The sequence below is a fragment of the Oreochromis aureus genome, linkage group 23 (assembly GCF_013358895.1).
Source record: "Oreochromis aureus strain Israel breed Guangdong linkage group 23, ZZ_aureus, whole genome shotgun sequence".
NCBI lineage: Eukaryota > Metazoa > Chordata > Actinopteri > Cichliformes > Cichlidae > Oreochromis > Oreochromis aureus.
The window spans coordinates 19,495,170-19,567,258 of NC_052963.1; the positions used below are offsets into that span (position 1 = coordinate 19,495,170).

Sequence of the window (72,089 nt, forward strand, 5' to 3'; positions counted from 1 at the left end):
AATTCATGCACAGAAAACGGAAAAAGGAACGTGTCAGCCGCCGTCTCCGTCCTGGACTTGCAAATTTCCCTCGGGGATGGCAAAGAGAGAGCTGCGGTATGCAGAGACGTAATCAAAAATATTCAAATAGTCTTCAGTCAGTTGGGAGGGAAGAGGGCGGGGGAAAGACAACAATCCCTCAGAAAAGGTGTATTTTCTAGGACGATTATAATAAGCCGACCGCCACTCCTGCCGCCTCAAAGCAAAAGGAGCGCTGGCATTAAGTTTTTAACACTCTGTATTTTGTAACAAGGTTGGATGTGGGAAGAAAGTTAGCAGACATCCTCTCAAGACCTGCCGGTCTCATTTCGATGCAGGCAAAGGAGCGCCGGGGCTCTCCTCTGAAGTCGCAACTTCTGGCTCACATGATGGGAGGGAGACGTGGCGAGATCTGCTCGCTAAAGCCAATCAAAAGACCTGAATTCTATTTGTTTTGTTTCAAGGGAAGACGACAAAGGGGGCCTCAAGGTCTTCTTCAAGATGGCTCTGAAGCCTGAGAGGAGAAAAAAATAAAAAGTGGGGAGAAAAAAAAAAAGGAGGTGGGGGGTGGGGAGTAGGAGAAGGAGAAAGAGGGAGGACCAAAGCTTTCAAGTGCCCGTCCTTGGTGGGACCTTTGCCGTGATGCCAGGTACACAGCTTTTAGGAGGGGAGGGGTGAGGAGGAAGGGTCTATTTTTTTTTTTTACATTTTTTCATGTTAGTGCGTGGTTGGGAGTTATTAATATTCTCTAAGACAGAATTTTCTCCCCCGGATTGAAATAATGGATCATACTTAAAAGGGGAAGAACTCATTTCAGGTTTTAATACGGTAAGCCTGTTGGAACCAATTATTGGAGGTGCTTTGCCATTGTCATCTTGCATTTCTCCTTGAGGAGATTAACTGGCAATGCTGAAAAGGCCTCACAGTATCCGGGATTTCGCTCATTGCGAGAATCTGCCTGAAATGAAATATTTTTCTTGATTTCTGCGAGTGTGTGTGTGTGTTGTACGTCTGTGTGCATGTCAAGTTCCAACGTGTTTCACGTATTTTGGCTTCATGTTCTACCTAATTATTGCAATTTGATCCTAAAGCAGGAGTGGCCTAATCCTCTGCTGTACTGCAGAAATCCTGTTTCAGAAACTTTGGTAATAAATTTGGCCTGTTTTAATAGAGACTGGGAAAGTAGCGCTGTGACGGCAGAAGGACGGCCTCCCTGGGAAGCTCCTCTGTTTCCTCATATGCAAATTCATGCGGAGAGACGGTGACAGCAACTTGCAGAAAGTTGGGAGAAGTTGTGCGAGGAAAAAAGCAGAAATCTCTGGCTTCTCATGTTCTCCTCGCAGTTTTCCTGACTGGCCCCTGAATGCTGGAGGCTTTTGCATATGCGTGTGTGTGTGTCTGTGTGTGTGTGTGTGTGTGTGTGTGTGTGTGCAACAGAGAGTTGCTTTAGAACTCACAAAGTAGCATTATTCAAGCGTTTGTGCTGTGAGCAGGAAGTCACCTTAAAACATTGGTCAGAATCTTAGAGCTTAATTCAGAGATGCTTAATTCAGCCTCAATCTACAGAGCATTATATTTCTGTTTGGATGTTTTTGCAGTTATTATTATAAAAAGAAATGCTCAGACATCAAATTGATGTGCCAGTTTGGCTGTTTTGCTAAACGAAGGCAATCATACCTGAGAACCAGAGCAAGCTTAACAATATACAACACACACTAAAACAAATTTGGTGCATTTATTTGAACTCAAGGATGACCTTATTAGGTCTTGGTCCCTTATATATGAAGCCAAAACTACATAAGTAATAAGAGTAACACACCTTCAGCCTACATCCTTCCTGACTGATTGATTCCTAACACTGATACAGTTGCACACATGTCTATAAGATCATAAATCTTATAGGATTTCTACATAATGATCAGTTCACACAGAGGCAGTGGTCTTTTGCATCCATTGTTTTTCCCATTGAGGCCATTTGAGTATAATAATCTCATTGTCATGTTCAAGAAACCAGTCTGAGATGATCTGAGCTTTGTGACATGGTGTGTTATCCTGCTGGAAGCAGCCATCAAAAGATGGCACTGTGGTCATAAAGGGATGGACATGTTAGCAACAACACTCAGGTAGGATGTGGTGTTTAAATGATGCACAGCTGGTACTAAGGAGTCCAAAGTGTGCCAAGAAAATATCCCCAACACCATTACACCGCTAGTAGCCCGAACTGTTCATACAAGGCAGGAAAAATCTATGATGTCATGTTGAATACACCAAATTCTGGCACCAAAGTCTTCTGTTGTCCAGTTTTGGGGTTCCTTTGTGAACTGTAGGCTCAGTCTCCTTTTCTTAGCTGGCAGCAGCGGTACTATTGTGGTCTTGTGCTGCTGTTGAGATGCTCTTCTGCATACCTTGGTTTATAACAAGTGGTTATTTGAGCTACTGTTGCCTTCCTATTGATTCAAAGCACTCTGGCCATTTTCCAAGTATTTTTTTCCCAGAGAATTTGGTATTTTCTCTTTTTCAGACCGTTCTCTGTAAACCCAGAGATGTGGGAAAATCCCACTAAGCAGTTTTTGAAATACTAATATGCCCCATTCAAACACCTTTGGACTTCACTGGACCATCCTGACCATGTATACATGTCTGAATCACAACCGTGTGATGGGCTGATTAGATATTTTCCCCATAGAGCAGCTAAACAGGTACACTTAATAAAGTGGCCAATGAGTGTATAGCGCAGACTGCTTTAAAAGCATTGTCGGTCAAAATGTGAAAATCTAACTGAGTTAAAAATCTTAGGACTTTACTGAGTTTATACTTGTTGTATCAGATCAGTGAGCCTGCTTTGGCTTCATAAGGACTGAGAAAGAACTGACAGATTATAAAACTAGTCTTTTTCCTCCCCATGAGGCCTATGTGGGAAGATTTTACCTTTTGTTAATTACTAATTGAAGAGCTGTACTGTTCACAGAGTGATAATTATAGAAATGTAGTTTTATGGCTCATAGTGGTGTTTAAGATTATAATAGATGGTCTTATGCCGTCTCTACTTTGGATTAATTCTGAGCTCTTTCTCCATCTCCTTTCGGGGGACCTTAAACTCCACACTGAGACCCACTCAAAGCCCCTCTGATACGATCTTGTGTTTTTATTCTCAGGTTCGGTATCTTCTTTGTCCATCGCTGATAATTCACAAACACAGGCTGGTCTGCTTCGGCTCTGGCAGCTCTCAGCTGATGTGCCGCCTCCTCTCACAGACTCACTCAGGGAAGGGTATCTGGAGTCTTTCATCACAATGTAATATTACATGTGCTACCTAAACCTCACTGCAGGACATTCTCCTTTGTTATGTTCCTCCCCCCTTCCTTCCTTCCTCCCCCCTCCCTCCCTCCCTCCCTCCCTCTTCCCCACCAGTACCAGGAGTGAGCATCGTTCTCGGATCATTACTCCTCAAAGAAATTTAAGCGCGGGACGCCATTTAATTTTTTTTTCCCTCCCCAAATGCAGTCAGTCATTAGAAATCCTAGCTGTCATGGCGATGCCATTTTTGGTGCGGAGTGTTTGTTGCCTCATTTCTTTTAATTTTATCTCCATTAGCTTAATTCTTTTTTAATATTTCCATCTAACGAACTTTACAGTCCATTTTGTCTCAGTGTCTTGCTAAGCGAGTTTTATGAAGCAGGCAGTTGGCTTTTTCCATTTGAGAGCGGCTGAGGATGGGGGGGGGGAGGGGCGGGGGGCGGAGGAGGGAGGGTGCAATCGAGGAGGGCCCGGGTGCTTTTGTCAGCTTATTTTTGGCACCTTAGCTAGCAGTTCTGCTTCTTCGCCTTGATTATACAAGCAAACAACTGCATGGAGTTCATTAACAATAAAGCACAGGCTAATTAAGCCGAGCCCCTCAGACAAACCAGCGCTGTCATCCCGCATGTGTTCGGAGCTGATTGAGCTGTTAAAGATTTACCTTCACTTGTCTTTTACCTCCTTTGCTTGCTCGTGAGGGCCCTCGCTAAATTTGTCTCAGAGGGCGTTTAACCTCACAGAGAGTCAGCTGCTGCCATTTGGGCTGTAAACACTTTACTTCAAGGTACAGTAGCCTTACAAGGCCACAGTGGCTGTTTACTTCCTGCTTTCACTTTGTTGTTTTTAATGTGCTGCAGGTGCCATCAAGTCTCTCAGAGGAACACTGTCTATCTATTGGCCTTTATGTACTATATATATATATATATATATATATATATATCCTCATAACAGTGTTTAACAGCACAGTGATCCTGTTACACATACAGGCTGTGACGTGGCTCCATAAATTACATGTGAATCAGTCTCGTGTCTGCCCCGAGGTTGTGAGATACACCATTAGCAAAATGGCCCTCCAACCCTTTGTTAATGCAATTTGCTTAATTGCTCTGTATCAGTATACAGATGAGACGTGTTAGCGTGTCGAGGTCTGCACAGAGGACATATTTATTTTAATAATCTATGGTCGCTGATTCTTTTCTCTTGCTTGATGTTCTCTGATGGCACTCAGCATCTTGGAGGGGAGGCTGCTACAGCGTATAAGGCAAAAACAGTGTTTCTGCAATTCTAAGCAGCTTGAAAGTCAATATTTGGGTCAGCCATTTTTATTTAAATGTATTTATTTATAAGGATCATGGTATATTAATTAATATATCAATGTAAATGTGCCAAAGATTAGCCACAAACCTACTTTTTATCTGTCCCTGGTAGGTCAGACAAAACCAATAAGAAAAATAACACACCATCAAACAATGTATAAGAAAACATAAAACTGTGTTTTATTACAATTAATGAATTATTCTTCAGCACAGTCTGAACTCTCTTATTCCCTTTTTTTGTCATTTCTTTAAGTAGTCTTCAGGAATAGTTCTCCAGGGCTCTTGAAGGTTCTTGAAGGAAGCTCTTCTTTGGATGTCACTATCACAAAGTGTAGCAGTAATGTCACAAAAATAAACTGGTCATCAGTGTCTTTTGTCTTGTCTTCCTTCCCTTTACCCCCAATTATTTGCTGCAGATGGTTGCCCCTCCCTGAGACTGGTTTCTTCCTGTTAAAAGGGAGTTTTTCCTTCTCACTGTCACCAAGTGTTTTGTTGTAGGGGGTTATCTAATTTGGGGGGTTTTCTCTGTATTATTGTAGGGGCTTTACCTTACAATATAAAGCACCTTGAGACGATTGTTATTGTGATTTGGCGCTATATAAATAAAATTGAATTGAATTACATTGCTGTCATTTTTCTAGACTATGATAGAACATTTTAAATAAGAATTTAATTTAACCAGAAAGTGAAACTCTTGGGATGCCGCGGGCAGCTTTTTACAGGCATGCTTGTCAATGGCAGGAGAAACTTGACAAAAACTGCAAGGAAGCACATGCAACTGGTTTTTGGCCCAGAATTCTCTTGCTTCAAAGCAACTGTGCTAAACACTGAGCTAACACACTGCAGCACTGAGCTGCCTGCAAAAATATATAGTTTGCAAAAGATTGATGTACTCACCATGAATGGGTTGATGAACTGTTCCTGGCTGATCTGTGTTTGTAACCCATTTTTTTTCAACACATTCCAAGCCTCAAGTTTTATTGTCACATCTCAGTTTTTTCAAGCCTGAACTGACTTAATGTGGACGAGAGTGTTAAATAGATTACTGAAGCACATCAAGGAGGGCTACATAGTTATTAGTTTATGCTAATGTATGAACAAAAGAGGTATAGGGCAGGCCACATGAAGAGCTGAGGTCCTGTTGCTTGCTCAAAGGTTCTTGAACAGCCAAGAAAGTTGATCCTGTTCAAATGGATTTTGTGTTTTCAGCTTATGTACAGATTGATGCAAAAAAAATGGAAAGATGTTTCATTACAGTTTCCAATATCTCCCACTGAAAACACAATATTCATATGAAGAGAATCAACTTTCTGGGCTTACCTTACCTCACCTTGAAGACTAAGAAAGCATCAAGACCTTCTTGAACAGGACTTATGAACCGAAAGTAGAGGTCAGACAAATCTGCTGCACTCCTCAGCTTCACCTCCTCCTTTTCGTCTTTGGTGGCAGCTCTTCTTCACCTCAGAGAGCGATAAGCTACCAATTCCCACCACAGTGTCTCCTCTTCAGTACTTAATTACAGAGGAGGTTGAGTACTCTGACTCCATGGATGATAGAATGGATGAAAGTTGGAGGTAGAAGCTTGAAGGAAGTGACCTTACCCCTGCAATACTTGATTGCGGCTTCTGATTAATGCAGCCGGGGTTGGATGTGGCTATTTTTTTTTTACTAAATAGTAGTTCCCGGGGTTTGTCACCACCCCCATTTTTTTTTCCTGTTATGGTATGTGGATCCAAGCTTTGAGTGCAATGAGGCGTCTTTCCAAACATAAACAAAGTCATGATTTCAGCAGCCTTGTCCATGTTGACCTTGGATTCAGCCGTGTGGTCTTGAGGTTGAAAAAGTCGTAGACGTTCGCATTGGAGGAAAATCATGTAAGTGAAAAGAGAAATGTCTTCTTGCTCCCTCCAAACCACACTTCAGTTCCAGTCAGATTATTGTCAGGTTAAAAGAACAAATAAAGAATTAAAACGATTGCTTATTTAACTAGAGTTGTGGTTCATGTCCAGTTACATCTACATGTTTAAACTATTTCCACTGCTAAAAAAAATGTCCATCTTATTCTTTTCTGTTATTTTTACTATGACTGATTTTCCAAACCCTACTGTCTTGCAAATGTAGCCAATAAAAATCAGCTTTTTGGACAATTTTTCTAGAGATGAGTATCTTAACGCTGAAACAAGCCCAGAGTTCACTGTCACATCTACAGCGCGCTGTGAAATGCACTATGTTCTCAGAAAAATGTGCATGAGGGTCCCTGTATAACCAAAATTTATGAGCCTGCTGACAGACGTATATGGACATAAATGCAGAAACCCAACTGTCCATGTCCATTCTGGAACAGATACAGCCCATAAGGCTCTGTGTTGAAATTTCATGGTAGGGTTTTCCTTGTTTGACTCAGGCTTAACTCAACTTGACTCCTTGATTTGTCACAAAGAAACAGGTATTAAAGACAAAGTGAGATTATATAGATAAACCCTGACTATATAGACAGCCTCATGCACGTTGATGAGGTTAGCAAGTGAAGATCCGTAGTCCAATCAGTAAAATGGCTAAGAGGCTAATTTCTGATTCTCAAACAAATGTTTGAAATGTTCTATGTACAGATCACATCTTTATGTCGCCTGCAGTAAATTTCCATGCTGCTGGTATCATTCTTGTGACTTCAGTATCTCTTGAGGACCATGAGAGATTTGTTCAAATCTGACACAAATGTTGACAAATGTTAATAATGAACTCATTGTTGTGGGTGCTCGAGGTACAACATTTGTTGTATGTGTGTGAGTTCTTAAACATTTGTTTTAAGGTCACTCCAAATGTTTTTGGCTCAGAAGCTCATGAATTTGCACATCTTGCAAAGTAATCTAAGAAATGTCTTCGAGGTGTGCCGGTGAACTGATTAGAATTTGCTGGTCAACATTTCAACATTTCTAGTGACATCACTAGAAATGTTCTGGGCCATAACTCAACATTTGTATGTCCCACGACGTAATCTAAGAATAGCTTATGGAAATTTGTCAAAGCATTATTCAAGAATTCAAACATCTTGCTAAGTGGGCTTAGAAATGCCTTGAAGATCACCAGTTCAGGATTACAGGGAGGCTGAGGCCTGTCCCAGCTGCTATATGTTGAGAAGAAATGACTTCAAATCTGATGTGAAAGCTTGCTTGGGTTTAGGAATGAACTGATTAGGACAAATGTTTTTGGCCATAACTCGAGGGTATTTTGACTAATTATCACCAAATTTCACAAAAAAATGTCTAAAAGGTTCAAATGATGAAGCAATGATAGTTTACATCCAAAAGGTCAAAGGTCAACGGTCAGACTTGCATCATAACATTCTGAAAAAACAGCTTTCTGGCCATTATTTACCACCATAATTTATACTTTTTGTTTTCTTTAATAATAAATTGGTGACAGAAATCTTTGCTTCCCACTTTTTAAATTCCTTGAAAGTCTAAGTAGACATGCAGCCTAATCAACATGACTTGTTGGCAGGGGCACAAAAGCACAAGGCATTAATTCCAGTTTAGAAATCTGCAATGAGATTGTCTTCTTGTGCATTAATATACACAGCTTGGTGCAACTCTTTGTTTTCCCGGAGCAACGATGGCCAAATTATTGAGAAACGCTCCGTGTCGAAATTGTCCTTAAATATTTAATAGGGAGAGTTTGTGGATTGTGAGGTTCAAATCAGGATTTACAAAAGAAAAAAATCAGGCTTTCCATATTGGTTCATGTCCACAGTTACAGTATGCATTGTAGCTTCAAAGTGTCTATTTATCTTTCCCTGCTGCTGTGCAGTCAACAAATAAAACTCTAGTAATACATCAGAATAACTAGAAAGTTATTAAGTGTCACTATCTCTTCATGGAGACACGGAACAGTTAACAGTGAGCACTATAAAAGTAGATTTACTGGAACAAGCTGGAAGCCCGATCAAACAGTGGCACTGTGTCTGTAGGTAAAAGCCTCCTTTAGAAGTCTTTTCAAAGCTGGCTCCAGAAAGGAGAAGTTGACTGTGATCAAAAGCAGTGAAAGGAACCTGAACAGACACACAGTGTGCCAGTTTGAGGACGGGCACGACATACGAGCCGTCAAAACGGCGATATGAATCTGCGCTGTAATTCAGAGAAAAAGAGATTAGAAGAAGATAATGGTCTCATATCTCAAAAGTTAACAGTGAGGCCTGCGTGAACTGTGAATAATCTTATAATTACTGATCTAATGCCATTAGGCCTGACAGAAATAGAGAAAGCAACGCTTGGATGAGGCACAGTTAATCAACTGTGCGCTCCTCTTGGATCATCAGTACCCCCGCGCACGCTAAGGCCACGAGTGATGATAGGTATAAGTTTAAATGACAGCTTAAAGGAACATTACGCCGCGCTCATATTTGGTTAACACTCCCTACCAAATGGTTCAAAAACGTGACATTTTTTTAATGCGCCTCGCAGCCTTTTTATCGCCCCCTCGATTTGCGAGGGTATTTTTTTCCCCTTTCCCTTTTATTGCCTCGGGCTATTCTTCTTCGGGGGAAATCCGGGGTGACTGGAGTTCCCTCAACTTGTGCTTGTTTGATCGCGCACACGCAGAGGCAGATCTGGCCGTTTCAAGCTTCTGTTCCAGGTTGTACTTGCAATATGAGAATAATCACAACAACAAAAAACAGCGCTGGAGGCCTCCCGTCACTGATTCATGTTGTTCCCTTTTATTTCTCTTCGTGTGGGAGAGAACGCTGTGACAAAGTGCACACCCAGAGTTTGACAGTTTAAAGAAAAGATCCACCCTCAGATTGTCAGCCGCTGTTTGATCTCATCAGTCGGTGATGTTCGGTTTGATGGAAAAGTGTTTTTCGTTGAGCCAATTTTTCTTCAGTGATTGTTGAGAGGAAAAATGCTCATATTATCTATATTTGACCAGTTCTCCGTGGGAAGAGGAGTAACAATTAAGTCGAGCTAGGAATGAAAAAATAGCAGGGTTGATTTGTGTCAAAGTGTCTGGGGTTGAGGACTCTTTTTGACTTTTAAAGTAAAAGGATTACCAGGGTTTAAGGATTCATTGTGACTGGAGTTTGAAGACTCAACTGAATCTTTACCAAACAGGCTGGGCTTACAGGAAACTGCTAATATCGCCCAGGTATGATCCACTTTGTCTGCCATACGTCTTTATGTCTGAAATTTAAGTCGATAAAACTGTCAGTTCTGGCCATATGTTGTTCTAATAATCACAAGAAAAAAAATGTTTTTAAAAGGCAAGACAAAGAATGTACTTTGATTTGTACTCTGTTTGACCGTGGTGTGTTAATTGGATAGTTTCTAATTATCTTTGGTTCTATTTTGGACAGAGCCAGACCGTCTCCTGGTCCCTTTTGGATTCTCATTTTGGGAAAATTAATTTTTTTTTGTGCAGATTGGGTTTGGGTCAGTTTTCCTGGGGTCTTTTTTGGCAGCGGTCCAAAACTGTTGGTAACCGATCAGAAACCTCTACAGTGCGCTGACCTTTACAGTGAGTAGGTTACACCTTCATTAGTAGCTTTAAGCCATCCCTCCCCCTTCAAAGAAATCAAATGTGTGTGTCTCAGACTCAAAGAACAATTTCCTAACTGTTGTTGTTGCTTGATCTTTTCTAACTGTGATGGTCAGTGCGATGGTTAGGTTTTTCCTCAGCTTGCAGAAAAAACTGCAGTAACTTGAAGCAATTTGAAGTTTCCTTCGTGACTTTATCAGTCATTGACATTGTTGTGGAAGAATTTTGTTAAACTCTTCTTTACAAAGTTGCTCCAGTTCAGTGACGTTTCCAGGCAGTCATTCAGGCACAGCTGTCTTCAGGTCCGGCAGCATTTCAGTCAGGTTGAGGTCTAGACTTTGACTGTACAATTGCAACACGGTGATTCTTTTCTTTTTCAGCCATTCTGTTGTTGATTAGCTGCTATGCTTCAGATCATTGTCCTGTTACATGACCCAGTTTCAGCTGAGCTTTATCTGTCGGACAGACGGTCTCATATTTGACTCTACTTTGGTACACAGAGGAGTTTGTGGTCCACTCAGTCAATCAAGTGCATTTGATCAGCAGCACCTGACTGCGACATAAATTCTATGGAAGAAGTGTGTTCGTAGTTTTTCACAGGACTGTACTGTGGGTAATGCATAACAGCACATTCAAAACAAAACACGAAGCAAATTTATGAAGCGTCACAATTGCACTCAAACTCTGTGCATTAAGCTAAACTGACACAAATTCATGTTGGGTAAACCGTGTGTGCACCAGTTAAAATAATTCGACTTTGCCAAACAACTTTGCACCACGCTGCAACCAGAAAACCCATTTGTGGAATCGTTTAACTCTACCAAAAAGTTGAAGGTACATGGACTTCTTTTAAAGCACTGGAGACTACCATGACACTACCATGAAAGTGACCTTTACTCTAACATTATGTCCGCAGTAAACATTTTCCTGATTAGTTTATACTCTTAGCCTAAAACGTTAAGTCTGTTTTTTTAGAAAATTGGTGTTTATTTCGCAAATTTTGATCCCATTTAGAGTAAAATTGACACTAAAGCTGGGTATGCCTACCTTGTGATTGAGCTGATGTCTGGTTTTAAATAAGTTGGACAACATAGCTATGCCCAAAACGCTCAGCGCAAGGTTGCTTGTAATGTTTAGTATAGAGCTAAAAAAGTCTTTTCTTCTTCGTTTACCCTTCAAGATACAAGCGCCAAAATTTTTTTCACATTTCAGCTAAAAAAAATGGCTTCATGGAAGTTGCTTTTACTTTTGAGTGAAATGTTCCCTAAAACTTTTTCTTTGGCAGCTTTGCACAGCAGTGACTGTGGAGGTTCGCCCTGTGGTTATCGCGATCATGCTTTAAAAGGGAAATCACATGCACCTCCATTTATTGCAGAAGGTATAATTAAATAGTAAAGTTATATTGCCTGGTGGCATTAGTGACAAAAGTGCAAATTCTCTGGCTGTTGTTACTTCTCAACTTTGAGCCTGACATGGTCATTTGTGCATTATCTTTCCTAATGACTTCTCATACATGTTGAGTATTGTGCTTTACTTACGGTATTATACCTTTTTTTATGTAGATGGCTTTTATCTGACAGTAACAAAGCGCTCTGAAGCTCCAGGAATAAACAAATGTGTCAGAACACTTTGACGCTAATGGTGTCTCCCCAGATGAAGTTTCAAAATATTCAATTTTCATTTACAGGCGGTTACATTTTGGGAGCCCCAAGAGTAAGACTTTTGATTACACAACCTGCCATCTCAGTTGGAAGTTGGTCTTCCAGGGAATAAACATGGGCCATAATTAGGGAAACATGCAGATCGTGTAGATGAGCAGTGATGGTGGCGGGCTGAATGGACTGGTCTCTGGGCGGGGAACGGATATAATGAAGGCGTTTTGAATTTGGAGTGAAAGTGGGATGATGGACCCCCGGCTCTTTCAGACCAAACTTTTCTTTTTAGCCATTAGCTTTGTTCTCCATCCTTTTAGACATTGTCACTGCATGTGTGTTTGTGTGTGGTATGATGGAAGGGCTGCACATTGTGTGGGACATCCATCAAGAAAAAGATAATAATAATAAAAGAAGACACCCGCTTTTAATAAAGCAATCACTGATCTGAAGCCTGAATTCTTTACTGAAATTAGCATACAGCCTATTTTAGAAAGGCGGGCTGTAAATTCATGTGACAGTCGCTTCTGAATGTTTGTGCGTGGGAATTGTTAATCTCATTAATCAACAGCTTTTTTGACACGTTCTCTGCTAATGTAACTGTGCTTTTATTTTGAAAGCTTTAAAACATTTACGTAATGCAGTTTGTTGTTATTTATGTACTTTATTTCTTTATGGTAAAAACTATTGTCAGAATTATTAAATAAGCATTAGCCATGGGTGGACAAAGAGCATACGTGAAACTAGCTACACCCCTGACATCCACTCAGCTTCTACCATCATGAAATGGCTTGCATGCAGGTTTCTGCCTACACACAGTTTGTGAATGCCGTCCCGCTGTGTAATTAAGGTGGACCAACCCCTCTTTGGGTTATTTAGGAGCCAGAAGTGACCATATGTAGAGGAGTGGCTAGAGTGCTAGGTTGTCAGCTAATGCTAGCATGCTTGCTAAGCGGGACACATTCCTCAGACACCAATATCTGCTAACTCGTGTTATTTAATATGCAAGTAGAGCTACAGTCACCAATACTATAACACAAATTGTTAGTACAATAATACTCCGACAGGTATCAACAGATCAAACAAGGTTGAGAAAAAGCCGGTTAGGGAATACAAATGATTCTCTAACCGGCTTTTTCTCTAACCACTATTTTTAAGGCTGGAAATTAATAATAAAGAGTATTATGCATCACAATATCCTTGCAACTGCTTTGGTGACAAGCAAATTGCATTTAAAAAAGTGTTGACAGTTCAGCACATGGACTGGATGGGAAACCAATTTGAACTAAAAAAAAAAATTGGTATAATATTAACAAATTTGAGGAAACTGGACAAGTGGAGGACAAAGAAGAAGTGTCAGGCATTAAAAACTATCTACAGCAGATGAACAGTATCTAAAAGTCATGTCCTTAAGAAACAGCAACAAATCCAGCAAAGACCTGACACAGGACCTGGTCAGGAGAGATGTACAACAGTGAGTGTCTACAGCCATCTGTAAAACACCGTGGAGGCTCTGTCATGGTTTTGAGCTGCATTTCAGTGCATGGCGTTGGAGATCTTCTCAAAATCGATGAATTACAAGAACAAAAAAAGATTTTGATCCACCATGCGAGACCATTTGGAAAGCATTTTATTGTCAGCAGCTTCATTTTTCAGCAAGACCATGATCATAAAAACACTGCTAATGCAGTAAAATCATACCTGGATAGAAAAACACACAGTGGAGCACTATCAGTCATGGACTGGCCTCCCCACTATTGAAGCAGTGTGGGATCATGTTGACAGAGAACAGAACAAAAGGCAGAAACATCCAAAGAAGAGCTTTGAATGTCCTTCAAGAAGCCTGGAGAACTATTCCTGAAGACTACTTAAAGACATGACAAGAAAGCTGCCTAAGAGAGTTCAGACTGTGCTGAAGAATAAAGATGGTCACACCAAATATTGACTCTCAAGTTTTTTACCTTATATACTGTAGTTCCATGCAGGTTCGCACACATTTTAATACATCCCTGCACATATTCCCTGTTTCCTAGCAAAAATATTGGTAGGGAAATAAAATCATTTCATATCAAGAACCTTTACACTTGGTTTTCTTCTCAACAAACTTTTCTAACAGCCCTCAGAAGTGACACATTTGACTGAAATCTGTACAGTGTGTGTCACTGTGTGCATATGGGTGGCTCCAGTCACACACTCACAACTTTGAAGGCTGAACAGTGTCACTGAAGGTTTGTGTTTGCTTGTGTGTGTGTGTGTGTGTGTGTGTGTGTGTGTGTGTGTGTGTGTGTGTACGTGCTGTTTGCAGTAGTTGTGAAACACGACGTGACGGCAGAGAGCGATCCCACGAGGGGCCTCCATGTCATGTCGAAAATACCATAACATGTGCATTACACTTAAGTGATTCTTCTTCCATCTGCTAAGTATGACAACATTAGCATACCCATTTAATTAGCACCGCGCTTTAAGCATTCCCCCCTTTTAATCACCTCATTGTATTTACTCAGCCACTGGTAGCAAAAGGGCTCTCATTTAAAAAAAAAAAAAAAACCAGTGTAACTGCTTTGTAAAACCAGCAATAGTACTTATTTCTCAGCATTAAAAGTGATGAGTGCAAGTTTATTAAAATTCACCCACCAGTAATTTGCAATTTGCGAGAAAATGTTCAGAAAGAAAAATAGTTTTAACTTTTTTTTGGAAAGATTTCATCAATTCCTCTGCTGCATTCATAGCTTTTTTTTCTCCTGCCTTTGTGCATCTGTACTCCTCATTATTTTAACTTGAATAAAAGGTGTCATCACGATCTTTTCATCTTTATCAGAACAGCTTTTTTTCTCCCCCTTCCTTTGCTCCCTCTCTTTCTGTTTTCTGTTGTCGGGCCCCCTTTTCAAAATCAAACTATCATCAGTGGGGAGGGGGGGTGATTGAAATATTGGGACCCTCTTTCAATGGCTTGCATTTACATTAATGAACTAGATTTGAATGGAGGTTCATATCAAGCCTCATAGATTCTGCGCTGTGATTTTATTAATTGCAACAGAGGCGTCATTGTTTGTCGTTTTGACGCCAATTCAATTAAAATCCCATTTAGAGGGTAATAGATTAGACAGGGTAAACTTTATGTGGAAGACTCCTTGTGACTAATATGTGACGCCATGAAAGAAGTAACTGCTGTGTGTCTCGTGACTGAGTTATACGTGCGCTCTGTGCACGCGCACGCGAGCGTTATCACCTCCTCTTTGTTAAGTGAGAGTGGATTCACGGCGAGCATCGGTGCCACTCGGCTCACTTTGATGCATAATTGGTCGTCTTTTTGAAGGCATTAGCAGCTTGTAATTCCATACTTTAATTTGAATACACACATTAAAGATAGGAAGGGCCTCGTGCAGCCTGCTGTAATGAAGTAATTAGATTCTATACAGTAGAGTTAAAGTGCAGTGGTAAGAGTGCACATTAACCTCAGTGGATCTGTGTTTTCCTGAAGTCAGTGTTTGGACTGTGAATGAAATGTTAGCACAGGTTCATCTGGTCAGACTTTATTGTTTTTGTAACAGAATCATTAACTCGATGCATCACCTGTGAAATATTCAGTGGAATGAAAATGGATTATTCACTGGAACTATAAATGCAGGTAGTCGTACGGAAGTCCAACACAAGCAAGATGATTACAAACCTGAAAAGTTTAAAAGAATATTTGTTACTAAGAATTATTATTAATTATTATTCTATCAATATTATATTTTTGGGTCTTTGTGTGTTTGCATGCATGGATAAGTATTTACTTTATTTTAATTTTTATACATATTTTTAAATTTATTTTGTGGAAGATATTTTATTTTTTATACTGTATTATTAAAATAATAATAATATGTATTATTTATTTGTAATATTATGCATTTTGGCCCGGTGGCGCCAGTGTCCGGCAGCCTCGCCTCTGTCAGTGCGCCCCAGGGTGGCTGTGGCTACAACGTAGCTTGCCATCACCTGTGTGAATGGGTGGATGACTGGATGTGTAAAGCGCTTTGGGGTCCTTAGGGACTAGTAAAGCACTATATAAATACAGACCATTTACCATTTTTTTATATTTTGTGTCTTTGCGTGTTTGATCACTATGTACTTCATTTTCAAGTTTATATATTTTTTAAATGTATTTTGTGCAGGATATGTTATTTTGTATATATATTTGAATACTTTATTTTCATAAAATATATACATATAAATATTGTAGTACAATGATATACTGTAGATCTATTTTTTACAAGTAAAAGCAAATTAATGTGATTAATCATGCTTTACTAAGCATGACCAAGAGCATTTTTTGACGTGTCAAAAATATTACAAAAATCCCAGTAAGTTTTGAGATTTACTTGTTGTGTCTGAAACTCACTGTATAGTGGATTTTTTTTGTCACCATTTCCAAACGTTTAATGCCTATTATCATATTCCATATAGTATAATAAATCAATCAATCACTCAATTAAAAAAATGCACTGTTCATCTTCTACTGTTTTGTTGTTTATTTGTTTGTTTTTTAACGTAAGTAGAATTTCTGTAAACACTGATAAAATTGTGATAAAATTCACTGTGTGGTTAAAACAATAAATACAGAAAATTCCTCAATTTTAAAATAGACATTGTACTGTATTTTACAGGTTTTGTTTGTTTGTTTGTGTGTTTTACAGTGTATAGTAGACTCAGAGTATCCCACATTGCTTTGCAAAAAGTATTTATACAACCAATGGCCGCTGTCCAAACATTAATGTTGATCTAGATCTGTCACATTTTTAACATGATCAAATAAAATGGGCTTTGTATGTGGAAGCCAGGTGAGGGGCAGCCAATCACAAGAGAGTGTGCTCTTAAAGAGGGGGGCCATTAAGTTTAGAGGGTTTTTGTTAACTGTGTCTACCACACCTGATATCCCCTCAGACTGTCCATGCACTCAGTGTAATCCAGTGTAATCATTTCTGCACAGTTGAGGTCATCTATGCCTACTAACTCTGTGAGTGTACCTTATAACAGACTAAACATTCCCTCCTATTCTGTAAGATCCTCTATGCAGAACTCCCTAAATTCTGAGTTGTTTCATAAAAACCTCTGATTATTTCTCACAGCCTCTGAGTGATTCGGGTGACTAACAAACACTGGCTCCACAGCACAGAAGAAAGACTTTAATTACCTCTGTCATAGCATCATGTCCTTTTTTCACATCCTGTGTACGGATGAAGGCATGTTTTTGACACACTACAAACCACATCCTGCTCACCTACATCCACATCCATCATTTGTGCTGCGTTCGAGTGTCTGCGCTGTATTCCCCTCGAACAAATGCGATTTGCTGTAATTACAATACACCCTGTCTGAGGCACCTGCGCAGGAACTCCTGCCAATACAAATTCCCCGTGTTTTTTTTCTCTTTTTTCCTCATCTGCTACACGTCTGCTAAGTCACCCGGAGGAGTCGAGCGAAGTGTGCGCAGCCACTCCGAGGGAGTGTTTTGCATTAAAAGTCCTTTTGAGTCGATGTAAGTTTGAAGGAGGAGGAGAGGGGGGAAAAAACAAAAAAAGAGAGAAAATTCTGTCTTTAATAATGCACAGTGTGAGACGGCGCAGAGCAATATACATTTTTAATTACTAAAGTGACTAATATCTAGGTTTGGCTTTGAGGTTTTTGTCCCATAAAATATGCATTTGTATTTTGTTCCCTGCAGCTGAGCTGGATACACACACCTGAGCGCCGGGCTTTTAGCACACGAGGAGGAACACGATGTGTTCAGGTACTTCACGGATGGGGTAAGGGAAGCCATGCATATGTAAAATGAAATGATCTGACCTCTTTAAAAATCTTTATTTTTAATTCGTTTGATCAGAGAAGAAAAAAGCAGCTTAACGATGAGGGTTTCTCTGGAGATGAACACAGAGAGCCTGGGTTACTTTTATCTCTTTAACCTTTAATTAACCAAACAGTCCCTTTGACATTTCTCACTTTCAAGCATCACGAAATGCAAAGACGTTGGAAACGGGAGGGGAGGTAAACAACAACATATGGCGACATGCAAAAGCCAAAACGTGATCAAAATGAGGCTCTGAGACATGTTTTTCAAAAAAAAAAATTCTTATAGGTGGTTTGGTGTCAAAGGGAATTCATGCCAAACTTTTCAGTCGACACAAAACTGGATATCAGACACATAAGAGAGCAAAATGTAGCACAGTGGTGCTTAAAAGGCTCCAAACTCAACAGAATTTAGCGTCTTTCTTGGACTTCCTTGAGGTGATGCCGAGTACTTTTGCACAACAGGGGGTGAGAAGGGACAAAAAAGAGAATTTTTGCTATGTGCAAACTTGTCTTTTTCACAGTTTCCCATTTGTCTGTGCATTAATTGGAGAGCCTTCCCTTTTTAGATGGAGTGCATTATTTATGACGCAGCCTCAAACGCGCAGACTGAAGCCTTCCACACTCGCACACAGACACGCTCGAGATAGAGTTTCTCTACCAAGACAACCGAAGCTCTCCTGACACCAACCGAAGCTCTCCTGAGTGAGCTGACGAGCGCCGATCCCGCCTTACCTTAGCGTTCCCTCATAAATTAAAGTTAAATGAACGCGAGCATAAAGTAGCTGTGGCCTTTAAGTGGAAAAGTAAGTCATTAATCAATCATGTGTCTTGTCACTCCGCCCACATCCCCTCGTTTTAAAAACCAATGTCCAAGGGAGAGCCGGCTGCTAACCAGAGTTTTGCACTCCATGTTTTCTTCTTCTTCTTCTTCCCGCTGTCATCCTACAAAGATCTGCCCAGAAGGGAGAGTCAACCTACCTAATTCGAGCTTTATGTTTTTTGATAACTCATTCCATTTCACACACAGTATAAATTTTGATGTCGTATGCCGTTTCAGTGCACTTAGCTTCTCCTTTTCCTTCCCAAAGTCTCTTGCATTACCGCGAGCTACTTTCCTCACAGAGGAAAAGAACCCCAAATTTTTAAAAAAAGAAACCTTCCTGGATGAACAGGCTCCTCCGCTCCTTCTTTCGCTCGGGTCGATCCGTAGCTTAGCGTAGCATAGCGGCGGGGGGAAAAGTGTTTACCACGATGTTTCAAAAGTTCAGCCGACACAATATGATGTCAATTAAAGGTGACAAAAAGTTTAACACTTCCATATGCAGCAGCGGCACTTGAAAACCACAGAATCTGACTTTGGGAGTGGAACTATTAAGAGGGTGCCAAAAAATGTGCCAAGTGTCCATATGTTTCATAAGGTGCACTTTTTTTATTATTCTTTGTGAGATTTGTCCTCAACAACCCCAGACTTTCTTCGTTAGTTAGTAAAAAAAAAAGAAGAAAAAGAGGGGGGTGAGTTTTAATCCTCCGCCTTTCTCCATTTCTTTTTTTAATTGTATGGGTTTTTTGTGATTTGAAAGAGGCCCATGTTTTCTCCTTCTCGTCTGGCCTCTGCTGTAGTTTCTGCTTTTGCTTGGCTCCTCGTAGCAGATTTTGGTCGCGCGTAAAACCTCCCGTCTGTTTCGTTATCTCCTCATCCCATCCACTCCAAGGAACGTTTACGGAGTTTTCTTCCAAAAAAACAGAGAGCCACCGTTGTTGTGGGTTTTTTTTTAAAAGAAATGTATTTATATTTTTTGCCATCCTGTAAAAAAAAAAAAAAAAAAAAAAAGCTCATTACTCCAGTGCTGGTGATATTTCATGTAAGTAGCTTCAGCTTTAAGACAACACGCTGCTCTGCAGGGAGCGGGGATGAGAAAAGTCCACAACTGTCTGGCAACGTGAAGTCCTTTCCAAACCGTTTTATGTAAACAGGAACCAAAATGTGTTGCTGTCAAGTTAAGTAAGGCTTTTTTTTTTCTTTTTTTTTTTTGAAGTTCTGGGAAAAGTTGACGTTTTACTGCAAGTGGCAGAAGTTTGGAAAAGAAAGCAACAGAAATCCAACAAGCATTAAGATGCTGAATGGAAGCTGATGTGACAGCTTTCACCAAATACAGAGAGAAGGAGAACAAATAAATCATGAATATAAAGCTCAAGCTGCTCCCCACAGTTTTACCTTAAATCAACAGCTTTTTTTCTCGTCTTGATGGCTGATTCTAATTTTGATTTTGCTGTTGTAGAAAGTTGTAATTATTTGTTGCTTAATTACAACTACAGAGTGTACAGTTTAATTTGGGTTTATGTATAGTGCTATTACAAATGAACTGTCATGTTAAGGTCCTTTACATTACAAGGTTATTTATTATAATTCTCTTCAGTTCAATTTAGATTTATTTAGCAACAAATCACAAGACCAGTCACCTCAAGGTGCTTTATAATGTAAGGTAAAGCTATCATCCCACTAAGAGTAACCACTTGGCGACAGTGGAAAGGAAAAATACGCTTTTCAAAGAAAACCTGCACCAGAATCAGGCTCAGTTGGGGCTAGGGGAGGAAGAAAGGACATAAAATACACTGTGGAAAGACCACACGAATTGGATGAACCCCTGCTGGCGATGGTAGGGAGGAAGAACACTGTTTTAATAGGAAGAGAACTTAAAACCTCGGTCAGGCTAAGAAAACAGAACAAAGGCAGAAAGAGTCTTAAATTCTGAGTAAAAAGACACCTTTCTGGATCACCATCTTTGCAAAAATAAAATTCCATCATACAAAAGGGTTGCTTTTCTCTCCACTTTCATTAAATGCTCCTTTTAGGGACATTTATCTCCACAATATTGATCACGTAGTGCCAACTACCAGCAGATACAACTCTGTAGAGTGGAAGTTCATCAGGTGTGTCCGTCTCCATCCTTCTCTTGTCTGTTCTGTTGTACAATGTACTGCAGACAAAGCACCAACAGCTGTTAATAGACTGTTATCAGAGACTTTATTATAAAAGATAGACATAACCACCACTGGGGTCATTCAGTTGCTTTTTGACTCTGCATTTTGAACTCTTAACGTTAGCATTTTGGCTGCCGTCACGTTAGCTACTTTGGAACCAAAAGTGACCATATTTGGATAAAAGGATGAACTGCTAACACTGCCAAGCTTAGTTAGAAAGCTCAAACTGCATGGGTGCATTCGCATGGACTCGGATGCCAATTGCCAAAACACAAAGCACAAAGTTGGTCTAAGATGTCTGTGCTCTAATAAGCAGCAACCACAAAGAGACAATCTAGATGCCCAGTTCAGTGACTTGAAAAGGTAGAGGTGAGCAGCTATAGACATCTATTACTGCTTCTACCAGTCAGTTAAAGCGGCCACACCCTCAACTTGAAGCTTTATAAAGTTTAAATGAGTCATGAAGGAATTCAAATTAAAACTAATCACAGAGGTAAAAGATATTTTAGTCCTTCTCAAGTGGTCACTGAGGAACTGATCATTTCTTTGACCCACTCTTCTGTACAGAGTCGCTTCAGTTCATTTTGACTTTATGCACAAGGCAAGGTCTGTCAGTTTAAGGTCCCCCCCCACAGCATTTTAGTGAAGCTGAGGTCTGGTCTTTGACTAGACCATTTTAGCACCTTGATTCTTTCCTTATTCCTGTTGCATGACCCAAGTTATCAGACAGATGTCCTCAAATCTGACTCTAGAATACTGCTATAGGGAGGAGTTCGGGGTCTACTCAATGACTGCAAGTTGCACAGGGCCTGTGGCTGCAAAACAAGCTCAAATCATCACCCCTCCACCACCATGCTGAGGGTATGATATGCTGTTTGGTTTTACTCCCCTTTGGTCTCACCTGTCCAAAGGACATTGTTCCTGAGGTCTTTTTGTTTCTCCTTGCAATCCTTCCAAACAAGCCGTGCTTGTTCAGTCTTTATCTAATTGTACTGTCACCAACTTTAACATATAGCATGCTAACTGAGGCCTGTAGAGTCTGAGATGTAGCTCTTGGGGTTTTTTGATTGTAGGTTGTAGCATTATGTTAAACACTGGAATGCTCCAGACATGCAAACTGCCAAAACTTCTGCTTTCATAGAGGAGCTCTGGAAGCAGTAAGGGTGGACTGTTTTTCACAGGAGTGCAGAGAGTCCTGTGAGACTCTTTCTTTTTCATGACATGGTAAATAAGTCTTTTTACAGGTTTTGTTCATGTTTGAACCTTACATGTGCAAATGTAAACTTAAAGCAAACAAAGAAGCATAAATCAGTCCTATGAATATATCCCTGGCTCACTAATAAAGTAATCTGTCTATGAACCAGTTTAACTGCCTTTAGGACACTGTAACACATTAATATTTGAGATTTCTCTTTTTTTATTGCCTTTTTTTAAACCTCCAATTTTACCTATCATATTTTGTAGGTCACTCGTCCAGATCCAGCCCCAAGCATCATTAGCATCGTATCCAGAAACAACACCAGAACAGAAACTTTATCTCGCCTGTGGTCTGTTCGCCTCCCTGTGCTCGCACATATTCCTTTTTCCTCATTCTCCACTTCTGTCACACCCCGTCATTTACTACATCCAGGAATGCCCCATACATGTATTCTCTACACGCCTATGGCGCTGACCTTTGACCCCCTCACCACTGGCTCCTTGCAGTCGCCATTCCGGTGGAATTTTATCCCCCTTCATCCGCTGCTCACATCTGATCTTTTTTGGATAAAAGCATCAGCTGAACAGCGACGTGTAGCAGTAAAAAATAGAGTTCATATAGAGATGATTCATGCTCGCTGATCTGGCAGCACTTTGTAGGGCTCTTCCAACAGGAAATAACTCGGAGAGGAACCAAACCAAAGTGGATGAATTAGGCATTTCCTCTAGACCGCTGTTAACCCTCAATGTACTGCTGGAGGGTTTTGCCAAATTACAAATGTATGCATCCGCTACGTTCATATTACCTTTGAAAATCAATTCAGTTATCAATTTTTTATACTTTTAGGGACATCAGTGGTTTTTATGGCCTTTTTTCAACAGACCAGAGGCTATGCTGCTATTTTAAGTGTGGCTTGTTTGCAGAGGATGATATAGTAACAGAGAATATAATCACCTACCTCATGCATGCTGTGTCATGATAGTTTTTGGTGTAATATAGAAATATAAAGTCTGATGGTGGTTGTAGCATGAGCTCAGTCTGCTCAGTCGTTAAATCCTGATCTTTTCATGTGCACGTTCTCTCTGGCAGGTCATATTTTTGTATCACTAATGTTCTGTGTTTCTGTATCTTCAGCCTGAGATCTCAGCTCAGAAAACAGACCCTTTTACTGTTTTAGCACCAACACTGTGCAACGATACCTCTGACAGCCCGAAAAACTGGGCTGGCCTTTGTATAACATTCATGTCGTCTTCTTAAACTTTTACTATTTCCCCCTTTTATGAATACAGTTGTCTTTCATTTTGTGTATTTCATGTTTTTATACTCCCTTTCTCTTCAAATCACCTTTGGTGCAAACGTCTCTGTTTTAGAAAGATTACATAAACAAATGTCATTATTTTTTATTATCATTTATTTATTATCTATTAGCCCTGTGATAAACGGGCGCCGCCCACCTCTCGCCCTGTTACATAAGTCTTTTTTTCCTGCATTGCTCACTTTTGAGATTTTGAGCTGCTTTGCTTTGAGAATGATTAAAAGAAAATTTCCTAAACACACATTTAGATGTTTATTTCATATTTTCTGTTGAACATTTATGCAATTAATTCATTTTCTCCATGAACATGGCAGAATTTGAGTTTTTGTAGCTGCTGAAGTTATTTTTTGTTTTATGATGGAATGAAAAGACATTTTTAAAATCCCCTCTTAAAAACCCTTCAAATCTAATATGTGAGAAGAGTGATACACAAATATTGAGACAAAATGCTACAAATATATGTAGGCAAGATAAAAAAAAATGCATTTGTTATGCAAAATCCCATAAACGGTCATTTCCTGTTAAAGTGAATTAAACTGCATGTAAGGAGGCGGATTTTTTTAGAAATCTCTTCATCATCACTTACAACCACTAAACTTTATACAACATCTGTCAAACTGCCTCTTTTTCTTGCTTTAACGATATTTCTTGATTTATGTATTTATATAAAGTTCAAAAAACTCTATTAATTTGTAAAGACAGCCCCTCATGTGCATGTTTAAACATCACATTTTGCATATTTAACTGTCTTAAAGTAAGTAGCAACTTTGGGAAGTCGCATGGTGATATCTCTAATATACTTTTTCTTGAATCTGTGAATTTCTCATCTACATTTAATCTATTATCTGTATTAATGTAATGTATTCATCATTCTCTGAAGCAAAATCTCCCTCAACAGTCCCTCAACAGTTTTTTTTGTTTTTCATTTTTCAAAGATGTACACAAATTCTAGGACATTTTATTCCCAACATTGTGCCATAAAGAACTTTTTTGGGGGGGGGAATTTTTTTAAAAAAAAAAGATTAACTTAAAATTCTCCCTGCAAGAAAAACTTTGGCTCAGATATGTAAAAAAACAAAAACAAAAAAAAACATGAAACACAAATCTTGAATCTTCATTTAGCCAATGTTCAGCTTTAAAAAAAACAAGCCACACATATAAATGCCTTTGCATATTTAAACACAACATATTTAATTTAATAAAATTCCTGCTCTTCACCTGTAGTGTCTCCCCTTAAGATCAAGGCTGTTGCGCTGTCTCTGCAAGAAAACAAGCTTTTCAGATTAATATCGCATAATATCTTTGTCATGCACAGCCTCTTAACTCCCAGTGCTCTTCATCTAAACACAGCATCAAATATAAACACTTGTTTCCTCTTTAAATTGGATGAATTACCTTTTTATCCCTCAGAATTCTGGGATATATCCGCCTGTGGTGAAAATGTTTAGTTGATTTTGTTTCTTTCCTCCTCATTGACATGTTTTTGTTTGATGCTTCAGGCCCTTTGACTGTTGCGATCAAACACAATTTTACCTCAAAAAGCTCCTGAAAGCCGAGCTGCTGCCGCCGCAATATGGTTTGATTCATGTTTCATTTGCTGAAATATTTGATTTAGCACCTTGATTGCTGTCTGTGTGCAGCAGCCTCAGTGGCAGCGGCAGCACAGCAACACAGGTAAACAGCACTCAACAAATGAGAAATAACACACTCTAATCTCCATGTATTTAATTGCACGTCCCTCTGTGCCTCCACTTTATCCCCCCCCCCCCGTCCCTTGCCCCTCTATCTCTCTCTTTCTGAGAGAGGAAGAAGAGGAGGAGCAGGAGGTGGTGGTGGTGGAGGAGGAGGTGCAGTCCCTCCTGGCAGCTGAGGCCAGTGAAGATCTGTGACAGATGGGGCCGAGTCACAAAACTCACAGCCTCGGGCGAAATTCATCCCCCAGAACTTTCCACAGGGTGCCCAGATTTACCTGATCAGAGAGATGTGGAGGGAGGGGTGTGTGTTTCAGTGTGTGTGTGCGTGTGTGCATGTGTGTGTGTTGGGCTCCAAAAATGTGCAGAGGAAGCTGAGGAAGCCTGGCCGCCTGTCATGGCTGACACAGAGCCCATCTGCCTCAAACCTGTGGCGCCCTCAACCACCTCCTCCCCTCCTTACACACACACACACACACACACACACACACACACACACACACTCCGCCCTCTCTAAACGCCCGTGTTTCTCTGTGCCACCCCCCCCCCCCCCCCTAGAAATGAAACACAGATAGACACAGACCTTATGATGGCTACACATGTCGCCAGCTTTGCATACCTTCAAATGCACTGGGAGTCTTACTTTGAAACTGACACACACACACAAAAGGAAACTATAAAAGACAGACCTTATGTGTCCCATATGTGATGCCACATTGAATTTCCGGTCGAAATCATCAGGGTCTTTTTTTAGTCCTCTTCTTCATACCTCCTCCGTCTCCTTTTTGGTGGATGACACTGAGGTGCGAGTACTCAGGAACATGATGATCTCCAGTTTCACTCCTGCAAAGGCTTCAGGTCTTGCAGAGTGACCACCAACGGTGTCAGGCTGTTGTAAAACTCCCAAACCAAAACTTTTTTTTCTCAAAAAACGAGAGAAGTTCTTTGGCTACGGAGAGGGTTTCTTTTTTAATGAAAGATGAAAGCCTGAGAGTTTCCAAAAGACCACCCACATGTTGGAGGATATACGGGGTCCATGCAGTACTCACAAGGAGTTCTTCTTTAAATTAAATCTAAAAAAAAAAAAGTCACTAAAATTCAGTTTTTGGGGTGGTTTTTTTGGGGGGGGGTTGCTTTTTGTGCACATGGTGAGAACGCACAGAATAACCTGTAGTTATGAGTTAAGGTTAACTGACACGTTGTTAATTGTACTCTGCCTAATTTGGCTGTGCACTGGACCTGTACGTGACACTGTACACTGTTTTTAGCTGCTCCGAGCATGCTCTCCGAAAAGCCTGTTTTGGTGGAGGTGGCTGGCTGTCGCTGGACAGCCAAGAGGTCCAATTCAGTGACTTAATTTAGGCCAGAGTTTTGTGATGAGAATGAGGACCCAAATGCAGACCCAAAAGCACCTTTAATCCAATAGGTGGATAGCCCAAATCAAACAGAAGTCCATACACAACCGAAATAGTGTGAAAGCAAGCCGAATCCAAGCAGGGAACACACACAGGTAATCTGAAAAAGAACAAAAGAAGGGCAGGGCTATTAATACACACAAGGTGTATTAATAGCCCTGCCAAGGTGAACAGCATCTAGATACTGAGACAAAACACAAGAGACAGGGGGCTCACAAACTAAATCAACTAACCAATACACAGACTGGTCCCACAGCAATTTAACATTAATGGAAGGCATGGAAAATAAAACAAGGCAGAAGGAATCAGATATAAGCAAAACAAAAAACACTAGACCTCAAAGAAACAATAACTAAGGCTATGATTAGACAAATAATAAATATATAATAAATAATAAAATTAATAAATGTGAAAAATATGTATCAATCACAAAGAGGGTGCTGTCCCAAAAGCCTCCTCGTGACTGCTTTGGCCACTAGAATATTGCAGTGGTTGCAGATGCCTTCAAAGTGAAAGTTCTGCCTTACTGCCACAAAAAACATGTTTCAAAGGGCACAACTTTTACTTTGAAGACAAACAGTCTTCTTTTCCAGTTTGTGTTCGACTTTTCAGTTTCATTACTGCTCAGTAAGCAGTTGGTGACTGTTAGCAGATAAGTTGGCATCCTCTATGGAAACTGCAGGTGACTGTGGGAATCTGATAGCAACCAAATCAATCACAAGGAGGTTTTTGGTACAACACCATATATCTCTTTGTGACCAACACACCTAATGACAGCCAGCAACCGCTAATCAGCCAGCCAAAGAATTCATATTTTCCCTTAAATCCAGTGGCTGCCAGAGTCTCACTGACTGGTCTTTAGGATTGTGTCAATGGGGGCTTGACCTGGAAGTTCCAAGAGCTGCAGTTCCACAGGCGGCCACTTGAGGCTGCCTTACAGAGACTGTAAAAAAATAATTACAACATGCCAGCTTTACAGCAGTTTACAGTCTACAGTAGAATTTGGTTTTAGTCGCTATCGCTGACTTCCTTTTTCATGATAACTATACCGAGCAAATTATTTTTTATGTTTAAAATATCACTCAGGACATGAGTGCTTTTAGCCCAGTTGGTTGCCAATGGAAATATTTGAGAAATAACATCAATTACTGTGCAGTTAGTGATACAACCACAATGTCTAAGAAGTCTGTGCTCCAATATGGGTAATCTTGTAATTTTAGTAGTTTATTTGTAGCACTAATTAACAGAAATCTAAGTTAGTTTATAGACTCATATCACCGTGTCTTCCAAATATGGTCACTTCTAGCTCCAAAAAACCCACAATGGCAACAGCAACGATGCTGTTGCCATCAGTGTAGTTGGGGACATCTCGATGAGTGCTGCCAAATCAACTGTTTTTGCTATTGAAAAAAAATCATAACTTAAGACATAAAATAATAAAGTGAAATGGATTTGGATGGAAGCCAAAGGGTTCATATACACATTTCTCTCCAATATGGAATAAAAAGATTAAACCCAGGTCAACAATAGAAGATGGAGAATAACAAGAGCACATAAAAAGACACATAAACAGGGAAACAATGGCACAATCATAATGATGACAAGTTTACAGAGCTGTAAAAAAGTTTGCAGCATATTTACATTTTCCAACAAAATGCTGAGCTCAAACTTCAGATAATTATATTTTTCCAGATTGAATTTAGTGAACATTATCAAAGTTAAACTGCACGAAGAAGCACAAAGACAAATTAAACCACCACCACCCAAAAGGCCTCCTTATTTTGTATCTCCTTCTTAGTCTTTAGGGCCACTGCTATCAGTTGCTTTTGAGAAGGTGATAATGTAAATTATCTAAAGACACGTTAGTGTTACAGACCAGGACAAGTACAGGAAATGAGGTGAAATAATGATTTAATCCACCAAGTATTAAAGCACTGCAAATGAAGCTCCATATGCTAAATGCCTTGCTTAAGGGCTCTTAAATAAAAGTCTTTCAGAGACTATTGAAGGAAAACTCTGCTCTGGGTTCAGCTGAAGCTGCAGTGTGAAGAGAATTTCTTCTCGGGTGCACTCGGAGACGCCTGCGTCGCGTTGATTAAGCCGCTGTCACTGCGGCGATAGATGAGGAGTCGCAAGCTGTAGGGCCTCTAATTGGGGAACAAAGGTGTGTTGTTGTGGCGCTGCTGCTGCTGCAGGGGTGTGTGAGGTGTGTGTGCGCGTGTGCGTGTTTCTGCATGGGGAGGAGGGTGTCCAATTTCTTCTTCTCTGTTCCGAGCCGTCCACCTTTTTAGCTCGCGCTTCACTCGGTAATTAACACCTGCCTCCTCAGTATGGCAGCGTGACGGTGCTGCGCCAAACAGCCCCGAGCATCATCGGTTTGTGCGTCTGTGTGTTTGTGTTGTGTGTGAGGGAGAAAAAGTGAGTTTCAAAGAGAAAGACGGAGATTGACAGTCGTATGATCAGTTGTTCTGATTTGTGTATAAATATGTAAAATCTGTGCGTGTGCGAGAGGTTGTGAAAAAGAAACAGACAGGCAGTGCGATTAGTGGCATTGCTGCCACGCAAACACAAACACACTCCACTCTGCTTTCAAAAGTGTGTTTTATTTTTCTTTTAGCTTGCAGCAGCAGTCTCTGGTGGCTCTATTTGCCCCCTTCCCCCCATGAAAAAAATGTGCTATTGGTGACATAAGGCCAGAACAAAGGGACTGGATAGATGGATCTACCTTCTGCACTGCCCAATATTCAAACAGCTGTTCGTGGTCTAGTAATACAAGGTGTGGTATGGAAAAATTAACCAGAACCTGTAATCTCTGGAATGAAAAATAAATGAATAATAAATGTATGAAGTCGATGGGAAAGTTAAAAACACTGGAGATCCTCCAGTGCCTCCAAAAATAAGTCAGTCCGCATAGACCCCCGGTATTACAATGTCCAGTTTTACAGCAGAAATAAACACATTTACAGTCTGGTAAAAAGCACAGTTTGGGGTTTGGGGCGTGGTTTGAATTTTTAATAACTCACATATGTGGACTGTTAATACTTAGAGTTATGGCGACTTTGATTTTCCAGTTAATAGCCAGTAGCTGTTGCATCACCAATCACTGAGTCACTGAACTGGGTTTCTCCGCTGTGTTTGCAGTGTTGGTGACTGTTGGAGAATTTTAGATGAAATGTTCTAACAATTTTTTGTGAAATTCTAGTATTCTATTAGTCAGAAACATAGATAGTATTGTTCCATTTAATATGTTGAATACAGCTGACTAAAGGCTATGTTAAAGCAATGTATATCTCCTGAGAATTCTAATTATTATGGTCACATAGGACACAGGTGAAAAAGTAGCTAGTGCCTACTTCATAACAATTGCTTTGATAGATTCAGTTTGTGTCTGAACAAACGAGATGGTGACTGCCAAAATTCTAACATTCAGCTGTTAGCACATTTGTAGCTAGCATACTCTCCCCATGCTACAAAAAAAACTGTTTTAGTTAACAATTTTAGAAGACTTTTTATATGTCGATTTGTTTTGTAATGATGTAAATGTTGTTTTATCACTGAGTTTTGCTACCAAAATCCTATCTAGTATTACAGTGACTCATAAATGCACCTTGCTAACTAAGCTAGCTAATGCTAGCTTAGTTAGCAGCCTACTAGCTCGAACCAAGAATACGATTTTGTTCAAATATAGTCACTTCTGGCTTTTAAATGTAGTGGGTGACCATCAGTTTGGTTATGTCTATCTTTTCAGGCTTTCTGATGTCTTTCAAAGTTTTTTTGTTTGTTTTTTTCTATTTATTGTTTTAGTGTACACTGACTAGCATTGCAGTTTCAAATTGCTGTGTAAGACTGTACATATGGTGTTGTGACTTTGTGGTGACTTTGATTTTGACTTTGTATATGAATTTTCTACGTAAAAAAAGGTCCCTACCTACACATAACAGACAACTTGGCAAAGAACCAGTTTTAAATCATATCTCACTGTGGCATGCAGTGTGTCCTTAACAAGTTAAGGAAACTGGACAAGTGGAAGAAAAAAGAAGCAGCAAGCCTAAAAAAACCCCAAAACAACTATAAACAGCAGATGAACAGTAACAGGTCTGATGGAGTGCTAATTTTTTTTTTTTTTTTAAGCATGGATGTGTGTTTCTGGGTGATTGGATGATGTGCTTGTGTGGAAAGTGACAGAGAGAGCACATATGATGAACGTGACGCTGAAAAACTGATATTCATTTCTGCATGTGTTGGTGCGTAGCAGCATCTGTTTTCTTGGATCTGAGTCTGGGTGCTCAGTTTGCCTATTTAAAGCTCCGGGGAGCGCGAGGGTGTTGGAGAGGTTTAGCTCGTATGGATGTGTATCCTAATGTGCGTGCAGTCCAAGATGGTACAAAATTCAAGTTCTAAAATTTAAACTTGAAGTGCTTGCAGCGGTATTGATTGTATCTTCCTATGCTTTAAAAGTTTCTTTCAATATCAGTGCATATAGTTTTACTTTTTTTGTAGGAAAAAGAAGTGCATGCATCAAAAGTTTGGGTGAACTACAGCAGTCTATTTTTTTTTTTTTTGTGGGCGAGTTATTACTTCAACTCTTTACTGAAGCAATTTCAGCCATAACAACGATTGATTAAATATGGCAGAAACATGGTGTATCCTAAATAACATGAAATGAAACAAAGCATGGGTGTTTTGATGGAAGACATTTTTAAAAATATATATATATATATTCACATGTGAAACTCTATTATTGTCCTCCATTATCACGCTTTGTGCACATACATAGAGCATCTGGACATGTTTGTCTGCAGGACAGGGTTTATGAGTGTACTCTGTGTATTAAAGGCCTTTGCTGAGGTTATGTGGGCCCCTGGGTGCCTTGGTAAAAACAGTCCTCCTACACAATTGAGCATGGAGCCATAATTTCGCCCGGGGCTCACCTACCCACAGCCACCTAATGCATGCTGGGTATTCACATGTGAAACGCAGAGTGAGAAACAGAACTGGAAGGCTTTTTTCTTTTCCACACAGTGTCCTCATATGTCATAGTATAGGACATGCAGCCTGAACCCAAGCATGTAGTTTGATGGGTAAAGAGTGGAGGACTGCGGGGCAAACATGGGCACTGGAAGAACTCTTGTTTTTTGTTTTGGGGGATTTTTTTTGCCTCTTTTGATCTGTAATAGTGTTTATTTTGGAGGAAGTGTTAGTTATGATATGATACTGAGGTGAAAAAGACCGGGCCAGAGGCATATTATTTAAAATGCCGTTCAACACTGTAATTTTTGCTAACATTGTTTTTGTTTGAGGGTTTTAAATGTAATAAACCCCTGAAAATCACAACAAGGCACACATTTAGTACATATTTAGTACATACACGACATACAAATCTACCAGTGATCATTTTCTGATGAGGTAGATTTGAAATATTAAGTTCATTTAATGCCTACTTGAGGCTGGTTCCAAAAGTGAGTCAATCCTCATAGACTCCTATGTTAAAATTACCAGTTTAAGAGGGGAAATAAAAATGGTTACAACCTTGAAAAAAGATAGTTTTCGCCTCTATTGATAGTTTCTCCCTCCATAAGAAAAGTGCAGATGAGAAATTTTTATATAAGTCAACAGTTAAAACTGTTTTAAGGTTCAGGAGTGGATTCTGGGTAGATATCGAGCCATCTGCTAGGCTCCTCTGGTATCCTGTAGTTCGTATACGACTTATTTAGGAAATAGCAAATTAATAACAGCTGTAGTATGGAAGCTTATTTCTGACTCTGAAAAACTGCTTTTGCAAGGCAGAAAAAAAAAGAAATTTTGAGTTAGATATTTCAAAACTAGTTTATTGGATCTACTTTATGAGTAAGTTGAAATTTTGAGGCAATGACTTGAAATTTTGACTTAATGAGGGCAATTTTTGTTTTTTTTCAGTGGTGGAAACAAGCTTCATCGATCATAGTACATTTTACAAATTCTACTGTTTCACTGAGCTGGACTTGTGTACATAAGCCGCTGCCGTCTTGGTCTACAGGGAGTGCAGAATTATTAGGCAAATGAGTATTTTGTCCACTTCATCCTCTTCATGCATGTTGTCTTACTCCAAGCTGTATAGGCTCGAAAGCCTACTACCAATTAAGCATATTAGGTGATGTGCATCTCTGTAATGAGAAGGGGTGTGGTCTAATGACATCAACACCCTATATCAGGTGTGCATAATTATTAGGCAACTTCCTTTCCTTTGGCAAAATGGGTCAAAAGAAGGACTTGACAGGCTCAGAAAAGTCAAAAATAGTGAGATATCTTGCAGAGGGATGCAGCAGTCTTAAAATTGCAAAGCTTCTGAAGCGTGATCATCGAACAATCAAGCGTTTCATTCAAAATAGTCAACAGGGTCGCAAGAAGCGTGTGGAAAACCAAGGCGCAAAATAACTGCCCATGAACTGAGAAAAGTCAAGCGTGCAGCTGCCAAGATGCCACTTGCCACCAGTTTGGCCATATTTCAGAGCTGCAACATCACTGGAGTGCCCAAAAGCACAAGGTGTGCAATACTCAGAGACATGGCCAAGGTAAGAAAGGCTGAAAAGGCGACCACCACTGAACAAGACACACAAGCTGAAACGTCAAGACTGGGCCAAGAAATATCTCAAGACTGATTTTTCTAAGGTTTTATGGACTGATGAAATGAGAGTGAGTCTTGATGGGCCAGATGGATGGGCCCGTGGCTGGATTGGTAAAGGGCAGAGAGCTCCAGTCCGACTCAGACGCCAGCAAGGTGGAGGTGGAGTACTGGTTTGGGCTGGTATCATCAAAGATGAGCTTGTGGGGCCTTTTCGGGTTGAGGATGGAGTCAAGCTCAACTCCCAGTCCTACTGCCGGTTTCTGGAAGACACCTTCTTCAAGCAGTGGTACAGGAAGAAGTCTGCATCCTTCAAGAAAAACATGATTTTCATGCAGGACAATGCTCCATCACACGCGTCCAAGTACTCCACAGCGTGGCTGGCAAGAAAGGGTATAAAAGAAGAAAAACTAATGACATGGCCTCCTTGTTCACCTGATCTGAACCCCATTGAGAACCTGTGGTCCATCATCAAATGTGAGATTTACAAGGAGGGAAAACAGTACACCTCTCTGAACAGTGTCTGGGAGGCTGTGGTTGCTGCTGCACGCAATGTTGATGGTGAACAGATCAAAACACTGACAGAATCCATGGATGGCAGGCTTTTGAGTGTCCTTGCAAAGAAAGGTGGCTATATTGGTCGCTGATTTGTTTTTGTTTTGTTTTTGAATGTCAGAAATGTATATTTGTGAATGTGGAGATGTTATATTGGCTTCACTGGTAAAAATAAATAATTGAAATGGGTATATATTTGTTTTTTGTTAAGTTGCCTAATAATTATGCACAGTAATAGTCACCTGCACACACAGATATCCCCTAAAATAGCTAAAACTAAAAACAAACTAAAACTACTTCCAAAAACATTCAGCTTTGATATTAATGAGTTTTTTGGGTTCATTGAGAACATGGTTGTTGTTCAATAATAAAATTATTCCTCAAAAATACAACTTGCCTAATAATTCTGCACTCCCTGTAGTCTTAGTTAACTATAATAATCTTCCTCGAGGAGGCGATCCAGCTGCAAATTCTGACTGGTAACTTCTGGCTTCTAACGCAACCTTAAAACATGATGGTCATTGCAGCTATCTATGTCCATCATTGATATACAGTCTATGAATGAGACATGATGCTGATAATACAACTTTATTCTCGTATTCTGACATCTAAAGACTTTTGGGGGATTAACCAGGTTTTTTGTTTTTATTGTTGTTGTTTTTTGCTATATTTGAATGACTATTAAAAAAAGTGGTTTGATTTAAAGCCAAATGTAAATCAGATGTTCTGTGCTGTTCATACAAACAAATACACTTTCTACCATTCAAATGACACACTGTAGATATTTATGGAAATTAGAACAACTAAACTAAACGTGTCATTAGCTGATTGATGCAGACTTGTTGTTATGCGGGCTACACCTGTCGCCAGGACATGAAAAGCCTTCAACACATCTTGAGTTGTGCTTTGTCGTGTGCGACACCCACTTAACACACATACAATTTCTTCATTCTTCTCCTGGAGATAGAGTCTGTCACTCTGCTACCTGTTGTCCTTTAAAAAATAACACATACACACACACACACACACACACAAAAACCAGAATAATGCAATAATTTTACGCTGTTAATCACAGCATTGGGAGGTGCTGTCAGTCATTTTAAACGATGGAAGAAAACCCAAATGATTCCGAGGAAAGTCAGATGGTGAGCAGCTGGATTTCTCCCTTGCCTCATGTGAATTTGTTTTCACCATCCTTTAATTGTTGGGCTGCTTCAAAGCTCGCCTGTTCGGTCGTTCACTCCTAACAACCTCGCTGGGTGAAGAAGGCACGTCTCGGGTCTGCGGCGGCTCCTAATCGCCCAGAGTTACCACTGCTTTCGGGGGGGATTTAGTGTGTGTTTTTGGCCTGAAGCTGCTAAACAGACTCATAAGCAAAATGAGAACGAGAGAGAGAAAGGAGAAAAAAAAGCCCGGCAAATCTGACTTTCAGGAGTTTGGAAACCAGCCAACTTCATCAGAAATGAGCAAAAAATAAAAAAAAATGATGGAAAAAGACACATTCTGGTGAACCGCGCACATACATCAAAGGCCTGTGCAAATATTGGAAGTATTCCCGAGCCAGAAATCCCTCGCAGACACATTTATACATACAGACGAGTGACAAATTAAAAGAAAAACCTCAACCCTTGAGCTTTGCAGTGAGGGAATCTGGTGGCTCTGTTATGCTGTGGAGGCCAGAATCAATACATAGTTGTTCCAGCTGATCACCTTTGAACTGCATTTCTGCAAAAAGCACCTGGATGTCTAAAAACCACACGCAACACTAGAAAGAAGAAGGAGCAGAGAGAAGGGGAAAGAAAACGATGGAAATGTGTCGAAATGGAGAACTGATTGTGCGCAGACACAAATTGGAAAGAGGGAGGAGGAGGCAAAAAACTGTAGTGAGTGAGGAGGAGACAGAGAGGGAGATGTATGTGGCGGACATGTTGGCGGTCACGCTCTGCTGTCACCTTCTTTTTGACCGGAATTCATCCTCCCCTGGCGAGTTTCTCCCATCTGTTCTTCCACTGAGCAAAACTCTGCAGCTCCCACTGCTGCACGCCGTCCCGCTGTCCTCCCCACATTACTGATAAAACCCTCCAAAAATAAATAAATTGTTTAGAAACAGGTCTGTTAATATTCAGCGCCTGTTTGCTTGGTGTCATCTGTAACTCGGCTGCATGAGAGCTGTTTAATAAAACGCTGAATATGGTCATTGTTGTGGCCAAAATACGAACAAGCATGTCACATTCGCACCTTTTCTCTGGGGGATAGATCTCTGAGGACTGCTTAGGGGAAATCATATTATATCAGTGTGAATTTTTACATAATTTAGTAGCAGTTTGGGCTTTCAGATTACTAACTTCAAGAGACCAAACCAGCAGGGATTTTTACGTGAAAGTGATAGTTCTGTGGCACAAAATGTTTCCCGTTTATTCCTTAATGGGACAAAAGGTCAACGGAATCAAAACTAAAAGAATGCTAAATGCTCCCCTTAGACTGCTACATGACTTGAACAGATTACTATCACAAGAGGATTGACAGTTATTGACCAGTTATTTGAATTAGAATGTACAACAGTACAGTGCAAAAGTCTCAAGTTACCCCTCATTTCTTCATGTTTTGCTAGGAAAATGGGAAATAGTGACCTTTTGAAACATGCAACTATACATAGAAACACAATACTTGACGCAAAAACAGTTTGTACAATTGTAACAAGCTTGAAAGTCAGTATTTGATATGACCACCTTTATTCTTCAACACAGTCTGAACTCTCTTAGGCAGCTTTGTTGTCATGTCTTTAAGTAGTCTTCAGGAATAGTTCTCCAGGCTTCTTGAAGGACATTCAAAGCTCTTCTTTGGATGTTTCTGCCTTTTGTTCTGTTCTCTGCCCCAACACTGCTTCAATAATGTTGAGGTCCAGGCTGTTGGGAGGCCAATCTATGACTGATAGCGTTCCACTGTGTGTTTGTCTGGTACAAGGACTGGACTGAAAATGAGCGAAAAAGCAGCCAATGCCCAAAGAAGAACTTTCAGAGATATTCAGAAAGCCTGGAGAACTATTGCTGAAGACCTCTCCATTTCAAGAAAATTGGGCTTCTTAGAAGCGAAATAAAGAAATGTAGAGTGGCTCAAGACTTTTGCACAGTACTGTGTGTAATCAGTTTGGTCAATTGAATTGGTCACACACAATTTGATAGACCAAATTAGTCATACATATTGAAAACACATATTGAAAACTGAATTTCGAGGCTTCATATTACCCAAAATGTGTATTGCTGATGACAAAACCCTTTATTGTAAGAACAAAGAAATGGACCAGTCCTGCCAAAAAAAAGAAAAACCCATCACTATCTAATGATCTCCAAGTGCAGTGTCACCTTATAGTTAAGCATTTAAGTTTGCTTAGTTTAATTTTGACCAAGCTCACAGGTGTAAGACAACAGCTAAAGTAAAACCATATTAATTAACCATATAAGGAGATTTTCCCCAACACATGAAAGAATAGAATAGAATAGAATAGAATTCAACTTTATTGTCATTGCACATGTCACAGGTACAGGGCAACGAAATGCAGTTTGCATCCATCCAGAAGTGCTTTAGCCATGATATAGCTATATTACAATATATATTAGCAATAATATAGATATGTAAGTATATTACAGAAATGGGTCTATTGTTGAATAATTGTTCATTGAATAATTGTTCATGTGACTGCAAAACCTAGCATACGCCTTCTGAGCAGTGCTAGAAGTTGAGATTGTCAAGGCTAATACATTAGCATGCTAACTTTAATAGGTATATGACTGCTACTAAATGCAGAGACATTTACATTGTGTTGATAATGTATATAATTAGGTCTTTTACTGTTTATATATGTGAAATTTTAATATACTGCTCTGCACATAGTTAGCGTCTATGTTTTGCCCTATTTTTTTACAAAACAAACAAGCTAGCTTACATGCTCTTAGCCTGCTAAAGCAGTTAAAAAGATATTGCCAGCTATATGGTACAGTTTTTATCTTTGAAATAAGAAAACATAAACTCTTCCAAGTAATCTGTGTTTACATACAACATTTCAAATGACTTGTACTAGTGTAGTAGTTTTTATTTTACTGCTTCCTGTAAGTAATAAACTAACGTAAATATACTTGTACCACTGCTGAAGAGCCCACATTCAGTCCACTTAAAAGTTTGATAATTCTTTTATTTATTTTAGTGAAAATAAGCAGGAAGTAAAACAAAAAGCCCTTTAAACTATATTTGTGTAGTGCTTTAGTGTCACTTGAATCAGAGCATCATGTTTTGGCTCTTTCTTCCATCCTAAACTCGCTGACAAACTCCAAACCTTTAACATTCGTTGTTTTCTGTCTTTCTTGAAACGCTTCAACAATCTTTACACCAAAGAAGAAGAAATCTCCTTTAATTTTCCTGCTTGAAGGAAAGCGACTGCTTTAAACATCAATGGAGGGACAAAAAAAGTCATCCTTGTGTTTTTCTCCTTCTATCTGCTAAAGACATCTTACTGAAGGAGCGTCTTTGTATTAACTTTTTAAATTCCAATTACAAAGGAGGTTTAAGATCTCTCAGCGGAGTTTGACTTAGAGTCTGTGTTTGATCTCCTCTACTCCGCAGGGACCTCCTCGTCTTCCTCCTCTCTCCTCTCCTGCCTCTTCACCTTCTCCCTCCTCTTATTATTCCTCTGTCACCCTTCCCAATCTTCCTCAGCTCCGTTTTTTCAATGCCTCATTCTCTTCATCTCATTCCACATTCACCTCATCATCAGCTCCTTCTCCTCTGCCTGCTCTTCTTTTTCCCCCCTTTGTTTACCTCCTCTCAGTTCTCCCTCTTCTTTGTTACCCTTTCCACCTCTTTTTCACCTCCCCCTCTGCTCTTCTTCCTCTCTTACTCTTCTTTTCCCTCTGTGTTTGTCTCACCTTTTGTCTCACTTCCTTTTCACCTCCTTCTCTCATCCACTCCTCCCTTTTCCTCCACGTTCCCTTAATTTTCCATTTTCCCTTTATCTTCCTTCCTCGCTTCTCCCTCTCCTCCCACATATTCTTTGTTTTTTCTTCCTAAATACCACTCTACCTCTTGATTCTTAAGTTATGACATCACTTTCAGATACTGTTCATCTGCTGTAGGTAGTTTTTCTCTTTTTCTCTCAGCTTCTTCTTCCTCTTCCTCTGTGTCTACCTTCCTAATCCTCCTACAAGTTTTATGATCCAGTCCTTTTTCCTCTTTGCTTTCTCACATTCCTCTCCTTTTTCCTCCATTCCCACTGATCCTTTGGCTTTTCCTCTTTAGACTTTCTCTTTCCTCTTTCCTCCTGCAGTCTTTCACACCTTACAACGTGGTAGGATAAGGTGTGTGTGTGTGCGTCTTTGCCAGTATGTGTGTGTGTGATCAGCAGCCCTCCAGTGGCTGCTTAACGTTCCCTTTGTGGCTTGAATAACAGCAGCCGACAGCTTACACCTTGCTGAATACCTCCACTAACAGTGTGTCGACAGTATAACGCCTGTGTGTGTGTGTGTGTGTGTGTGTGTGTGTGTGTGTGTATGAGTAAGAGAGAGAGAGAGAGCAAATCCGAAGCTACCTCGCTACCTATTCGACTTAATAAAGGAGTGTCTCGGTAACCATTACCCCCACAGCCATGCAGAACAAATTACATTTAATGGGGTTTCTTTGCCCCCACAGTCGTTTTCAGCGTTCGTTTCAAAATTTCAATTTAGTGCTTAATGCTAAGGTTTCCTTCAAAGTATTATAGAGCAATATTATACCAATTACGGCATCTGCGAACATTAAATTAAATGCATTAGCGCAATATTGGAGGGAAAGGCAGCCGTTTGAAACAAGTTCTGTTCCAAAGCGATGCAGGCAAACGAGCCGGGATATGAAAGCTGCGCAAAGAGGCCTGACGCCCAAACGCAATTATGTTTGTTGTCTTACACTTTGTATCTCCGCTGAATCATTTGCTTTTTGATATTCCATATGGATCCTGTGGAGCTGACCCCGCTTTCATTTTACACAGTGCAAATTACTCAGTGAACTCAGTGTCTTTCTGGGCTTTGGACAGATTTATAAATCGCTATCCCATACATATTTTCAAGACCATCCTATGATGTAGATAGTAGACAGTAGTTTATTATATACCATAATGTCCCTGATGATTTTAGATATATATATGTAGCCACCCAGACGATATATGTGACACCTAGATGTTGGAGGTCGATGCTTTCTGCCAGTAATAGTCAGTGAAATGGCAGCAAGGCATGTACACAGGATCAAAGTGGCCTGCTGAAGTTCAAACTGAGCGTCAGAAAGGGGAACAAAGGTGATTTAAAGGACTTTAAATGTGGCATAGTTATTGGTTTGAGCGCTGCAGAAACTGTTGATCTGCTGGAGTTTTTCTACAAAGCCATCTTTAGGGTTTAAAGAGACGATATGCAGTGAAATGCCTTGTTGATGCCAGAGGTCAGCCTGCTGATAAAACAGTAACTGAAATAACCACTTGATGCGACCAATTAAAGTTAATTTGTATCAGTAAATGGCTTTGAATATTTAGGCCCATTGAGCAGTTATTTACAGGATAAAAACAATGACATATGGATGGATAGCTCTGTTATCTTGCTGTCTTGATGAAAGAGAATAATACATACTTGGTATAGTAGTTTGCTGTTGAGCCATGCGACCTTAGGTCTCCAGAGGGTAAGGGATTTGGGTCGTTATACAGTGGTTTCACTGCTCCGGCACACTTGGAAACAGACTGGAGGACCAAGCAAGCATGTTTGAATATTGCCAAAATGGAGCAGTCATTTTTAGTAGCAGATACACAGAGAACTAAAGTTACATCGATCACAACCTCTTTAACTTCAGCATCCCAGCTGTGGTGGCTGCTGCTCAGTCTGAACTCTGCAGAAGTCCCTTCAGAGATGTTTTCTTAGAGAGTCTGGTAGGCTCGGCTGAAGTGTGAAAGCTGTTCTGGTGCAGTGTATTACAAATTGGCCGTCTGCACCGGGACCTGTCATCACATGCAGAAAGAATACGGTGAAGCAACAGAATTAAAATAATGAGATAGTTAGGGCCTATTTTCTTAATGAGACAGGGAAAATGAAGAGTTTTAAGGGAGTGTCCAGTCCCAGATCCAGCCTATGAAAGAAATCCACCAAGGTCCAGATTTGACTTCTCCACATGTGGTCATTTTTAGAGGAGGAACTAAACTTACAGTAGGGGAAAAGACAGAAAACCAAAGGAGGAAGAAAAAAAAAACAGATGGCTGGACGAGGACCAAGACTGAAGTGGTCACGTGACGGGCGGCGTGCCATGGAACTTCCTGCTCGCTCTCCCTTTCTGTCGCAGCAGTTGGTGTCACTACTCGCGCCGTCTGCGTGAATTCGAGGCCCCGGCTGAACAGATTGGCCAGTCGGCGAGGATCACTCGCAGAAAACTCTGCTAATCTCCCACCGGCTGCCTCGACCACACTCACATACACTGTCTCTCTTTCTTTCTTCCCTCTGTACAGACTTCTCCTCAAAACTGTGTCGAGGGAGGGCAGAGGATTCAGAAAACATGTCATCATGAGCTCCGTTCCAAACCCACATATCCACCGTTCGGAGAAAAAGAGGTACCTACTCTTACAATATAATGCGATGACGTTATCCACCATCTTATGAGGATATCACACCCCAAAATTCAGCCAGTTTGCAAACACATAGTGCTTTCTACAACAATCAATGCACGTATTCGCTGTTTTATATATTAATCATATGTCACAGTAATCATTTTTTTATCACTGCCTTTTAGAAAAATGCTGATTAACGAGGGAATAAAGAGGCAAAAGCATCCAGCAGAGAAAGTCAACGTGGAACTGTAAACAATCAAGAGAACAGCAAATGTCAACAGTGGTGCTCTGAGAGTTGTGATTTTGCTTTTTAACTAGACTTTTTCACCATCACACTAAAGAGAAGTGGCTTCTGAACTCACTTCAGTCCATGCAGCAGAAACAGAGATGTTAAATGAAATACCATAAAAACACTATTTTTTTAAAAATCGACAGAAACGTGTAAATCAGATTACGTTCTTTGCTACTTTGTTTTCTAACATAGAGTACTGTGCAAAAAGCTCAAGCCACCATTTATTCCTTCATGTCAGACTTCCCTGTCAGCAGCATCTTTTAAAGTGTTTCTTTGGACATTGGCTGCATTTTGGCCCATTTTTAGTCCAGTCCTTATACCTGACCATTTTCAGAACAATGTTTGTTTGGTAACCTACTTAACACTGACCTTTGAATCATTCTAGAATAAAAAAGGCACCTAAGTCAAGGGATGAACCCGTGCTGTGTCTACACATAACAGAGATCTCAGCAAAAACAATTTTTAAATTGTATCTTCACAAAAACACATTTCTCATTTCTTTAGTTGAATCTATAAAATTGTCAAAGATAACACAGTTTGATGGATATAAGATGGCATCATCGACAAGGTGACTCTCAAAGAACTAGTGTGAAACATATCTCAGCATGGTGTGCAATGTGTCCTTAAAAATTTTGAGGAAACTGAAAAAGCGGAGGACAAAAGAAGTGTCTCATCAGAAATGGTCTCAGCAGAAGGCTGGCTGTCAAGAAGCCTGCCTTAAGGAAGGAAAACAAGGAGAAAAGGCTGAGGTACGAACAATTACAGGCAACAGTTCGGATGGAGTGATGAACCAAAATACAGAATGTTTTATTCAAATCATTATAAATATCTACAGAGGAGCTCAGGACAGCGGTACAAAAGTATTCACAGCCATCTGTAAAACATGGTCACTGTGTGGCATTTCAGCAAGTGGTGTTGGAGATTTTGTCAAACTGGAAAGTACTATCAGATTTTGATCGACCATGCCATGGCATCTGGACAACATTTTCAGCATGACAATGATCCCAAACACACTGCCAATGCAGTAAAATCATACCTGGATAGAAAAACACACAGTGGAACTCTATCAGTCATGGATCAGCCTCCCCAGAGCCCAGACCTCAACATTATTGAAGCAGTGTGGGATCATGTTGACAGAGAACAGAACAAAAGGCAGAAACATCCAAAGAAGAGCTTTGGATGTCCTTCAAGAAGCCTGGAGAACTATTCCTGAAGACTACTTAAAGACATGACAAGAAAGCTGCCTAAGAGAGTTCAGATTGTGCTGAAGAATAAAGGTGGTCATCTATTGGCTTCCAGGGGGTTAATTACTGTATAAACTCTGTTTTTGCCTTATATTCAGTATTTCCATGTATCCTGTACTTTTCTATATCGCACTGCACCTATTTCACATTTGCAAAGCGACATATAAAAACATTTGCAAAGTACTCTGTATCCCGTTTTTCTGCCACTGTATTACACGCCCGATGGCTTCTCAGGCCCAAGTTCATCCTCTGGGTTAGCTGATTTATTTTATTAGTCTACTGTTTCCATAAACCACTGTTTGGCATTTAAAAGGCTGGAAAAATTATTACTTATAAGTTCACAATGGGAATAAACAACCAGGCAAATGTTATGACTCTGTTATTTTTGTTTGTTTGTTTTTGCCTAAGGAACACCAAAGGGCAAGCCAAAATTTGATGGCACATGTGTATTTATAGTTACACAAAATAGTCTCTTTTTCTTCTGCGAGCCAGTCTCACAGCAGTTTTTGAAATAATAATGAACATTTATAATTCTTCAACACAAATCCCCCAAAATATATTGTGTCTAAACAGACTTTTCATCAGTCCACTCTTATGTGAACTGATTTATGTCTATTTTAAAAGCACTTAAGAGGTTGGAGGGGATGGTGGGAGATTGAATCATTTCACCACTAACACCAGCTACACATATCACAGATTTACGCAGATCATTTTTAGTATTTTTAAAAACAATTTAAAAAATATTTCATGTTTGATTTTCATTATTATATAAAGACTTGTTTAAGGTTAGGCCAGAGTCACTAGGCCTAGAGACTGCTTGGAGACTGCCTGCCAGTGGACAGCCTTTGGGGGCTTTGAGGATATTAACAGATATCTGTCTGCTGGTGTTTTAGGAAAAAAATGCAATATGGCAAAATCCAAATCTGATCCAAAGAGCTTTGACAAACAGAAACCAGAAAGCTTCCAGTACCAAAATCTTGTCCCTTGCTTTAAGATTCTGTAGATTCCCTTTATGGTCTAATGTGTTTATATCTAAGTTTGTGGCTGTATTGAAAGCCACTGAATTTAAGCCTTTTACTCTTGTAATTCTTCTTTTTTTCTTCATCCCACCATAAAATGATTCCCATTTCATCTTTCTCTGTTATTTTCTTCAGCATTCTTCCTGTGTCAAGCCTGATTGGGGTTTTTTTTCTGGCCTTTTTTTTCTTTTTTTTTCCGAGAGCCTTGCAGAGCCGAGCATGAAAGTGACTTCCTTGATCGCCTCCGCTGCCCGCGGCACCTGCTCAATCTCTGCACTGCCATGATGGACTCGAGGGTCACGACTCGCTTCCTCCCGGAAACTTGCCTTTACTGAGAGGGGGCTTAAGATGGTGAGAAGGCACACATGCACGCACAAAAGCATCACAAACCCACTCTGTCGCACACACCACACACACAAATGCTCACCTACAAGCACATCCAAAAGTCATCAGCCCAGTAAGCACACAGAGGCGTAGATGGTTTCTTAATATTTATTAGTGCATTATTATTATCATTATTATTATCATGAAAATGTGGCTGGTGTTTATGTGTGTGTTGTCATTGTAAAATTAGGTCCTGGAGGCACCTTCTGGTGTGGGAGGAACTACAAAGGTCTGATTTTGTTAAGACTGAACTTTAACTTTAACTTTACAATTTAAAGACAGGTGCATTCCCAAATATGATGGGATCTCATTCCGTCTCGTACAAGCGTGCAGCTACTTCATCACCTCCTCATTGCTTTTTCTATTTCTAGTTCTGCCAGTCAAGAAGCTCTGTAAAGGTACATCAGAAGGTGGAAGGCATCAGATACCAATTCTATAGCTGCTGGTCGTAAATGAGCAAACTGCTGAGTATTTTAGGCATGGTTTTACAAATGAAGTCCTTGTGGTACTAGCTGAATCACATCTCGTTGTTATCTGCACAACAGTAATTTGTTCATGTTTATTATACACTGATATTATTATATTCACCATCAGTACCTGATTTTGAGTGCCATTTGTCTGCGCCAACTGTTTCCAGGTAAATTCGTTCATTGAGCTTCCTGTTTGGTAGCACTAACTCGTTATTTCAACGTACCCAGAATGTCGAGTCGAGCAGCGCCATTTGAAGCATCTTCAGTCAAGAAAGGGAGTTGCAGTAGTGAAGCTGAGAGATGATAAATGTGTGGATATCCATAAAAACTATCCATGAAAAACAAGACTTTTTAAAACATTTAAAGAGGTTCTTCAGGGAGTAATCACTATCATGTGTGGCAGGTAGATAAAACTGGGTGTCATCTGTATAACAGGGATAGTAAATAGACCTGAGTAGTAACGTATACTTGAAATTAAAGAGGACCAAAAATGGATCCCTGAGGGATTCCAAAGCTGATGGAAGCTGTGGATGAGGCCACTCTTTTTGATATGAGGATAACCAGTTTAGAACCTGATCCCATGCTCTAAAAGCTTTAAAACTGGTTCATTTTAAAGTATTAGGAACTTTGAACTCTAATTTCTATTCCTGCTCACCTCTAATGAACTCTTCCTCGCATATATTTTTCATGTCGCAGTCCTACACATACAGGCAGCACAGCTAGACAAAGGAAAAAGGTTAATTCTTCCTATTAAAACCTTTTTTAAAAGGCAAGAAAGGAAAAAGTAAATAAAAGCACATCTTTGTTTCATTGGTTAACCACAGTCCTAAAACTGTGTGACGCCAACAAGCTAACGACTCCATAAACTTAGACGCAATGTTGCTGCTCTTCTCCGTCTCAAACAGCTTCTCTGCTGTATTTTTAATAAGAAGTGCAGTAAAACACAGAGCCGCTCAGCTGCTCGACTCGCTGACTTTGCTGTGTGAGCATTTTTACTGTTTACGAGGAGCACTCTTTCCTTAAAAAGGGCCACTGTGTCACAATGCTGTCATAAATGTATAACAAAAGGGCACATTACAGTACAGCACAACATCTGTATAAGCTTTAAAAACTGGAATATGTCATTTGCATTGGAGGGGATGGACACATCCAGGGGAATCCCCCAAATGTCCAAAACTAAGAAGAAACAGATTCTATCCTCCCAAACTTGACTGCATCACAATCTCCTCTCACTCTAAACCCAACAATGTTCTTATGAGTTTCACAAAGAAACAGCCAAACACAATTGGTACATTGGATTTTCAGTCACCTCATATATTGGTTTTCGTGTCCCGGGTGCTTTCTGCCACATGTCTGGAAGCTATTGTTTTACACCGAAATCATGTTTGAGGTGTTTGGCTCCTGCTCAAAGTGCAAAATGTGGAAAATTACAAGGAACAAGCGCAAGGGTCGTTGAAGCATGCTAGGTCTTCAAACTGCAGATAAATTCATGTCTCTAACCTCAGAAGGAGAGAATATTCAGCACGAACAAACCTAAACATCTGATTTTGATTTTAGAACAGTCTTGTACTGTTCACAGAACCTGGAAAATAGGCCAGGGTAACTATAGGATCACATAATTTGTCCTGTATGTTTAGATTTTTTGCTCATAATCAGACAGTCATACATTTGAGACGCTGACACACACTTTCATGCCTGATCTTTGTTATGAAATTCATCCATCTTCCACCATTTTTTGGATCACAGGACAGCAGGAACATGTAGATCTCCCTCTCTCCAGCCACTGCCTCCTTCTCTCCTGGGGGGGAAACACCGAAACATGATCCCATTTATTCAGCCACTACCTGTAGCCTAGTGGCTTCAGGTTAGGACGTGAACATGTATCGACCATCAAAGTCCTCCTTTATGTTGCTATATCCAAGTCATTCACTGACACTGGTACACAGGGGAAAAATATTTATAAATTTTAAGTATTTCAGAATTCACTTGATGGCTTAGTCACACAAGAGTACAAATAGGAAGGACAAAAATTGCTAAAATTCCCCGCTTGGAGCCAAAAGTTGTCCACTGTGGACTTTTAGTTTCTGTTTCAGGCTAAATTTATGGATTCTTAACACTCAACTACAGGTTAAGAAAAGAGCTTGGCTTTGGTTTATATCTTTATATTAAGTTAAGAGTCATGATTTGCTCATTTACCTCCACACCTTCACTCCAACCTTCACCACATTAAGGACACCTTACTCGGTGCATTAACAATAAACACTCACAAGTGAATTACGAGCTGCAAAGCTGTCCAATATGAATGTAACTGGTGGGACTGTGGGCTTCTGACTTCTTCTGAGTCAGTAGCAAAGTGCTAACATCCGTTATGTTATCTCCTTCAAGTTCTTGACATTGGCAAGTCTAACTCCGCCCATCTGGGCTTAACTCCTCCAATGAGATTAGCCCTGCTCCTGCCCTTTAGAGCAGCCGCCTGCAGAGGAATATGTGTACAAGTGAAACTCCACTGTGCGACAAAGCCACACTGGATTTATTAAAATCCACTCCAAAATGTACTTGTGCTTTATCCGGCAGAAAACCAGAGCACCGTTTATACCTCTTGGCTGCGGCAGCGAGGCGGCTGAGGGGAGCAGCACCCAGTGTACTTTAAATGTGTGAAATATGGCGAGGAGAGGCAGCGGGGACCACCAGGTGCTGCCTCTCCACCTCGAGCCGGCCGAGGAGCGCTTCTCCTCTCCAATAACCCAAAGGGCTGAGATGCCACTCGCAGCAGCCGAGCCAAAAGACATTTCAAGTGCGTACTTCAAAGGGGCCTTGGATTATGTTCACGCACGTCTATCCTGAGGGGATCCTTTGAAGGGAAACTTACTGCAGAGCCACTGGTGGCCGCTCAGTGTGGTGTGTGTGTGTGTGTTTTTGTTTGTCTAAACCCATTTTACTCACTGCTCTTGCCACCATGCTGTGGCATTGGGAGGGGTTTGCTCCTGCAAAAGTTTCAGTGTAAACAGAATTTAAAGAGTTTTATTCTAAAAAGTACAGAAGGCACTTGGGGAGTATGGAGTTCCAACTTTCTTTTTAAGCAGGGATATCTGGTTATTGAAAGAACTGATCAAATATTGATGTGTTTTGTTGCACAACATACATGTGAGCGGGCTGTCTATCTTTTTGGTATTCATCTATCTTGGAATGCGAATCACACTGAGGGCAATAAAAGTGAGTAAGATGAAATTTGGATAATTTAAACGTGAATGAATTCCTGGGTTTTTTTGTTCGTTTTTTTGGTGCTCGTTTGAGATGTTCATACGTGGAAATCTGTGGTGACTGAGGTTACTGACAGAGGCCTCTGTGGAACAGTGATTGTAGAATTCATAATAAGGGGACATTTGTGTTGTTGTAAACATCATGTGTGCAAGTAAATTGTGAAATATTGTGTATTAATATGTATTGATTTCCTGATTATCACTTAATGCCTGGTTAAAGCCACAGACTTGACATCAACAATTGATATATTTTCCCAGTTGGAAAACTGAAGCCCACAAATTTTACACCTGCATTGTTTATAAAAGCCAGCAGGGGGCGACTCCTCTGGTCACAAAAATAAATCAGATTGTATAGAAGTCTATGAGAAAAGGACCCTATTTTTAACTTGATTTATGAGCCCGGTAAACACTTGAAGCATGAGTTCATGGTCTCAGTTGTTAGTTTTAAGTCTTTATAAATGCAATACAATGCTAATTTTAGAATTTAAACTCCAGTTTGGGGTAAAATAGACTTTAAAGTGGGTTATTATTTAGAGCAGGCCTACTTTATGATTTGCGAGTAGCTACAGTATGAGCGTGCAGTGTCCCTCAGTCACGTTTGGCACGTCTATGTTAACAAAGATAGCGATTACTATCATGCTCAGCTCGGGGCTTTGTATCCATCTTTTATATACAGTCTTTGGTCATAATTTAATCTGCCTGTGTTGTTGCCACCGCTGATAATGGGACACGGATTGTAACATTTTTATTGTATGAAATATAAAATTGGGATATCCTGGTTAGCTATATGGTAAAACACCGTAGTCAAAGGAAAGTTTATTCACGTAAAAAATGAACTTGAAATGTATGTGAATTCTTGAATTTATTTTTGATTCATGATCCAGCCATTATCAATTCATCCCATTTTGGTTAAAAACGCACACTCCCTAACCTTGGAGTCCAACTTTTGGACCATTATTACACTCATAGTTTTTGTCAGTTAAAAGAATAAAAAACATAAAGTATAAGGACCTGGTCCCTTATATTCACTTATTTCTTTTACAAATATAGATTAGATGCAAACCAGTTTGAAAGCTGTAAACATCTGGTGATATTATAAGGGACTGGTTTGTGCAATGCACATATTTTGGAGTGTGTATTGGTTTAAAGGATGTTTCTGTGGTTTTGAATGTTGATCATTTTACCATACAGCGATTGAATAGCTGCAATTATGTGGTATCAAATGCAAATTTTCTCTTACATCCAGCTTATTAAGCATCTTTCAAAACTGAGCACACAAAGGAAGCTGAAAAAACACTGCATAAAGGAGAAAGGTTTATTTGTCTAAAGCCTAAATTATTATGACTAAATAGCATCATCATTCTGTTGTTTATCTTAGACAAGTACAAATAAAATGTCCAAAACTCAGAAATAACAGGAAATGTGTGTGAACCTCAATCAAATAAGGTAACGCAGACTTTGACTTTGCTGTATGTAGAACAGTCTCCTTCTCTCCATAATGACCTCGCAGTGGCCCGTTCTGAGCCAGGAAGAACCCTCCCATTGGATGAAATGTTTGAAAAAATGTTGCAAATTCATTTTTGAAAGTGGTTGTTGATTGCAGTGAAATCCTTTAGTCATTTTGGAAGCCACAGTCCATCATTTGCAGGTTTTCAGTGACCCATTGTAACATCAGCTTTCGATTCGGTTCAACATCTAAGCACGTGTCACTGCAGAAATGCAAAGGTGGCTGCTGATTAGCAGCTAACAAATTGCACATCACAGAGGGACGGCAACTAAACATCTGTAGGACACCTGCACCGGCGCATGCCAGGGTATGAAACGCCACTGAAAATAAAGGGTGTATTTGTGTATGAGTGTGTGTGTGTGTGTGTGTGTGTGTTAGGGAAAACGAAACAACAGCAACTCTGGCAGGCGATTATCATAATTAAAGCAACATCAATTAAAAGGGTCAATCACAGCGCGGCTGCCACCTTCCTCTGCAGATGGTGAAATTTGGTTAGAGCCACCTCCTCCGCTCCTGAGCAACAGACAGAGGTTTCATTCAGTTTATATGCAACCTAAAAGAATTAGGATACCCTCATCTCACTGGGTGAGAGCACTAACCCTTGGTGTCACAGAATCACATGACCTCACCTCCTGATTACACATTAAGTGGTGGTGGCAAAACAAAAACAATGAAAATAAATCAGGAATGTTCATTTATAGTGGACAAAAGTTGACTGGCGCACACAGCAGCATAAAAGACGAAGAAAGTCCAGTTCACGAACAATCATGGCAATCAAACCCAACACTTTCGCCCAGAAGACTGAGGTTCATGTGCAATGTTGGAATATTTTGTTTGTTTGTTTTTTTTGTTATTGGGCTCCATGAGTGTAAGATAGCTATTATTTTTAGCAATATTTTATATATTTCTTGTTTTCAGTGGTTGTTTTCAGTATAAGCATTAGTGTTATACCCATGACACGCCTAATATTATTGTGTTAGTGCTAGTTATTATTATTAATATTAATAACAATAAGATACTATGTGGCTGTCATTGATGTGTTTAGGCACATGGACTTTCAGAAGACTCAGGTTCTTGTCTAATGGTAGACATTCTTATTTGACTGCTAGTTATTATAGTTGTTGTTTTAATTTGTTATTTATGTATTAATTAACTAACTAAAATATTTCCTCCCTGAGCCTGGTTCTGCTGGAGGTTTCTTCCTGTTAAAAGGGAGTTTTTCCTTCCCACTGTCGCCAAAGTGCTTGCTCATAGGGGGTCATATGATTGCTGAGTTTTTCTCTGTATCTATTATTATAGGGTCTACCTTACAACATAATGCACCTTGAGGTGACTGTTGTTGTGACTCACTGTAAAAATAAAATTGAATTGAACTGAATTGAATTGTTTGGCAGACAACTAAATTTCTTGGTTGTGTTTAATGACCAGGGATTCACGTTCGACCATTATTATTTAGTTTTGGTGTTTTTTTAGGTTCAAACTACAACAAAAAAACAAATACAATGTAAAACACAGTGACCTAACCGCTAGAGGTTAAAAAGATTGATTTTACCTCACGACACCACTTGCTCTCGCCATCTTAAGAGGCTGCAGTCTTTTTAATTGTTTCTGTGAGATGAACCTGGACCAGAAATTTCAACAAAAAAAATCCCCAACTGTCTGCCTTTTTAGCTTTTTCTTGGTGACATCACAAATAAGTCCTTTTCTTAATCATTTTAGAGGTCATCAGAGAGTTCACTTGGTCTAATGACGCCTCAAAAACTCATTTTTCCTGACTATAAATCACTGGTAGTATTAAAGTCCTAATTAAAATAATTGACTACACCAAATGTGATTGTATATTGGCAGCAGTTGCGTGTAGATTAAAAATCAGTAGCGGTTTATGTAATGTTTTAGGTTTTTGGCAAAGTCCTCCCGTGCCCACTTGACTCGAACTGAGAGGTATTTCCATTTGCAGGCGAATGCTGTGAACTCGAGCAGCTGCAGAGTGAAGCAGGATTTGCTCTCTGTCCCGGAGGTTCACCTTAAAGCAACATGAAGCGATTAGCTGCGGCAGCTTCGGCCAAGGTGGGTGCTGCACAGCGGGCATTTTGCATTTTAATCATGCCAGCCTGGTGACGGGAACTGCTGAAGAAGGACCAGTGGTGGTTCAGACGGATCAACGTGTGGCTAATTTAGGACTTTATCTGTTTCCTCTGCTGTCTTCCACTTGTAATACGGCGTCTAGAAAGCAACCTTGACAAAATTTCAATCAAATATTAGGGCTACAAATCGCAAAATACAGATATCTGCCCTTTTATCGTCGCTCTCCACGGCTGTCCCGGGAGATTAAACCTGCAACTTCTAAGATTAACTCGCTTTGTTTGAGGCAATCCCGCCTCTGAGGAAAAGCAGTAAACAAACGAGGTGGACTCAACTTTGCCTGTGGAATCTCGTCTAAGGCCGCCGCTGACCTGAGAGGGAAAGAGTGGGTGGGTAGAGCGGCCGTGAGGCCCCAGCGGGGGGCCGGCTTCCACCCAAGATGAGGACTGACACCGGGGTTCAGGGGTTAATTTGTGTAACAGGCGAATTTGCATACAAATGAAAAATGACAGAATTTTTCTGTTCTCCGCAACTTTCAATGTCATCCGCATCAAGCCGGCTCTATCTGCCGCCTCCCCCAATCCCCCCCTTCACACCGTTTGAAGAATATTCATTACTTGTGAAGCTGGGGCACCTTGTTTGCTATTAATCTCCACCGCAGGTCAATGACTTAATTTGCTCAACTTTATCAGTGGTGCCATTCACTTTTTCTTTCTTCCGCCGCCCGTCCGTTCCCTTTGTAGCTTTTTCTAAAGTGCTCTCATTGCTTCTCTTCATAGAGACCAGCTAAGCTTTTTAAAGCACAACAAAGGCACAGTAACTCTGGTCTCTGAAAGAGTTTTGAAGACATAAATGAATTACTTGAGAGGGAAATATACGCTGGCCCTCTAGATCGCGCCTTCTTCTCTTCTCCCGCAACACCCCAACAACTTCAGGAGAGATTTCCTCTCAAATCCTCCCCCCCTCTCTCTCTTTCTCTCTCGGTCTTGATTGGATTGATTGTTTTTCTAATCCAGGGGAAATTACTTGCAAAAAGGGGTCACATAGTCATGGTGAAAATAGTGACGGAAGGCGTGAAGTGATGAGAGCTTTTCTGCTGAAAGACATAAAGACTGCACATACTGTAGGTTAATTCGACATACAGTACGTCTTGTCTCTACTTTCGCCAATTAAATGCCTTTACAGACAAAGCACAGTCAAACGATGGCTGATATTCGACTCTTTTTAAACAATTTTACTGATAATTTTATGAAATGTCCTGTAGAAATGGACCAGAACTACATTAATTACCTTAAGATCCCTGTGTGTTTTGATAGCCACTGTTTTGGATCTCTCTGTGCTTATTTCATTATATAAAGCTCTCACATTAAACTTAACCCCAATACTGGTTATTTTTGACCATTAAGAGGCAGCAGAATGTTAATTGTTACCATGCAAGTATTGCACCAAGTGGATTAGAAGTCTCCATCACCAAGAGTCTCAAAATTTTTCCTTTCACTCCATCAAAAATCTCAGTAAAGCACTTGGGACGCTGAAAACGTCTTTTAAATATAAAAAGAGAGCTTTAATTTCAAGCAGCTCAAACACCGAAGCAAAACAAGGAAGATCCGGCCTGTTTCAGTTTTTAATGCATTCCCCATAGATGCTCATGTTAACATTCTCAGTCTTAGGGCACAAATAAATGTGTTTACATACCTAGAAGAAACTATTTAGCTCTTTGTAGCTAACATAACCTTTTATGATGTGTTGAAATAAATTTTTGTTAAAACTGAGTGTTTTACATAATTTGATGCAACGCCGCATTCGTTTTGCCCCTGAGGTCTCACATGTTCAGACTCCATGTTGAGCACATTTTGTTTTAACCATTTTTTGCTGGCCAAAGTAAGCATCCCAGTTAGTAAACCTTAAATTACAGACCACCTCCTGTCTAAGTATGGTAGACAAAAATGACAGCAACATTTTATGGCCGATTGTCCATACCTGAATCGCTAAAACTGTAGAGCGGAAGCTTAAGAGGAAGTGTAACTTCCTTCTTTTATATACAGTCTATGGTTTGGCTTGATTAAATGATACTGAATGAATTTGACAAAGTCAATTAAAGAAAAATGTCTTTAAAATGCAGTTTTCACTGGTTCGCACTGTTGCTCCTCTGTGTGGAGTCTGGATGTGAACGTGAACATGTCTGTATCTATATGTTAGCCCTGAAATAGACTGACGGTCAATCCAGGGTGTACCCCACCTCATGTATAAACTCCAGCCTCTTTGCAACCCTGAGCCAGATCATTGCAAGAAATCTGTTATTCTAACATTATATCCACCGTTTAATTCTCAAATATTATCTATTTGTTCCAATAGCATCATCAAGAGGACGTGCCGAGGATGTTGAAGGGAACATGAATCAGTTAATCAGATTGAAGGAGAAGCCCGTTAAAGCTCCAGTGTGAGCTTTAAATAATCAAGCATATTCAAAGTATCTCAGAATGTTTTGCTGTCTCGTAAATAGTCTGAAATGATGGATCTGCACGCTCAGTTGTTCAGGATAAGTCGAACAAACAAATTAAAACTTGGGCACTCCTTATGCATGCATGAAGTATCAGATAGATAATGCAGGATTAAATGTATGTGGTGGAGTATTACAAGAGCATGATACAAGAGCGGAAAATCCATACATTTGTTTACCTCCCTATACAACGCAAATCTGGCAGAGCTTCAACATTTGTTTATTTTCAACAATATCTGAGAGCCTCTAAGTGAATCCCTACATATGAGACACATATTGTGCAACGCTGCGAGTAAAGGCTAAACATCCTGAAAGAGAAATTACTGTAACTTTGTTTTTTCTCTCTCACTCTCTCCTTTTTTTCCTCCCTTTTTGGCTCCTGCAGGCATTTCCAGCTTCATTAAGAAGCTCCTCTCCTTCTTCCAGGAGAGGAAAGTTGAAGGGAAAGGCAAAAAAAAAGTGCAAAAGAAAGTATAAAGAGTAAGGCAAGAAAGTAAGAGAAAAAAATGTCTTGTGAACCATTGTTTGGCTCTTTATGCAAAAACCTCCTTTGTGTTTCAAACTCTTGATCCCCCATAGGCAAAGGAGAGGGGTGTATTGATCTGTGCTGAAAGGAGACAGCTCTTTCATCACGCTTCCTTCTCACCTTAGACGGCTTTGAGGGGGCTCCTTCAGGATCGCAGCACCCTCGTCTGGCTACTGGCCAGAGATTAGGGCGGCGATAACCTACCCAACCCTAATAGGTAGCGAACGAAAGCAGAGGCTGTCTAATTAGCGCTGATCAAAGTGGAGGACTTTATCCCCAAAACAAACCTGCACATTTGAATGTGCTTAGGAGACTGGGAATGAAAAGGGTAGAGGAGGTGGAGGTGGAAAGAGGAGGGGAGAAGTTAGAGGTTTTGAACTTCTTGGAGATGTGGTGCTTTTTTTCCCTCTTTTTTATAATGATGATATGCATGACCTCGCCTCTTGAACATTTCTTCTTTTCGACTTTTCTGCATGCAAATATGTAAGCACTGAGAGGGCTGTGAGAACAGGACATAGAGGTTACTCAAGAGTGGGAATGCTTGCCTCAGATTTCTACCTGCCTGCACAAATAAAACTGAGTGTGGTTTTCAGTGAAGATAGCAATCCTTTTTAATGCTTATATGAATGTATTTCTATGAATTTGTGGGGTCTTTTTTTTGGTTCAGCACAACAGCATAAAGAGAAACGAGTGTATGCTATTCAACCCAGAGGACGCTTAGTCACAGTTAACTTTGTTCACTTGCAATGATGATGATTTTGCTAGGAAGTGTCAGTGGATAATCACAATACTTGCCAAGTTAAAAGCTATATGTCTAGGTCACATCAAAGTACAAAAATGTTTTAATTACTCTTGCTAATTTTGCCCTTTACAACAACTTTAGAGGAGGGGGACCTTTTTATACCAAAACTGGTTATGTAAAGATGTGTATTTTGTTTTGACACTGATAGGGAAAATGACCCCATCTAGTATCAAAATGACCTCTACAAACACCATGCGAACCAAGCTAGCTAGCTAGCAAATGCTAGCTTTAGCTGCTAGCACTAACTCTAACCAGCTATACCATTTTGTTTAAATATAGTGATGTATAGTTTTCAAAACTAATGGCTGACCATCAATCTGGCTAAGTCTATCTTTTATACGGTGTACATGAATTTATCCTGTGAGATTAGCACTTCTAAAGTATACAAATCTCCAGTCTACAGACATCAAACATATATAGAACTGAATCTTGAGCTCATTTCTTTAAATTTTCGTCTAAGCAGCCAGACTTTTTTGTACTTTTTTAAACTAGTCTTGAGCAATGCTTCTCCCGGCTTTCTGAAGGTCTTTCAGAGGGTTTTCTGTTTTATTTTGTTTTGTTTTTTGGGTTGGGTTTTTTTTTTTTTTTTTTTTTTAGACATTGAGTGCTTTTTCACTCACTTTCAGTCCGGTCCTTGCACGTCAACATTTTGAGAGGAACGGAATCATTCAAGCATAAAAAAAACACACCCAACTCAAGGGATGAACCAGCATTTTATCTACACATAACAGACAACCTAACATGAACCAATTTTAAATTCTGTCTTTAGGCACTCTGTTACTAGCAGCCTGTCACATAAACAAATAATTTGCTCCCGTTTCTTTAGCTGAATCTCGGGAAGTGTCAAAGACAGTTTAACAGACATAAAATAGTATTTTTGCACCAACAAGGTGATTCCCAAAGAGCTATCGGTCAAAGATTTGGATATCTAAACATTGTGTGCACTGTGGCCTTAAAAAATTTGAGGAAACTGTATAAGTGGAGGACAAAAGAAGAAGTGCCAAAAACTATTTATAGCAGATGAACAGCATCTAGAATGGTCTCAGTGGAAGGATGGCTGTCAAAAGGGAAACAGGGAGAAAAAGCTGAGGTAGCTGTTCTGTTTCCCTCCCAGAAGATAAACTGTTACCTCTATGAAAATGACCTTGACTACTTTTTCTCTCCTTCTTTCCATCACTGGCCATCACACACATAGGCTGATGTTTTTCAAAATACTGGAACCCACAAACTCTCAGCATTTTCAAAACCAGATAACACCGCAATAAGAAGTACAATTTCCAGAGGACTTAGTCACAACTGAAAAACAACAACTTTAAGTGTCTTTACCACAACCACCCAGAAGAATTTCTGTGACTCCTGTCATATAGTTTCCAAGTGTGAGGAACTCTCCTGCAGGGATGAGCAGTATTTTTGGCCAAAAATTATTCCTGAATTTTATGTTGCTGTTGGTTTTGGGTGCGGTCTAAAACATCCATCAAAACCCTCTCACCGCATATGCTTCACATCATCTTCACACTGTAATCGAAGCACTCCCATTCATTATTTTTTCCAATCGTTCATTTAGGTCTTACCTTCATTTTTTATTTTTTTTCCACTCATCTTTTGAAGGCAACATCTGTCCCGAAAATCAAAGTCTTTCCTAATGGCTTCTTTTGAGACCTGGTGGAGTTCTAACCACAATGAAGTCATAATGTCGGGGCTTCAAAAAGCCGAATCTGACGCCTGACTGACTGCACTCTGAGATAAGGATCACACTAAAGGTTTTCTGCGGCAAAACCTCATATGTGAAAGCAATTAGTGTGATTGCAAAGAGGAAGGAGAAAAGTGCAAATGTGTCACAGCTCAAGACATCAGAAGTGTCTCGCTTTTCATGGCGGAAACTCTTTAAGGAGACCAGACATGGAGGTATGAACCTTATGATGGGTGTTGCAGACGGAGAGAAATATCACTTCCAGCCACTTTCTGATGGGCTTAAATTTGCCTTCTATCTCGTGTCACTTCGTAGCTCTCTAACTCAGATGCTGCGTCTTGTTCTCGGTGGCTTTCTGTCCTGCTAGAATTTGTTTCTTTCACCATCCACCCATTCATGAGATCATCAGATCTTCTCCAGTCGAGAATTCAGCGTTTCCTTCATTAGGTGGCGTTCCGAGGAGGGCAGAAGCCCGGCGCTGCTGATGAGGAGACCGCGGCAAATGTGCTGAACCTCATCCCATTTCCTGTCAGACGTCCGCCAGACTGTTTGATGCAAATGTACAAATTGCCACGACTGTGAATGTATTTGAAATTTGATCACATTTCATACCCGCACACTCAGCCTCTGCCCTGGGAACTTCACACAGCATCAAAAAAACATACGACGCCCTGAGTTTACTCCTAATGAATTCCTGATAAAAGAAAGTTTATTTTCCCATATTTATTTATTTATTTTTTTAAGTTTTGTATTAAATTTACACATTTCCAAGCATTCAAGGCCACCGAGATATATGCGCCGTGTCCTAATCTAAATGGAGGGAGCAAATTTGGCAGTCCGGTTTTGCATATATTTTACCCAAAATATTAGATGCAAGTGTTTGGCCTCACAGCTTCTAAAAGTTCTGAAACTAGATGAACACACAGAGTTTCCCTCCTGCTCTCATTTCTCTTTGAACTGCCTCTCTGCTCTGTATTTAAGATCCCCGTCTACCTGTGATCCTCGACATGTGTGAGCCCCCTGTCCTCTGGCATTAAGCATATGCTCCAAACATATGGTCCACGCAGCATATGCTCTGCTAAAGCTGCCGTTAGCTTCTGCTTTGTGCCAATATACAATCCTGGAATTTCTAAATGGAATTCTGCATCCAGGAAATATTCAGCACCTTTCTGAGAAATTTGCACTATCTGTGATTTAGGGTCGTATTAAAGAAAAATGAGGAATTTCACACCCCGTGAGGCAAAATAGCATCCAGGAAAGTCAAATGAGGTACATTATGTGTATGTCTGAGTGTGTGTGTGTAGCCAACACACAGGGTGGATTATTACCCATTGCCTCTGTGCATTAAGCTTCTCCTCATCCAATGCCAAAGGCCTGACCCAAATATGGCTGAAAGACAACATGTGACCTGCTTAGCGTATTACTCCCGGCGGTGCTTGCTCCAGGCTGTGGTGGCGATGGTCCGGTGCATGTGTGGGGGGTGGGGTTGTGGCGGTGTACAGGGAAGGTGGGTGTAGGGATGATGGTGGTGGTGGTGGGGGTTCAGTCTATTAGTGGGAGAAAGCACAGATGCCGGCAGATGGCTAGCATATTGTCCAGAGCTGACCCGAGCGCTGAATAATTAGTGGAAAGTTCAGTGCTCTCAGGTCTGCAGACTGACTTCACCTCCAGTCTGCTGGAAACAGATGAGAAATTTGCAGAATTAACGGTGAGATGAAACAAAACTGCACATTTGTAAGTAAATGAGCAAAAAGAATAAAACTGGGCATTTCATTGTTGGATGTTAAGGAATAATGCTTTATGAAAGGAGTTTAAACAGCAGGCTTGCAGTGCTGGAGGTTCATATCCAGGTTTAATATTAATTTTGGGGGTTTATGAAACTGTCAATGTGTTTCTGCACATCGCTGGTCTCACTGATTTTAGTAATTTCATGCTGCTGCAGATATACCGGTCGCTCTTTATGTCGCTCCTGTTGAATAACAAGCTTGTAAAGGAATTTAAAAAACAAAAAAATACCCTTCTTTTCTTATCACACCCTTTTTGTAATTAAGCATGGTTTTGAACTGGTTAATTTCCAGCACAGCTGAAGCAAAGTCTCCTTCTTTTGTTAAAGGAATCAAAGTTGAAGGTTATTTCAGTCGCCAAATGCAAAATTGCTGCTGTAATCAAGCGCAAAGCCATCAATTGATAAACAAGCGCAGTCAGAGAGTTCAACTCCCCCTGAAGGGCAAGGGTCACAGTAAAAATGTGATTTTTATGTTGTTTTTATTACAATATGATGACGTCAGCCTGTTATGGTGTCATTGTGATGTCATACAGCATCATATTGAAAAACCGAAAGGTGTGTTGTACAGCTCTCTTCATGCCCTTTCATATGATATGTTACTCAATATGGTTTCTTGATATTTTCTTTCAAGGTCAACTTTGATCTTGGGTGCTAGCAGTGAAATTCAAAGCCAGATGCTTAGCCAAGCTAGGTACTCACGTCCGCCAAGGCCTAGTATGTTATTGCGAAGCTTAAAAAAGATCCATAAAAAATTGTAGGTAATATAAAGTCTCTACTTATTTTTACATCTGATGTGATCCTGACCAAATTTTCACCATTAATAAAAATCTACATACAAACTCAATACTGACCAAAAGTCATGAGCCACCCCACATTTCTTCATATTTTGCTATGAAAGTTCAAAGTTCAAACATACACATAAATACAGTATATAAGGCAAAAAAACCAAAACAGAGTTTGTACTATTTAATGAGCTTAAGAGTCAGCTGAGAAAATGGCGTATTTCTGAATTAATTACACTGTTCGCGAAACAGCTTTACACTGGATCCATATACAGTGGATTAAAGTGGCTTGTATTTTCTTAGCTATCAGTCCAACACACTGAGATCAGGATCTGTTATTCAAGAGAGACCTGTGTACAAAAAAACATATGCATCAATCCAACACATAACACAAAGACTCATACGTGTTCATAAATTTTAAAATGAATGTGCAAGTCTGAATGCTGATACACAAATATAATGTTTTATTTATAGAACATGAGAAAAGAGAGAGACGAGTTTAATTGTTGGTATCATGTTTAAATGGAAAAAGGGTGCAGAGGTAATTGAGCAGTTTTTGAGATAGCAAGTAAACCCCCATCTTCTAGTTCACTGATGCAGCGATTTCACCTGAGATCAAACCGAATGCCTTGTGATACACAAAAAAGCCAAAATAACAAAGAAAAATGTCAATGTAAACAAATACATGGATATAACTGCAAATAATAAACCACGGGAGCAGAACAACTCCCCAGTAATACTGACTGCCTCAGTATTACTTCTTAAAACAACCTCCACTCCTTAAAAAAAAAATGGATGAAACAAGTCGATTTTTATTGGAAACATGCTGAAATTTTCTTCCAGTGTCAGTTATTTTTCTCTCGGTTTACTATAAAAAGGTTTCAGAACTTATTGATAGACAGAAATGGGCAAATAAGAGCAGAACTGCAGTTATGAGAGCTTTCATCTAGAAGCAGTAATGCGGCGCTTGCTGCAGAGGTACAAGCTTATGAGGTGTACATTAAATCCACCCCTAATGGCCGCGAAACAGCAGCTCTGAAGCGCTCGGTGATTACAGATATGTGTTTCTAAAAACGTGCAGGCCTTCTTATGAAAATCTGAATTGTTTCCGTGATTCTGCAGCACAAGTTGATTAAAGTATGACTCTGTACCTTTGTGTCACCCCTGAGTGTCTGAACCCGGGCTGTTTGTGAAACTACCCTCCGTCCTGCGCTCCACCCCGTCCCTCCCCGATCCACAAACACGCACATGGATGCAAATGTGTCTTTTGGCTATGAAAAAGCTGTCTGTACTCATTTGTAGACTCGGGCCGGGGGATAAATCAGATCACGGTGATGGCGTCTGCCTCGCTCGCTCCCCCCCTCCCTTTTCATCCACCCTCCCCGACTCGTGGCTGCTGGCCTAGCCGGGGCTCAGGTAGCGCTGGAGGGGGCCTCGTTCAGCCAGCAGGCTGCAGATGCTGCTCTCAATCGGGCTCTGTGTCCCCCAAACGTCCCCCAAACGTCCCCAGCGCCAGAAGACCAAACACATTACAGTCGGAGTGACATTAAAACCAACAGAGAGGAATATAAACCCCTGCACTCACCATGCAGCCAGTCACATGACTCCATTGCTGGAAATATGAGTAAATACGGCTCTATTATTTCTTCGCCCGGCAGCAGACGCTGAGAAATGTATTGTTTGTGTTGCTGTAATACGGATCCGGACCCCATTGATGTCTCGTCGGCGGAATTTATTCATCGGCGCACAATTGATATGGATCGCGAGTCGACCTGCAACAGTCTGCAGACATTAATGTAAACAAGGTTGATGTCTGCTGAGGCGCAGTTATCAGCGGGTTCAAAGCGGCACACGGCGGCTACAATGACACACAAAACAAGCCTGTGGCCCGACGGCGGATGAATATACATCAACTTGTAGCGGCGCTCCCCTTTTGAAAGGCCAGAATTCATTTCATGCTAATGATAATGACAATAATTCACAATGGACACGAGAGAAGGTCTCGCAAAACAACTGTGTTCCTCTCTTAATATCATCAGTTGTGATGATTTTTTCCACGATAATGATTCATCAAACGATTCGGCGGCGGTCACAAAAGGGCTCGAGTCATTAATAAAAGAACAGAGTCAAAGCACCTTGGGGATCTTTTTTTTTTTTCCTCGCTCACTCCCCCCGCACTTCTCCCTCTGCCGGCGTTCGGACCTACTTATCATTAAAGCAACTTAAAAGTGACTGCTACATCTGAATGAAATCTCATTGTTGGATTTCAAGATGTGAATAAAATTCCATTTCAAATTAGGCTCCATTAGCATCACTGAGAGTCGCGAGATTCGGGTGACCTTTTCGGTTCCTTCGAAGTTTCTCTCCCCCCTCGCTCGCAGAGGTGACGGGAAGGTCTGCTCTCTCTCTCTTTTTTTTTTTTTCATTCTTCCATCATTTGGATTCAGGGCAGCGATGAAACTCAAAATAGAGATTTGACTCCTGAAAGGTGACACCAGTTTTTGTGTTTGTTCTGTCATATCCTTGTTTTCCTAACTTCATTCTCTCCTTTCTTGGAATTGGGTCTTTAGTTAAATCACAATGTGTCTGTGCATAAAATGAGAATACCAGAGAGTTTGGTAGCCTTTCAAATGTAAACATGGGAAGGGCCTCTCTGTGGAGGACTGTGTGTGGTAAATGCTTCCACAACTTTATAAAAATGTTAGCATAAAATTGTAAAGAATTTGGGGATTTCATCATTTCCTAATAACATAACAACATAATGTCATTAGATATGTTATTAGATCTAGAGAATTTGGAGAAAACCAGACTGTAAACCAATACAGAATGGCCGTGACATCCAGGTCCCGCACTGGCAGCAAGCACTGCAGTGAAAATCACTAAACTGTTCTCAAAAGGCTTGTTGGTGAACATTGTTCACTGCTGTATCCAGAGATGTTGAGAAGATACGGAAATTTTTTCCATGAACCTGGCCAAGAGATTTTTCAGTAACTGCTGGTTACTGGCGAAAATTGGGTATTCCCTTAGCAGTTGCCTATTAGTTGCTGTAGTTTGCTTACTGTTGCTAGGTGAATTTGGTTGCTAAGAGGTTTACCCTGCCGCATCATAAACTGTGTGATTGCTTTGTTCACTAGCAGATTGCTGCATTCACATGTACTTTGCCTGGAAAACATGGACTTGTCTGCAAACTCTTCACCAAGAGGTAATCAAACTGTTAAAAGTGGAACACAAAAAGAAAAAGAGAACGTCTGCTTTTCACTACAGCTCAGAGAGTAAATGGTCAGTCTGGTAAATCTGTAAATGGTAAATGGCAAATCTGCTTGCATCCAAAGCAATCTCAAGGACTGATTTCACAAACAACATCTAGTCCAGCAACCTCCTCCGGCCAGATTTCAACTGGCTAGCAACCTCCAGCAACCAGTCACTTGCTGGTTTCCCAACTGGTCTCTATGCCTGTGTGACTGAGGCCTGAGATGAAACGAAGAGAAATACAAACTATTCTGTGGTCTGATTGATCAAAATGTTAAATTCTTTCCAGAAATAACGTAAACCATGTCCTCCAGGATCTAGATTGGTATCAGCACCAATGGCTGATACCACAGGTAATGTGCTTATCTGTGAAGGCACAAATAATGCTGCCATTTAGGTGTGGACTTCTCCCGAGAAGGACTTGCTTATTTCGGCAAGACAATGCCCTCTTTCTGCATATATTCCTGTAGCATGTCTCTATAATAAAAGAGAGCTAAACTCTACAAAGTATTAGAGTGCCATGTCTTTTGTCGTGTCTTCCTTCTCTCACCCCAATCAGTCCAGCAGAACCAGGCTCACCCCTCCCTGAGCCTGGTTCTGCTGGATGTTTCTTCCTGTTAAAACTGAGTTTTTCCTTACCACTGTCGCCAAAGTGCTTTCTCATAGGGGGGTCATATGATTGTTGAGTTTGTCTCTATATGTATTACTGTCAGGCCTTGAGGTGACTGTTGTTGTGACTTGGCGCAGTTTAAATAAAACTGAATTGAACTGAATTAAACTGGCCTGTGTGCAGTCTTTCATCCACTTAAGACTTTCATCCTTATGCATTAGGAAATGAAAAACATATCAAGTCCTAACCCCTGAGAAGACAGTGTTGCTAAAAGAACAGCTGAAAAGCTCCAGTTGCAAAACAATGTTGTCATTATCAAATTAATAATGAGCACCTATTTAAACAAGAACTCTGTAAAAGGTTGTCTTGTCTGTACAATTGTTTTTTTTAAATGTATGTATATATGACATATTTTACACACTGTCCCAACTTTTGGAAATGTGTTTGACTGTGGGACATTTGAATTAGCCTCCCCCATCTACAGCTAATGGTAAATTCACCTCATTTTTTTTCTCAGTTTGGAAAACCCAACTCGAAAAGCATTTAACAGGAAATCTGTGATGCTAGCGTGTCTGAGAGTTATATCTGCTAGTTTTTAAAAACAGGCCTATTTGGCATAAAACAGATCCTAACCGTAACAAGCAGCTGGTCCTCTTGTAGATGCTGGGAGATATGCATTTCGCTTAAAATATAAACAAAGGTGAGTATGTGAAGATTATTGAACCAGAAGATTTAGTTGTTGCTGCTTCATTGACAGGAACAGATTGAACCACTTAAGCGGAAAAGCACTGACTAAACTTGGAGGGAAAAACTAGATTTGAGGAGAGAAAAATGAGAAAAGGGAAGAGAGGAAACAGAAGAAGAAGTAGACGGAAGAGAGAGCGGGAAGTGGGGATTGACAGATAAAGAACTGCAGCGGTTCAAAGGTCAGACCAATAAACAAACAACGCATCGATTTCCTGCCGCTCTCTACCATTCCTGGGGAAACCCCTTTGCCTCCACCATCTGGTTACTCTCATCTCCACTTATGTTAAAGAGGGAAAGCCCGTCCTCCCCCCTCCTCCAACTCTCCTCGACTCCCTCCTCCCTAGTTAATAGCATCCCTTGGACATCTCCTGGGGACGGTGCATCAGAGGTGAACCACTACCAGAGATTGGTAATCATTTTATTAGAGGAAGTAGGAGCCATGCTTCTACTCGGAGAGCAGGATAAATGGTGGAGCCTGTGGATCCGATGCTCTCAGGCTGTTTATATGATGGACATAAACAGCAAAGCAAAGCACTGATCTCTTTTTACATCACCCTGCATCCTTTAACGGCCCTGCAGAATTATTATTTGCACTTATAAAAGGAGAAACTCACTTTAAAACGCTGCTGTAAAACGCCTTCTTGTGATTTACGGCCCTGTTTGAGATTATCTGTGAATAACGGATCAGACGTGGACAATATGATGCCATGGTCAAATGTGTTAACCCTGACATACTGATCGGGTCAAATGTAACCCATTTTGACAGCTGCAAAACTAGAATTTTTTCAGGCTTCGTTATAAAGACTTTTCCTAAAGTGACCCAAAATAAAGAAAAATGAAATCTCTGAAGGCATAGAAAGGTTGAGAATAAAACACTGTTCTGGGACTTTAAATGTATGTTGGAAGATTGGCATCTGCTTATGTATAGACTAAATAAAAGATCCACAAACAAACATATTGAAAGAGGACTCATAACAGCTAACAGGACTGGATGCCTGAATCTAAAGGAATACACTCTGCCACATTTGTTGACCTGAATGAATAATATCAGGGGCTCATGTGGACTGCCAACCTAGTCTCACAGCAATCCTATTCAGCTAAATTTTATTATAGAGCACCAAATCACAACAACAGTCACCTAAAGGAGCTTTATATTGTAAAGCAGAGAACCTGAAATAATACAGAGAAAACCCCAACAATCAAACAACCCCCTTTGAGCAAGCACTTAGTGACAGTGGGAAGGAAAAACTCCCTTTTAACAGGAAGAAACGTCCAGCAGAACCAGGTTTAGGGAGGGGTGAGCCTGGTTCTGCTGGACCAGTTGGGGTGAGAGAAGGAAGACTGGACAAAAGACATGGCACTCTAATACTTTGTAGAGTTCAGCACTCTCTTATCATAGAGACATATATATGTGAACATATATATATATATATATACATACAATAGCAGGAAACATACCTATCAGTTCCTGCTAAATCTTTAGTGCAGCAAAGTTAGATCTTAACAGTTTAATGCTTCCATTTAGTGCTGGGCCATTGAGCTGACTGCTCCACATTTGTATGAGGTTAAGGTCTAGGCTAATTGTTAGTTGCAAACTGAAACCAGAAATAAGCAGTGAAATACTTTGTAGTCGATGGAAAACATAATTGGAATCTGCATAGATTTTTTTTATTCTTGCCTCCAATTACACCCAAGCTGGTCGCAGTAGATGGCTGCCCTTCCCTGAGCCTGGTTCTGCTGGAGGTTGCTTCCTGTTTACAAGGAGCTCTTCCTTCCCACAGTCACGGTCGGAGCGCTGCTCAGAGGGGCTGGGCTGATTGTAGGGCCTTTACCGAAATTACTGTTTTTGTTCATTACTGTTGTGAACTGGTGAGAAACAAATTGCATCAACCTGAACTGAATTTCTATCTTGCTCAACTATGTTTGTAATGTGAACCTACAAACAAGTAGCCATGTTTCAGTTAGAAAGCCGGAGACAGAAAGTCCATATTAGGTGAAAACACTGAAACAGTTGTAGGAAAGAACGTGTCAGCCAAGTATCACAATCAATATCACAACAAGCCAACCGTCATGTGTGACTTCACCGTTTCAAAGCAGTTCTTGGTACTCCGATATAAACACGTACTTTTGGTGCCTAAAACTAATTAGAGATTAAAACTCCTTTGGGAAATTTCTATAGCTCAACCTATCGGGGGTCTTTCTGTCTTAAAAGAGAATTATTGATAGTTACATGACGCAAGCCAGTATAAAAGAATAGGCCACAAATGTAGGCTTGTCACGGTCTCAACGCCCGCGTTATGAAACTAAAATGTTTTGCATTTATAAGTTGAAGACGTCCCTGTGTTTACTGATGTAATGATGGAGTTTGATGTTGCACTCACATACAATATTCCCCAAGTATTTGGATCTGCAGAGTTCGACGGGCGAATGTTTATCTTCTTTCAACTCAGGAAAATAAAATCGACAACCTCAGTGAGGTCTGCGAGAGCCTGCAGCTTGGGGTCTGAAGTGAATGTATTAAAAAATAATTAAATAAATAAATAAATCCCCCGGGTGTCAATAAATTTATATATTTTTCTACATTATTCATGCTGATGGTCGTCCCTTTCAAAGCAGAGGTAAAGTTTTATGGTGCATATCAATGATGCTGGATAAGTTCTCGATGTCGATACTGTTCAGAAGCATTATGAAAAATACTCGAACAAGCACAGGATCAGGGATCATGTGTGGGGATTGATCGATCGTGCTTTTTTCGGGGCCAAAACCTAGAATAAAGCACAACTTTGCTTCATTCATTGAAGTGTTGCATACAAACAACATGTTGTTGCAGGAAATCTGTAATTCAAACTCTGCTTCTTCATTCCTAATTATTTATATTACTGTGTGAATGCTGTCATAATGTGGAGTGATGACTAAGTTATTCTTCCATTGTTTGTGTTTTTTATGCTTTATTCTTTAAGTTTTATACATGCTGCACCATTATTATACTACTATTTTCTGCTATTGTTCAGCATTTATGTGTTTTTCTATTATTTAATGTTTTTTAATAACCTGCCAGAGACTACAGAACCGGCCGGGCAAGGGAAATGTAAGTGAAATAATTACATCTTGTGTCTTTTCCTATTGATAAAGAACACCTTCATTAATACTACTACAAATGAATAATTAATGACAATAAATTAATGAAAAGACAGATTAGCCACTAGCATAGAATTGTAATTTTGCCATTAGCCTGGTCTTTGGCACTGTTTATCCCATTTTTTAGGCCAATGGCATTGGCTTCTGGTTAACTCTTTATGCACGAGTAAAGCCATTTGACTTCAAAAGACAGCTCAACTAGCTGATTCTGTGCTTGGCAGAAGGACGTAGCTTTCAGGTCTGAAAATAAAAGTCAGCGTGGGTTTCTTAAATGTGTATCCACTTTACTAGCCAGCAGGGGGCAACTTATCAGTTTTCAAAAAGACTTCTGGTTGTGTAGAAGTCTGTGGGAAAATGACTTCTGGTCATCTTTTCTATAATGTCAGTAAACACTTTCCCGATGACTTTATTTCCTCAGTTGCTAGTTTCACATTGGATAAAACATTTTAATCCCTTTGGTATTTCATGGTGATTCTAAAAGTCAGAAAGGACGATTATCTAGGAAATGGTTATCAAGCATGTGGTTTCACAGCCAGACCCACCCTTTGCTTATCATATCTGGTTTGAAAACACCAGGATTGCGATGGTGAAAATGCTTGGCTCGAGGCTTCATAACTGGCCTATGCTAACCAATGAGCGATGTCATGGTGGGTATGTCCCCTTTTTATACGATCTATGGGCGCGAATAGATCTATGGGAAACTTGTGACATGCAGGCAGGTGGACGGGACATAGCTGTGGACTGTGGAGAGGTGGCTCCATCAGCACCTAATTTGCTAAAAATCAGTTAAATCAGGAAAATAATCCAAACTCTTTTGAGCCAGAAAAAGTGTCAAGGTCTGATCTTGAAGTTCAGAGAGTGGTTACTTGGATTTATGTGAACTCTTTTGGCTCTTTTGACTGACATGACAAGAAACTGGCATGGTTGCTTAAGAGAAAGTGGGTTCCCAAAACCCTTAAATTCCTGCGCTTCATCACAGAATAGTCGCCCGAATGCTGTGAACTTCACAGATTAATGATACCCAAAACTAATGCAATCTTGTCTCTTTTTTTTCTCTTCTCAGGGGACCGGTGGCAGGAAATAAGCTCACACCTTCGTTTTTCTCTTTAATTTCCAATCATAAAGTGCTGAGCTTTCTTCCCCTTCTTGTATTTTCATCCTATAGCCTGTCCTGCACTACAAAAGTGAAGAAATGGAAAAAGCCTCTTTTTTCCCTGTGTTTTTAATCCCTTTGCACCCTAATTGGCCTCTCTTTACTGTGAAGTGAGTTCAATCTGCAAGCAGATAAAACAAGTGTTGGGTGAGGGCGCAGGCACCGTGGCACTGTGTTCTCATGCATGAAGTGAGTGGTTTTGAACTAATATCCAAGCCTCTGCAATTAAAAGGCTCCAGAGTCGTTAAAGTAACTTCTCTTTTTTCTGCCTTTTTACTCTCCTCTGGAATAGCACTTCACCTATTCTCTGCTGGAGATAAGACGACTGATAGCTGGTCTCAGATCTGCGCACCCTTGTCCGTATGAATGCAGATTGGAATGATTACAGCTGTGGATTCGAGCGTGTCGGGTCATCCGCAGCCCAAACTAGGTCTTTCAACACATCAGCGAGTCAGGTATTGAGTGGTGAAGCAGTCCACGGTGTGTGTGACCCTTTCAAGAGGCGAAGAATGGCGCTGGGACCGCTTGTGCCGGGTGATTTCTTTACAAGGCTTCGGCCCACCCATCGAAACACAATGCCGCTGTTGTGTAGGTACCAGGATTAACAACGAGTGGTATTGATCTGCCGTTTCTTTCTTCCTCTGTGTCCATATGAGAGGCCGGTCAATATCTGCAAGGTTTGATTTCTTTGTGGCTCTCGCTCAACTGATGCTCTAATGTTATCACAGTGAATGCAGGGAGCATTTGATAGTGGGATAGCTCTGAGGGTGGAGTTCCAAAGCAAGAAGAAACACAAATAAGGATTATAGTCATTATAGCCAGCAGTTTGGAAGTATTGGCATTTCCTTAAATATTAGGTCTCCTTTAATGAGTGTCATCCACCTTTGTAACAATGGGGGTTCACCACTGAGCAAAAAGGAAGAAAAATATGGCTTTTGTACATGAATTCTTTATTTAAGGTATTTTTACCTCGTTTATGATGCTTGAAAGCAAAGTTTCCCAACATTTAGTGGGCGCTCGCTCTATTCTAGTCCCTAGCAATTAAGCCCAGTAATATAAATATCCTTCCAACTATGGGCGGTGGGATATGTGAGAAATAGAATTTAGAATCAGCTACTGGTGACTGATTTTTGTTTTAAACCAGATTTTAAACAAAATGCTGAAAACATTAGCAGGATAACTTTGAAGATAGAGTTCCTGATGCAACAGTCACATTAAGGAAAAGGAGATGTCGTGGATCACGGCACGAACCAAAATATAGTGACTCTGTGGAATGAACTGCCTCTGAAATGGATGTTTTGAAGGCGGGGACCAGGCCTGCGACCATTTGCATTCAACTGCTGTCTTCAAATTGACTTTGGTATACCGAGACAGCGATAAAATGGCAATAAATAAGATAGTCTGATAGTCTGAATACACAGAAATTCTTCAACAAACAGTGAGATAATTGCTGCAGGACAGTGATTTGACATAGGCACTGAGCAACCTTGCATGGGAATCTAACCAGAATGCAACCAGTTGGCAACCAGCTGAATCAAAGAGACGCGTTGGGTTGTGCTCATCACTTTAGACTGATTACACCTTGTTGGCAATCTCTGTATGTATTTTAAATTACAAACAAATATTTGCAAATTTTCTCCAGTCTGTCTAAGCACTGTGACTGAACGTGATGGCCCAGAGGTAGAGTGTACTGTACCCTCCACCTCAACACATTTCAGGGTAGTTTAATTAACTGAGAAATCTCTTGGACACCTAAATGTAGACTTCTACGTAGCACTTGTTCTACAGTACCTAACATCGTTTTTGGTAGCCCCACTGAGACCCCCAATGTGTATTTAGATACCTTGGCCCAATATGTTAAACCAGCTGTCACAAACCTGGGGGTCAAAGTGGGCTGTGATCTGAAGTTTGAAAATCAGATTAATATAGGGCTGTTTTAATTTTTATGTATTATGTGTTTTATTTATTCTCTTTTCTGTTATTCTATTGTTTTTAACTTATTTTCTGTACAGCACTTTGGTCCTGTGCTGGGTATTTTAAAGTGCTTTATAAATAAAATTGGATCGTCCATAAAACACCCAGTGTGGACAGCACTCTATTCGGTATACATACTTAGCTCAAAACAGTTAAAAGAAAATGATGGCTCTTCAGCCATTGTGTTTTTACATGTTAACTACTTACCAGATTGAATTCTCAAGAAGCTACAGCTAAAGCCACATAGAAATTTTCATGTTAAACAACACCAGTTCTGCACGCGGCCTTTAGGCATTTTTTGTCAAGCTGCTGGACGTAGCCATTGTGATGTCATCCACTGGTTTGCGATGTCCATTCTGAAGCCTCGAGACGAGCTTTTTCACCTTTGGTATTTTAAAACTGAATGTCACAAGCAAGTGGTTGATCTGATTGTCAACACTCAAGCAGATAGATTTTGATAGGACTTTTGGCAACAACAGGTATCAGGCTGTAGTGTGCATTAAAAAGGTTGTAAGTTTTAGGCTTTTCTGAATTGGCTTCACTCTTCAGCCCCAGATGCTGCATTTGTCGTTTATATTGCCTACATTTAGCACAAAAAATACCCCATCTAAGCTACTAATGTAGTATCAAGAAAAGCTGATAAAACCCAAGAAGGGAAATCCAAGTTCTAGCATTTATCTACATATCCTGTCAGCCAGATTTTCCCACGGAAAAAAACAAGAAAAAAAAAAAACACTGAACTGAATAGCTTGACACCAGTTTTTCCAAATCTAGGAAATTTTCATTTAGTTTCATTTTCACTTGCCTCCATTGTCTGTGGACAGTCTGATCATGCTGAAGAATTTTTGAAATTGTATTTACTACATACCGAGAATGGTGCATTTCTGGGTTGCTGCTTTTAATCCGTACTCTGCGCTCCAGTGAGTAAACTACTGTACATACTCTGTGTTTATTCTTAATAAAACCCCATGTAAAGGCCCAGTTTTTACCTTTAAAACCCAGGAAAGTCAAACTCTGAGATAAAACTGTGACATTATAGAAATACATGCAATGAACTGCACCATTCAATCAGTGTACAAATTCAAAACACTGAGATTTTAATATGAACAAGTTGAATAAAAGCCCAGAGATACTAAATCCACTCAAAACATTATCAGGAAAATACATGATTCACATTAAAGTGAGATTTTGGCTCTTTAGTACGTGCCAGATTAACTGCAGGGCACACATAATACTTCTTTAAAGCCTATTTGTTGCTTTCATGTCCGTTTAAAGTCGAATTTTGAACTGGGAATATCTAACAGAAAGTCAAGATCCAGATTGTTTTGCCCCGTCTTTGCCAGAAATTTTGGCAGAGCCTCTCCGGCGCCGTGATATCCGTGCTCGTTTATTCATTTGTTTGTCTGTTTACGTTATATGTTTGCTTATTTATCCGTGTCTTTATTTTTTAATGAGTTGAAAATCCACCAGAGAATCTGAGGCGATGAAACTTTAAAAACGTGTACAGTAGAAGTGAGGGGGAAAAATATTTACATTGAAGCCGGCCACAATCTCAGAAGATCCTCAAATGTAGGTTAGAACTGCAAAGTTAATATGCAAATGTCCTTATCTGCTGGGATTCACAAACAACCATCATCCTGATTGATTTAATAAACTGCTTTTATCTTTCAAAGTGTTAATTAGGAGAGATGGGCCTCGCTTTGAATCTCAGCTTTCTGAGAGCTTTCAGACAAAGAGAAACTTTCTGTCCCTTAACATCACTGAACTCTCAGCTTCTTCAACGTTTTGCAGCTTGTTGTTGTTTCTGAGGCACAAAGCTCTCCTCACGCAGTAAAAATACAGAGTAGTTTGGTAAGGTTACAGCAGT

The 72,089-nt window shown here is 40.2% G+C and overlaps 1 long non-coding RNA gene across 1 annotated transcript; it reads left to right on the forward strand.

Annotated features, from left to right (window-relative positions):
- Window positions 1–17,560: 17,560 nt before the first annotated feature.
- On the forward strand, window positions 17,561–41,948 carry LOC120436433. The gene is made up of 3 exons (XR_005610419.1): window positions 17,561–17,604; window positions 40,909–41,010; window positions 41,190–41,948. It is a non-coding gene; the product is annotated as an uncharacterized LOC120436433 (long non-coding RNA).
- Window positions 41,949–72,089: the final 30,141 nt, after the last annotated feature.